The following is a 72,089-nucleotide window of genomic DNA, read 5'->3' on the forward strand; positions in this document are numbered from 1 at the left end:
CATACATATGGCGGTGAAAATATTTCAATGTTCATACAGATAGCGGTGTAGATATCACCATGTTCATACAGATGGCGGTGTAGATATTTCCATGTTCATACAGATAGCGGTGTAGCTATTTGCATGTTCATACTTATAGAGGTGTAGATGTTTCCATGTTCATCCAGATGGCTGTGTAGATATATCCATGTTCATACATATGGCGGTGAAGATATTTCCATGTTCATACAGATAGCGGTGTAGATACTTCCATGTTCATACAGATAGCGGTGTAGCTATTTCCATGTTCATACAGATAGAGGTGTAGCTATTTCCATGTCCATACATATAGAGGTGTAGATATTTCCATGTTCATCCAGATGGCTGTGTAGATATATCCATGTTCATACAGATGGCGGTGAAGATATTTCCATATTCATACAGATAGTGGTGTAGATATTTCCATGTTCTTACAGATAGCGGTGTAGATATTTCCATGTTCATACAGATAGCGGTGTAGCTATTTCCATGTTCATACAGACAGCGGTGTAGTTATTTCCATGTTCATCCAGATGGCTGTGTAGATATTTCCATGTTCATACAGATAGCGGTGAAGACATTTCCATGTTCATACAGATAGCGGTGTAGATATTTCCAAGTTCATCCAGATGGCTGTGTAGACATATTCATGTTCATACAGATAGCGGTGTAGATATTTCCATGTTCATACAGATAGCGGTGTAGATATTTCCATGTTCATACAGACAGCGGTGCTGATATTTCCATGTTCATCCAGTTGGCTGTGTAGATATATCTATGTTCATACAGATGGCGGTGAAGATATTTCGATGTTCATACAGATATCGGTGTGGATATTTCCATGTTCATACAGATAGTGGTGTAGATATTTCCATGTTTATACAGATAGCGGTGTAGGTATCTCCATCTTAATACATATGGCGGTGTAGATATTTATATGTTCATACAGATGGCAGTGCAGAGATTTCCATGTTCATACAGATGGCGGTGTAGATATTTCCATGTTTATAGAGATAGCGGTGTAGTTATTTCCATGTGTAAAGAGATAGCTTTGTAGATATTTCCATGTATATGCAGATGGCTGTGTAGATATTTCCATTTTCATGCAGATAGCGGTGTAGATATTTCCATGTTCAAACAGATAGCGGTGTAGATATTTCCATGTTCATACAGATAGCGGTGTAGATATTTCCATGTTTATACAGATAGCGATGATGATGTATGCATGTTTACACAGATAGCGGTGTATATATTTCCATGTTCATACAGATAGCGGTGCAGCTATTTCCATGTTCATACATATAGCGGTGTAGATATTTCCATGTTCATCCAGATGGCTGTGTAGATATATCCATGTTCATACAGATTGCGGTGAAGATATTTCCATGTTCATACAGATGGCTGTGTAGATATATCCATGTTCATACAGATGTCGGTGAAGATATTTCCATGTTCATACAGATGGCGGTGTAGATATTTCCATGTTCATACAGATAGCGGTGTAGATATCTTCATCTTAATACAGATGGCGGTGTAGATATTTATACCTTCATACAGATGTCGGTGCAGATATTTCCATGTTCATACAGACGGCGGTGTAGATATTTCCATGTACATACAGATAGCGGTGTAGCTATTTCCATGTTCAAACAGATAGTGGTGCTGATATTTCCATGTTTATACAGGAAGCGGTGTAGATATTTCAATGTTTATACAGATAGCGGTGTAGATATTTCCAGGTTTATACAGATAGCGGTGTAGATATCTCCATCTTAATACAGATGGCGGTGTAGATATTTATATGTTCATACAGATGGCGGTGCAGATATTTCCATGTTCATACAGATGGCGGTGTAGATATTTCCATGTTTATAGAGATAGCGGTGTAGTTATTTCCTTGTGTAAAGAGATATCTTTGTGGATATTTCCGGGTATATGCAGATAGCTGTGTAGATATTTCCATTTTCATGCAGATAGCGGTGTAGATATTTCCATGTTCAAACAGATAGCGGTGTAGATATTTCCATGTTCATACAGATAGCGGTGTAGATATTTCCATGTTTGTACAGATAGCGGTGAAGATGTATGCATGTTTACAAAGATAGCGGTGTATATATTTCCATGTTCATACAGATAGCTGTGTAGATATTTCAATGTTCATCCAGATGGCTGTGTAGATATATCGATGTTTATACAGATGGCGGTGAAGATTTTTCCATGTTCATACAGATAGCGGTGTAGATATTTCCATGTTCATACAGATAGCGGTGTAGATATTTCCATGTTCATACAGATAGCGGTGTAGCTATTTCCATGTTCAAACAGATAGCGGTGTAGATATTTCCATGTTCATCCAGATGGCTGTGTAGATATATCCATGTTCATACAGATGGCGGTGAAGATATTTCCATGTTCATACAGATAGCGGTGTAGATATTTACATGTTTATACAGATAGCGGTGTAGATATTTCCATTTTCATGCAGATAGCGATGTAGATATTTCCACGTTCAAACAGACACCGGTGTAGATATTTCCATGTTCATACAGATAGCGGTGTAGATATTTCCATGTTTATACAGATAGCGGTGAAGATGTATGCATGGTTACACAGATAGCAGTGTAGATATTTCCATGTTCATACAGATAGTGGTGTAGATATTTCCATGTTCATCCAGATGGCTGTGTAGATATATCCATGTTCATAGAGATGGCGGTGAATATATTTCCATGTTCATACAGATAGCAGTGTAGATATTTCCATGTTCATACAGATAGCGGTGTAGATAATTCCATGTTCATACAGATAGCGGTGTAGATATTTCCATGTTCATACATATAGCGGTGTAGATATTTCCATGTTCATCCAGATGGCTGTGTAGATATATCCATGTTCATACAGATGGCGGTGAAGATATTTCCATGTTCATACAGATGGCGGTGTAGATATTTCCATGTTCATACAGATAGCGGTGTGGACATTTCCATGTTCATACAGATAGCGGTGTAGCTATTTCCATGTTCATACAGATTGCGGTGCTGATATTTCCATGTTTATACAGGTAGCGGTGTAGATATTTCCATGTTTATACAGATAGCGTGTAGATATTTCCATGTTTATACAGATAGCGGTGTAGATATTTCAATGTTTATACAGATAGCGGTGGAGATATCTTCATCTTAATACAGATGGCGGTGTAGATATTTATATGTTCATACAGACGGCGGTGTAGATATTTCCATGTTCATACAGATGTCGGTGTAGATATTTCCATGTTTATAGAGATAGCGGTGTAGTTATTTCCATGTGTAAAGAGATAGCTGTATAGATATTTCCATGTATATGCAGATAGCTTTGTAGATATTTCCATTTTCATGCTGATACCGGTGTAGATATTTCCATGTTCAAACAGATAGTGGTGTAGATATTTCCATGTTCATACAGATAGCTGTGTAGATATATCCATGTTCATACAGATGGCGGTGAAGATATTTCCATGTTCATACAGATAGCGGTGTAGATATTTCCATGTTCATACAGATAGCGGTGTAGGTATTTCCAAGTTCATACAGAAAGAGGGGCTGATATTTCCATGTTCATACAGATAGCCGTGCTGATATTTCCATGTTTATACAGGGAGCGGTGTAGATATTTCCATGTATATTGAGATAGCGGTGTAGTTATTTCCATGTGTAAAGAGATAGCTTTGTAGATATTTCCATGTATATGCAGATAGCTGTGTAGATATTTCCATTTTCATGCAGACAGCGGTGTAGATATTTCCATACTGAAACAGATAGCGGTGTAGATATTTCCATGTTTATACAGAAAGCGGTGTAGATACTTCCATGTTTATACAGATAGCGGTGAAGATGTATGCATGTCTACACAGATCGCGGTGTAGATATTTCCATGTTCATAGAGATAGCGGTGTAGATATTTCCATGTTCATCCAGATGGCAGTGTAGATATATCCATGTTCATACAGATGGCGGTGAAGATATTTCCATGTTCATACAGATATCGGTGTAGATATTTCCATGTTTATACAGATAGCGTTGTAGATATCTCCATCTTAATACAGATGGCGGTGTAGATATTTATATGTTCATACAGATAGCGGTGTAGATATTTCCATGTTCATACAGATAGCGGTGTAGATATTTCCATGTTCATACAGATAGCGGTGTAGATATTTCTATGTTCATGCAGATGGCTGTGTAGCTATTTCCATGTTCATACAGATAGTGGTGTAGATATTTCCATGTTCATACAGATAGCGGTGTAGATATTTCCATATTCATACAGATTGCAGTGGTGATATTTCCATGTTTATACAGGTAGCGGTGTAGATATTTCCATGTTTATACAGATAGTTGTGTAGATATTTCCATGTTTATACAGATAGCGGTGTAGATATTTTCATGTTTATACAGATAGCGGTGTAGATATCTCCATCTTAATACAGACGGCGGTGTAGATATTTATATGTTCATACAGATGGCGGTGCAGATATTTCCATGTTCATACAGATGGCGGTGTAGATATTTCCATGTTTATAGAGATAGCGGTGTAGTTATTTCCATGTGTAAAGAGATAGCTGTATAGATATTTCCATGTATATGCAGATAGCTTTGTAGACATTTCCATTTTCATGCTGATAGCGGTGTAGATGTTTCCATGTTCAAACAGATAGCGCTGTAGATGTTTCCATGTTCATACAGATAGCAGTGTAGATATTTCCATGTTTATACAGATAGTGGTGAAGATGTATGCATGTTTACACAGATAGCGGTGTAGATATTTCCATGTTCAAACAGATAGCGTTGTAGATATTTCCATGTTCATCCAGATGGCTGTGTAGATATATCCATGTTCACACAGACGGCGGTGAAAATATTTCCATGTTCATGCAGATAGCGGTGTAGTTAATTCCATGTTCATACAGATTGCGGTGTGGACATTTCCATGTTCATTCAGATAGCAGTGTAGCTATTTCCATGTTCATACAGATAGGGGTGTAGATATTTCCATGTTCATCCTGATGGCTGTGTAGATATTTCCATGTTCATACAGATAGCGGTGCTGATATTTCCATGTTTATACAGGTAGCAGTGTAGATATTTCCATGTTTATACAGATAGCGGTGAGGATGTATTCATGTTTACACAGATAGCGGTGAAGATGTTTCCATGTTCATACAGATAGCGGTGTAGATATTTCCATGTTCATCCAGATGGCTGTGTAGATATATCCATGTTCATACAGATGGCGGTGAAGATATTTCCATGTTCATACAGATAGCGGTGTAGATATTTCCTTGTTCATACAGATAGCGGTGTGGATATTTCCATGTTCATACAGATAGCGGTGTAGCTATTTCCATGTTCATACAGACAGCAGTGTAGATATTTCCATGTTCATCCAGATGGCTGTGTAGATTTTTCCATGTTCATACAGATAGCGGTGAAGACATTTCCATGTTCATACAGATAGCGGTGTAGATATTTCCATGTTCATCCAGATGGCTGTGTAGACATATTCATGTTCATACAGATAGCGGTGTAGATATTTCCATGTTCATACAGATAGCGGTGTAGATATTTCCATGTTCATACGGACAGCGGTGCTGATATTTCCATGTTCATCCAGTTGGCTGTGTAGATATATCTATGTTCATACAGATGGCGGTGAAGATATTTCGATGTTCATACAGATATCGGTGTGGATATTTCCATGTTCATACAGATAGCGGTGTAGATATTTCCATGTTTATACAGATAGCGGTGTAGGTATCTCCATCTTAATACAGATGGCGGTGTAGATATTTATATGTTCATACAGATGGCGGTGCAGATATTTCCATGTTCATACAGATGGCGGTGTAGATATTTCCATGTTCATAGAGATAGCAGTGTAGTTATTTCCATGTGTAAAGAGATAGCTTTGTAGATATTTCCATGTATATGCAGATGGCTGTGTAGATATTTCCATTTTCATGCAGATAGCGGTGTAGATATTTCCATGTTCAAACAGATAGCGGTGTAGATATTTCCATGTTCATACAGATAGCGGTGTAGATATTTCCATGTTTATACAGATAGCGATGAAGATGTATGCATGTTTACACAGATAGCGGTGTATATATTTCCATGTTCATACAGATAGCGGTGCAGCTATTTCCATGTTCATACATATAGCTTTGTAGATATTTCCATGTTCATCCAGATGGCTGTGTAGATATATCCATGTTCATACAGATGGCGGTGAAGATATTTCCATGTTCATACAGATAGTGTTGTAGATATTTCCATGTTCATACAGATAGCGGTGTAGCTATTTCCCTGTTCATACAGATAGCGGTGTAGATATTTCCATATTCCTGCAGATGGCTGTGTAGGTATTTCCATGTTCATACAGATAGCGGTGCAGATATTTTCATGTTTATACAGGTAGCGGTGTAGATATTTCCATGTTTATACAGAAAGCGGTGTAGATACTTCCATGTTTATACAGATAGCGGTGAAGATGTATGCATGTCTACACAGATCGCGGTGTAGATATTTCCATGTTCATAGAGATAGCGGTGTAGATATTTCCATGTTCATCCAGATGGCAGTGTAGATATATCCATGTTCATACAGATGGCGGTGAAGATATTTCCATGTTCATACAGATATCGGTGTAGATATTTCCATGTTTATACAGACAGCGTTGTAGATATCTCCATCTTAATACAGATGGCGGTGTAGATATTTATATGTTCATACAGATAGCGGTGTAGATATTTCCATGTTCATACAGATAGCGGTGTAGATATTTCCATGTTCATACAGATAGCGGTGTAGATATTTCTATGTTCATGCAGATGGCTGTGTAGCTATTTCCATGTTCATACAGATAGTGGTGTAGATATTTCCATGTTCATACAGATAGCGGTGTAGATATTTCCATATTCATACAGATTGCAGTGGTGATATTTCCATGTTTATACAGGTAGCGGTGTAGATATTTCCATGTTTATACAGATAGTTGTGTAGATATTTCCATGTTTATACAGATAGCGGTGTAGATATTTTCATGTTTATACAGATAGCGGTGTAGATATCTCCATCTTAATACAGACGGCGGTGTAGATATTTATATGTTCATACAGATGGCGGTGCAGATATTTCCATGTTCATACAGATGGCGGTGTAGATATTTCCATGTTTATAGAGATAGCGGTGTAGTTATTTCCATGTGTAAAGAGATAGCTGTATAGATATTTCCATGTATATGCAGATAGCTTTGTAGACATTTCCATTTTCATGCTGATAGCGGTGTAGATATTTCCATGTTCAAACAGATAGCGCTGTAGATGTTTCCATGTTCATACAGATAGCAGTGTAGATATTTCCATGTTTATACAGATAGTGGTGAAGATGTATGCATGTTTACACAGATAGCGGTGTAGATATTTCCATGTTCATACAGATAGCGGTGTAGATATTTCCATGTTCATCCAGATGGCTGTGTAGATATATCCATGTTCACACAGACGGCGGTGAAAATATTTCCATGTTCATGCAGATAGCGGTGTAGTTAATTCCATGTTCATACAGATTGCGGTGTGGACATTTCCATGTTCATACAGATAGCAGTGTAGCTATTTCCATGTTCATACAGATAGGGGTGTAGATATTTCCATGTTCATCCTGATGGCTGTGTAGATATTTCCATGTTCATACAGATAGCGGTGCTGATATTTCCATGTTTATACAGGTAGCAGTGTAGATATTTCCATGTTTATACAGATAGCGGTGAGGATGTATTCATGTTTACACAGATAGCGGTGAAGATGTTTCCATGTTCATACAGATAGCGGTGTAGATATTTCCATGTTCATCCAGATGGCTGTGTAGATATATCCATGTTCATACAGATGGCGGTGAAGATATTTCCATGTTCATACAGATAGCGGTGTAGATATTTCCTTGTTCATACAGATAGCGGTGTAGATATTTCCATGTTCTTACAGATAGCGGTGTAGCTATTTCCATGTTCATACATATAGCGGTGTAGATATTTCCATGTTCATCCAGATGGCTCTGTAGATATATCCATGTTCATACAGATGGCGGTGAAGATATTTCCATGTTCATACAGATGGCGGTGTAGATATTTCCATGTTCATACAGATAGCGGTGTGGACATTTCCATGTTCATACAGATAGCGGTGTAGCTATTTCCATGTTCATACGGATAGTGGTGTAGATATTTCCATGTTCATCCAGATGGCTGTGTAGATATTTCCATGTTCATACGGATAGCGGTGCTGATATTTCCATGTTTATACAGGTAGCGGTGTAGATATTTCCATGTTTAAACAGATAGCGGTGTGGATATTTCCATGTTTATACAGATAGCGGTGCTGATATTTCCATGTTTATACAGGTAGCGGTGTAGAAATTTCCATATTTATACAGATAGTGGTGTAGACATTTCCATGTTCATACAGATAGCGGTGTAGATATTTCCATGTTTATACAGATAGAGGTGTAGATATTTCCATGTTCATACAGATAGCGGTGTAGCTATTTCCATGTTCATACAGATAGCGGTGTAGCTATTTCCATGTTCATACAGATAGCAGTGTAGATATTTCCATGTTCATCCAGATGGCTGTGTAGATATTTCCATGTTCATACAGATAGCAGTGCTGATATTTCCTTGTTTATACATGTAGCGGTGTAGATATTTCCATGTTTATACAGATAGCGGTGTAGATATTTCCATGTTTATACAGATAGCGGTGTAGATATTTCCATGTTTATACAGATAGCGGTGTAGATATCTCCATCTTAATACAGATGGCGGTGTAGATATTTATATGTTCATACAGATGGCGGTGCAGATATTTCCATGTTCATACAGATGGCGGTGTAGATATTTCCATGTTTATAGAGACAGCGGAGTAGATATTTCCATGTGTAAAGACATAGCCTTGTAGATATTTCCATGTATATGCAGATAGCTGTGTAGTTATTTCCATTTTCATGCAGATAGCGGTGTAGATATTTCCATGTTCAAACAGATAGCGGTGTAGATATTTCCATGTTCATACAGGTAGCGGTGTAGATATTTCCATGTTTATACAGATAGCGGTGAAGATGTATGCATGTTTACGCAGATAGCGGTGTAGATATTTCCATGTTCATGCAGATAGCGGTGTAGATATTTCCATGTTCATCCAGATGGCTGTGTAGATATATCCATTTCATACAGATGGCGATGAAGATATTTCCATGTTCATACAGATAGCGGTGTTGATATTTCCATGTTCATACAGATAGTGGTGTAGATATTTCCATGTTCATACAGATAGCGGTGTAGCTATTTCCATGTTCATACAGATAGCGGTGTAGATATTTCCATGTTCATCCAGATGGCTGTTTAGATATTTCCATGTTCATACAGATAGCGGTGCTGATATTTCCTTCTTTATACATGTAGCGGTGTAGATATTTCCATGTTTATACAGATAGCGGTGTAGATATTTCCATGTTTATACAGATAGCGGTGTAGATATTTCCATGTTTATACAGATAGCGTTGTAGATATCTCCATCTTAATACAGATGGCGGTGTAGATATTTATATGTTCACACAGATGGCGGTGCAGATATTTCCATGTTCATACAGATGGCGGTGTAGATGTTTCCATGTTAACAGAGATAGCGGTGTAGTTATTTCCATGTGTAAAGAAATAGCTTTGTAGATATTTCCATGTATATGCAGACAGCTGTGTAGATATTTCCTTTTTCATGCAGATTGCGGAGTAGATATTTCCATGTTCAAACAGATAGCGGTGTAGATATTGCCATGTTCATACAGATAGCGGTGTGGATATTTCCATGTTCATCCAGATGGCTGTGTAGATATATCCGTGTTCATACATATGGCGGTGAAAATATTTCAATGTTCATACAGATAGCGGTGTAGATATCTCCATCTTCATACAGATGGCGGTGTAGATATTTCCATGTTCATACAGATAGTGGTGTAGCTATTTGCATGTTCATACATATAGAGGTGTAGATGTTTCCATGTTCATCCAGATGGCTGTGTAGATATATCCATGTTCATACATATGGCGGTGAAGATATTTCCATGTTCATACAGATAGCGGTGTAGATACTTCCATGTTCATACAGATAGCGGTGTAGCTATTTCCATGTTCATACAGATAGAGGTGTAGCTATTTCCATGTTCATACATATAGAGGTGTAGATATTTCCATGTTCATCCAGATGGCTGTGTAGATATATCCATGTTCATACAGATGGCGGTGAAGATATTTCCATGTTTATACAGATAGTGGTGTAGATATTTCCATGTTCTTACAGATAGCGGTATAGATATTTCCATGTTCATACAGATAGCGGTGTAGCTATTTCCATGCTCATACAGACAGCGGTGTAGATATTTCCATGTTCATCCAGATGGCTGTGTAGATATTTCCTTGTTCATACAGATAGCGGTGAAGACATTTCCATGTTCATACAGATAGCGGTGTAGATATTTCCATGTTCATCCAGATGGCTGTGTAGACATATTCATGTTCATACAGATAGCGGTGTAGATATTTCCATGTTCATACAGATGGCTGTGTAGATATTTCCATGTTCATACAGATAGCGGTGAAGACATTTCCATGTTCATACAGATAGCGGTGTAGATATTTCCATGTTCATCCAGATGGCTGTGTAGACATATTCATGTTCATACAGATAGCGGTGTAGATATTTCCATGTTCATACAGATAGCGGTGTAGATATTTCCATGTTTATACAGATAGCGGTGTAGGTATCTCCATCTTAATACAGATGGCGGTGTAGATATTTATATGTTCATACAGATGGAGGTGCAGATATTTCCATGTTCATACATATGGCGGTGTAGATATTTCCATGTTTATAGAGATAGCGGTGTAGTTATTTCCATGTGTAAAGAGATAGCTTTGTAGATATTTCCGTGTATATGCAGATGGCTGTGTAGATATTTCCATTTTCATGCAGATAGCGGTGTAGATATTTCCATGTTCAGATAGCGGTGTAGATATTTCCATGTTCATACAGATAGCGGTGTAGATATTTCCATGTTTATACAGATAGCGATGAAGATGTATGCATGTTTACACAGATAGCGGTGTATATATTTCCATGTTCATACAGATAGCGGTGCAGCTATTTCCATGTTCATACATATAGCGGTGTAGATATTTCCATGTTCATCCAGATGGCTGTGTAGATATATCCATGTTCATACAGATGGCGGTGAAGATATTTCCATGTTCATACAGATAGTGTTGTAGATATTTCCATGTTCATACAGATAGCGGTGTAGCTATTTCCCTGTTCATACAGATAGCGGTGTAGATATTTCCATATTCCTCCAGATGGCTGTGTAGGTATTTCCATGTTCATACAGATAGCGGTGCTGATATTTTCATGTTTATACAGGTAGCGGTGTAGATATTTCCATGTTTATACAGAAAGCGGTGTAGATACTTCCATGTTTATACAGATAGCGGTGAAGATGTATGCATGTTTACACAGATAGCGGTGTAGATATTTCCATGTTCATAGAGATAGCGGTGTAGATATTTCCATGTTCAGCCAGATGGCAGTGTAGATATATCCATGTTCATACAGATGGCAGTGAAGATATTTCCATGTTCATACAGATATCGGTGTAGATATTTCCATGTTTATACAGATAGCGTTGTAGATATCTCCATCTTAATACAGATGGCGGTGTAGATATTTATATGTTCATACAGATAGCGGTGTTGATATTTCCATGTTCATACAGATAGCGGTGTAGATATTTCCATGTTCATAATGATAGCGGTGTAGATATTTCTATGTTCATGCAGATGGCTGTGTAGCTATTTCCATGTTCATACAGATAGTGGTGTAGATATTTCCATGTTCATACAGATAGCGGTGTAGATATTTCCATATTCATACAGATTGCAGTGCTGATATTTCCATGTTTATACAGGTAGCGGTGTAGATATTTCCATGTTTATACAGATAGCGGTGTAGATATTTCCATGTTTATACAGATAGCGGTGTAGATATTTTCATGTTTATACAGATAGCGGTGTAGATATCTCCATCTTAATACAGACGGCGGTGTAGATATTTATATGTTCATACAGACGGCGGTGCAGATATTTCCATGTTCATACAGATGGCGGTGTAGATATTTCCATGTTTATAGAGATAGCGGTGTAGTTATTTCCATGTGTAAAGAGATAGCTGTATAGATATTTCCATGTATATGCAGATAGCTTTGTAGACGTTTCCATTTTCATCCTGATAGCGGTGTAGATATTTCCATGTTCAAACAGATAGCGCTGTAGATATTTCCATGTTCATACAGATAGCAGTGTAGATATTTCCATGTTTATACAGATAGTGGTGAAGATGTATGCATGTTTATACAGATAGCGGTGTAGATATTTCCATGTTCATACAGATAGCGGTGTAGATATTTCCATGTTCATCCAGATGGCTGTGTAGATATATCCATGTTCACACAGATGGCGGTGAAGATATTCCATGTTCATATAGATAGCGGTGTAGTTAATTCCATGTTCATACAGATTGCGGTGTGGACATTTCCATGTTCATACAGATAGCTGTGTAGCTATTTCCATGTTCATACAGATAGGGGTGTAGATATTTCCATGTTCATCCTGATGGCTGAGTAGATATTTCCATGTTCATACAGATAGCGGTGCTGATATTTCCATGTTTATACAGGTAGCAGTGTAGATATTTCCATGTTTATACAGATAGCGGTGAGGATGTATGCATGTTTACACAGATAGCGGTGTAGATGTTTCCATGTTCATACAGATAGCGGTGTAGATATTTCCATGTTCATCCAGATGGCTGTGTAGATATATCCATGTTCATACAGATGGCAGTGAAGATATTTCCATGTTCATACAGATAGCGGTGTAGATATTTCCTTGTTCATACAGATAGCGGTGTAGATATTTCCATGTTCTTACAGATAGCGGTGTAGCTATTTCCATGTTCGTATATATAGCGGTGTAGATATTTCCATGTTCATCCAGATGGCTCTGTAGATATATCCATGTTCATACAGATGGCGGTGAAGATATTTCCATGTTCATACAGATGGCGGTGTAGATATTTCCATGTTCATACAGATAGCGGTGTGGACATTTCCATGTTCATACAGATAGCGGTGTAGCTATTTCCATGTTCATACAGATAGCGGTGTAGATATTTCCATGTTCATCCAGATGGCTGTGTAGATATTTCCATGTTTATAGAGATAGCAGTGTAGTTATTTCCAAGTGTTAAGAGATAGCTGTGTAGATATTTCCATGTATTTGCAGATAGCTGTGTAGATATTTCCATTTTCATGCAGACAGCGGTGTAGATATTTCCATGGTCAAACAGATAGCGGTGTAGATATTTCCATGTTCATACAGATAGCGGTGTAGATATTTCCATGTTCATACAGATAGCGGTGTAGATATTTCCATGTTCATACAGAGGGTGGTGTAGATATTTCCATGTTCATACAGATAGCCGTGCTGATATTTCCATGTTTATACAGGTAGTGGTGTAGATATTTCCATGTTTATACAGATAGCGGAGTAGATATTTCCATGTTTATACAGATAGCGGTGTAGATATTTCCACGTTTCTACAGATAGCAGTGTAGTTATCTCCATCTTAATACAGATGGCGGTGTAGATATTTATATGTTCATACAGATGGCGGTGCAGATATTTCCATGTTCATACAGATGGCGGTGTAAATATTTCCATGTTCATACAGATAGCGGTGTAGCTATTTCCATTTTCATACACATAACGGTGTAGCTATTTCCATGTTCATACAGATAGCAGTGTAGATATTTCCATGTTCATGCAGATAGCGGTGTAGATATTTCCATTTTCATACAGAGAGCGGTGCTGATATTTCCGTGTTTATACAGATAGCGGTTTAGATATTTCCTTCTTAATACAGATGGCGGTGTAGATATTTATATGTTCAAGCAGATGGCGGTGCAGATATTTCCATGTTCATACAGATGGTGGTGTAGATATTTCCATGTTCATACAGATAGCGGTGTAGATATTTCCATGTTCATACAGATAGCGGTGTAGCTATTTCCATGTTCATACAGATAGCGGTGTAGATATTTCCATGTTTATTCAGATAGCGGTGAAGGTGTATGCATGTTTACACAGATAGCGGTGTGGATATTTCCATGTTCATCTAGAGGGCTGTTTAGATATATCCATGTTCATACAGATAGCGGTGTAGATACTTCCATGTTCATACAGATAGCGGTGTAGATATTTCCATGTTCATACAGATAGCGGTGCTGATATTTCCATGTTTATACAGGTAGCGGTGTAGATATTTCCATGTTTATACAGATAGCGGTGTAGATATTTCCATGTTTATACAGATACCCGTGTAGATATTTCCATGTTTATACAGATAGCGGTGTAGATATCTCCATCTTAATACAGATGGTGGTGTAGATATTTATATGTTCATACAGATGGCGGTGCGGATATTTCCATGTTCATACACATGGCGGTGTAGATATTTCCATGTTCATACAGATAGTGGTGTAGTTATTTCCATGTGTAAAGATATAGCTGTGTAGATATTTCCATGTATATGCAGATAGCAGTGTAGATATTTCCATTTTCATGCAGTTCGCGGTGTAGATATTTCCATGTTCAAACAGATAGCAGTGTAGATATTTCCATGTTCATACAGATAGCGGTGCAGATATTTCCATGTTCATACAAATAGCGGTGTAGATATTTCCATGTTTATACAGATAGCGGTGAAGATGAATGCATGTTTACATAGATAGCGCTGTAGATATTTCCATGTTCATCCAGATGGCTGTGTAGATATATCCATGTTCATAAAGATAGCGATGTAGATATTTCCATGTTCATACAGATAGCGGTGTAGCTATTTCCATGTTCATACAGATAGCGGTGTAGATATTTCCATGTTTATACAGATAGCGGTGAAGATGTATGCATGTTTACGCAGATAGCGGTGTAGATATTTCCATGTTCATACAGATAGCGGTGTAGATATTTCCATGTTCATCCAGATGGCTGTGTAGATATATCCATGTTCATACAGATAGCGGTGTAGATATTTCCATGTTCATACAGATAGTGGTGTAGATATTTCCATGTTCACACAGATAGCAGTGAAGCTCTTTCCATGTTCATACAGATAGCGGTGTAGATATTTCCATGTTCCTACAGATAGCGGTGTAGATATTTCCATGTTCCTACAGATAGCGGTGCTGATATTTCCATGTTTATACAGGTAGCGGTGTAGAAATTTCCATGTTTATACAGATAGCGGTGTAGATATTTCCATGTTCATGCAGATAGCGGTGTAGATATATCCATGTTTATACAGATAGCGGTGAAGATGTATGCATGTTTACACAGATAGCGGTGTATATATTTCCATGTTCATACAGATAGCTGTGTAGATATTTCCATGTTCATCCAGATGGCTCTGTGGATATATCCATGTTCATACAGATAGCGGGGTAGCTATTTCCATGTTCATACAGATAGCGGTGTAGCTATTTCCATGTTCATACAGATAGCGGTGTAGATAATTCCATGTTCATACAGATAGCGGTGCTGATATTTCCATGTTTATACAGGCAGCTGGGTAGATATTTCCATGTTTATACAGATAGCGGTTTAGATATTTCCTTCTTAATACAGATGGCGGTGTAGATATTTATATATTCGTACAGATGGCGGTGTAGATATTTCCATGTTTATACAGATAGCAGTGTAGATATCTCCATCTTAATACAGATGGCGGTGTAGATATTTATATGTTCATACAGATGGCGGTGCAGATATTTCCATGTTCATACAGATGGCGGTGTAGATATTTCCATATTCATACAGATAGCGGTGTAGTTATTTCCATGTGTAAAGAGATAGCTGTGTAGATATTTAAATGTATATGCAGATAGCAGTGTAGATATTTCCATTTTCATGCAGATAGCGGTGTAGATATTTCCATGTTCAAACAGATAGCGGTGTAGATATTTCCTTGTTCATACAGATAGCGGTGTAGATATTTCCATGTTCATACAGACAGCGGTGTAGATATTTCCATGTTCATACAGATAGCGGTGCTGATATTTCCATGTTTGTACAGGTAGCGGTGTAGATATTTCCATGTTTATACAGATTGCGGTGTAGATATTTCCATGTTTATACAGATAGCGGTGTAGATATTTCCAAGTTTATACAGATAGCGCTGTAGGTATATCCATCTTAATATAGATGGTGGTGTAGATATTTAAATGTTCATACAGTTGGCGGTGCAGATATTTCCATGTTCATACAGATGGCGGTGTAGCTATTTCCATATTTATAGAGATAGCGCTGTACTTATTTCCATGTGTAAAGAGATAGTTTTGTAGATATTTCCATGTATATGCAGATCGCTGTGTAGATATTTCCATTTTCATGCAGATAGCCGTGTAGATATTTCCATGTTCAAACAGATAGCGGTGTAGATATTTCCATGTTCATACAGATAGCAGTGTAGATATTTCCATGTTTTCACAGATAGCGGTGAAGATGTATGCATGTTTACACAGGTAGCGGTGTAGATATATCCATGTTCATACAGATAGCGGTGTAGATATTTTCATGTTCATCTAGATGGCTGTGTAGATATATCCATGTTCATACAGATGGCGGTGAAGATATTTCCATGTTCATACAGATAGCGGTGTAGTTATTTCCATGTGTAAAGTGATAGCTGTGCAGATATTTCCATGTATATGCAGGTAGCTGTGTATATATTTCCATTTTCAAGCAGGTAGCGGTTTAGATATTTCCATGTTTAAACAGATAGCGGTGTAGATATTTCCGTGTTCATACAGATAGCGGTGTAGATATTTCCATGTTCAAACAGATAGCGGTGTAGATATTTCCGTGTTCATACAGATAGCGGAGTAGATATTTCCATGTTCATACAGATAGAGGGGCTGATATTTCCATGTTCATACAGATAGCGGTGCTGATATTTCCAGGTTTATACAGATAGCGGTGTAGATATTTCCATGTTTATACAGATAGCGGTGTAGATATATCCATGTTTATACAGATAGCGGTGTAGGTATCTCCATCATAATACAGATGGCGGTGTAGATATTTATGTGTTCATACAGATGGCGGTGCAGATATTTCCATGTTTATACAGATAGCGGTGTAGTTATTTCCATGTGTAAAGAGATAGCTGTGTAGATATTTCCATGTATATGCAGATAGCTGTGTAGATATTTCTATTTTCATGCAGATAGCGGTTTAGATATTTCCATGTTCGTACAGATAGCGGTGTAGATATTTCCATGTTCATACAGATAGCCTTGTAGACATTTCCATGTTTATACAGATAGCGGTGAAGATGTATGCATGTTTACACAGATAGCGGTGTAGATATTTCCATGTTCATACAGATAGCGGTGTAGATATTTCAATGTTCATACAGATAGCGGTTTAGATATTTCCTTCTTAATACGGATGGAGGTGTAGATATTTATATGTTCATACAGATGGCGGTGCAGATATTTCCAATTTCATACTGATGGCGGTGTACATATTTCCATGTTTATAGAGATAGCGGTGTAGTTATTTCCATGTGTTAAGAGATAGCTGTGTAGATATTTCCATGTATATGCAGATAGCTATGTAGATATTTCCATTTTCATGCAGACAGCGGTGTAGATATTTCCATGTTCAAACAGATAGCGGTGTAGATATTTCCATGTTCATACAGATAGCGGTGTAGATATTTCCATGTTCATACAGATAGCGGTGTAGATATTTCCATGTTCATACAGATGGCGGTGTAGATTTTTCCATGTTCATACAGATAGCGGTGCTGATATTTCCATGTTTATACAGGTAGTGGTGTAGATATTTCCATGTTTATACAGATAGCGGTGTAGATATTTCCTTGTTTATACAGATAGCGGTGTAGATATTTCCATGTTTATACAGATAGCAGTGTAGATATCTCCATCTTAATACAGATGGCGGTGTAGATATTTATATGTTCATACAGATGGCGGTGCAGATAATTCCGTGTTCATACAGATGGCGGTGTAGATATTTCCATGTTCATACAGATAGCGGTATAGTTATTTCCATGTGTAAAGAGATAGCTGTGTAGATATTTAAATGTATATGCAGATAGCAGTGTAGATATTTCCATTTTCATGCAGATAGCGGTGTAGATATTTCCATGTTCAAACAGATAGCGGTGTAGATATTTCCATGTTCATACAGATAGCGGTGTAGATATTTCCGTGTTTATACAGATAGCGGTGAAGATCTATGCATGTTTACAGAGATAGCGGTGCAGATATTTCCATGTTCATCCAGATGGCTGTGTAAATATATCCATGTTCATACAGATAGCGGTGTAGCTATTTCCATGTTCATACAGATAGCGGTGTAGATATTTCCATGTTCATACAGATAGCGGTGTAGATATTTCCATGTTCATACAGATAGCGGTGCTGATATTTCCTTGTTTATACAGGCAGCAGTGTAGATATTTCCATGTTTATACAGATAGCGGTTTAGATATTTCTATCTTAATACAGATGGCGGTGTAGATATTTATATGTTCATACAGATGGCGGTGTAGATATTTCCATGTTTATACAGATATCAGTGTAGATATCTCCATCTTAATACAGATGGCTGTGTAGATATTTATATGTTCATACAGATGGCGGTGCAGATATTTCCGTGTTCATACAGATGGCGGTGTAGATATTTCCATGTTCAAACAGACAGCGGTGTAGTTATTTCCATGTGTAAAGAGATAGCTGTGCAGATATTTAAATGAATATGCAGATAGCAGTGTAGATATTTCCATTTTCATGCAGATAGCGGTGTAGATATTTCCATGTTCAAACAGATAGCGGTGTAGATATTTCCATGCTCATACAGATAGCGGTGTGGATATTTCCATGTTCATACAGATAGCGGTGTAGATATTTCCATGTTTATACAGATAGCGGTGAAGATCTATGCATGTTTACACAGATAGCGGTGTAGATATTTCCATGTTCATCCAGATGGCTGTGTAGATATATCCATGTTCATACAGATAGCGGTGTAGATATTTCCATGTTCATACAGATAGCGGTGTAGATATTTCCATGTTCATCCAGATGGCTGTGTAGATATATCCATGTTCATACAGATAGCGGTGTAGATATTTCCATGTTCAGACAGATAGTGGTGTAGCTATTTCCATGTTCATACAGATAACGGTGTAGCTATTTCCATGTTCATACAGACAGCAGTGTAGATATTTCCATGTTCATACAGATAGCGATGTAGATATTTCCATGTTCATACAGATAGCGGTGCTGATATTTCCATGTTTATACAGGCAGCGGTGTAGATATTTCCATGTTTATACAGATAGCGGTTTAGATATTTCCTTCTTAATACAGATGGCGGTGTAGATATTTATATGTTCATAGAGACGGCGGTGCAGATATTTCCATGTTCATACAGATAGCAGTGTAGATATTTCCATGTTCATACAGATAGCCGTGTAGATATTTCCATGGTTATGCAGATAGCGTTGTAGATATTTCCATGTTTATACAGATAGCGGTGTAGATATTTCCATGTTTATTCAGATAGCGGTGTAGATATCTCCATCTTAATACAGATGGCGGTGTAGATATTTATATGTTCATACAGATGGCGGTGCAGATATTTCCATGTTCATACAGATGGCGCTGTAGATATTTCCATGTTCATACAGATAGCGGTGTAGTTATTTCCATGTGTAAAGAGATAGCTGTGTAGATATTTCCATTTTCATACAGAGAGCGGTGCTGATATTTCCGTGTTTATACAGATAGCGGTTTAGATATTTCCTTCTTAATACAGATGGCGGTGTAGAAATTTATATGTTCAAACAGATGGCGGTGCAGATATTTCCATGATCATACAGATGGTGGTGTAGATATTTCCATGTTTATAGATATAGCGGTGTAGTTATTTCCATGTGTAAAGAGATAGCTGTGAAGATATTTCCATGTATATGCAGATAGCTTTGTAGATATTTCCATTTTCATGCAGATAGCGGTGTAGATATTTACATGTTCAAACAGATAGCGGTGTAGATATTTCCAAGTTCATTCAGATAGCTTTGTAGATATTTCCATGTTCATGCAGATAGCGGTGTAGATATTTCCATGTTCATACAGATAGCGGTGTAGATATTCCCAGGTTCATACAGATAGCGGTGCTGATATTTCCATGTTTATACAGGTAGCGGTGTAGATATTTCCGTGTTTATACAGATAGCGGTGTAGATATTTCCATGTTTATACAGATAGCGGTGTAGATATTTCCATGTTTATTCAGATAGCGGTGTAGATATCTCCATCTTAATAGAGATGGCGGTGTAGATATTTATATGTTCATACAGATGGCGGTGCAGATATTTCCATGTTCATACAGATGGCGGTGTAGATATTTCCATGTTCATACAGATAGCGGTGTAGTTATTTCCATGTGTAAAGAGATAGCTGTGTAGATATTTCCATCTATATGCAGATAGCTGTGTAGATATTTCCATTTTCATGCAGATAGCGGTGTATATATTTCCATCTTCAAACAGATAGCGGTGTAGATATTTCTATGTTCATACAGATAGCGGTGTAGATATTTCCATGTTTATACAGATAGCGGTGATGATGTATGCATGTTTACACAGATAGCGGTGTGGATATTTCCATGGTCATCCAGAGGGCTGTGTAGATATATCCATGTGAATACAGATAGCGGTGTAGATATTTCCATGTTCATACAGATAGCAGTGTAGATATTTCCATGTTCATACAGATAGCGGTGCTGATATTTCCATGTTTATACTGGTAGCGGTGTAGATATTTCCATGTTTATACAGATAGCGGTGTAGATATTTCCATGTTTATACAGATAGCGGTGTAGATATTTCCATGTTTATACAGATAGCGGTGTAGATATCTCCATCTTAATACAGATGGCGGTGTAGATATTTATATGTTCATACAGATGGCGGTGCAGATATTTCCATGTTCATACAGATGGCGGTGTAGATATTTCCATGTTCATACAGATAGCGGTGTAGTTATTTCCATGTGTAAAGAGATAGCTGTGTAGATATTTCCATGTATATGCAGATAGCAGTGTAGATATTTCCATTTTCATGCAGATAGCGGTGTAGATATTTCCATGTTCAAACAGATAGCGGTGTAGATATTTCCATGTTCATACAGATAGCGGTGCAGATATTTCCATGTTCATACAGATAGCAGTGTAGATATTTCCATGTTTATACAGATAGCGGTGAAGATGTATGCATGTTTACACAGATAGCGGTGTAGATATTTCCATGTTCATCCAGATGGCTGTGTAAATATATCCATGTTCATACAGATAGCGGTGTAGATATTTCCATGTTCATACAGATAGCGGTGTAGATATTTCCATGTTCATCCAGATGGCTGTGTAGATATATCCATGTTCATACAGATAGCGCTGTAGTTATTTCCATGTTCATACAGATAGCGGTGTAGCTATTTCCATGTTCATACAGATAACGGTGTAGCTATTTCCATGTTCATACAGATAGCAGTGTAGATATTTCCATGTTCATACAGATAGCGGTGTAGATATTTCCATGTTTATTCAGATAGCGGTGTAGATATCTCCATCTTATTACAGATGGCTGTGTAGATATTTATATGTTCATACAGATGGCCGTGCAGATAATTCCATGTTCATGCAGATTGCGGTGTAGATATGTCCATGTTCATACAGATAGCGGTGTAGTTATTTCCATGTGTAAAGAGATTGCTGTGTAGATGTTTCCATCTATATCCAGATAGCTGTGTAGATATTTCCATTTTCATGCAGATAGCGATGTATATATTTCCATCTTCAAACAGATAGCGGTGTAGATATTTCCATGTTCATACAGATAGCGGTGTAGATATTTCCATGTTTATACAGATAGCGGTGAAGGTGTATGCATGTTTACCCAGATAGCGGTGTGGATATTTCCATGTTCATCCAGAGGGCTGTGTAGATATATCCATGTTCACACAGATGGCGGTGAAGATATTTCCATGTTCATACAGATAGCGGTGTAGTTATTTCCACATGTAAAGAGATAGCTGTGTAGATATTTCCATGTATATGCAGATAGCTGTGTAGATATTTCCATTTTCATGCAGATAGCGGTTTAGATATTTCCATGTTCAAACAGATAGCGGTGTAGATATTTCCATGTTCATACAGATAGCGGTGTAGATATTTCCACGTTTACACAGGTAGCGGAGTGGATATTTCCATGTTTATACAGATAGCGGTGCTGATATTTCCATGTTTATAGAGGTAGCGGTGTAGATATTTCCATGTTTATACAGATTGCGGTGTAGATATTTCCATGTTTATACAGATAGCGGTGTAGATATTTCCAAGTTTATACAGATAGCGGTGTAGATATCTCCATCTTAATATAGATGGCAGTGTAGATATTTATATGTTCATACAGATGGCGGTGCAGATATTTGCATGTTCATACAGATGGCAGTGTAGATATTTGTATGTTTATAGAGATAGCGCTGTAGTTATTTCCATGTGTAAAGAGATAGCTTTGTACATATTTCCATGTATATGCAGATCGCTGTGTAGATATTTCCATTTTCATGCAGATAGCGGTGTAGATATTTCCATGTTCACACAGATAGTGGTGTAGATATTTCCATGTTCATACAGATAGCAGTGTAGATATTTCCATGTTTGTATAGATAGCGGTGAAGATGTAGGCATGTTTACACAGATAGCGTTGTAGATATTTCCATCTTCATACAGATAGCGGTGTAGATATTTCCATGTTCATCCAGATGGCTGTGTAGATATATCCATGTTCATACAGATGGCGGTGAAGATATTTCTATGTTCATACAGATAGCGGTGTAGTTATTTCCACATGTAAAGAGATAGCTGTGTAGATATTTCCATGTATATGCAGATAGCTGTGTAGATATTTCCATTTTCATGCAGATAGCGGTTTAGATATTTCCATGTTCAAACAGATAGCGGTGAAGGTGTATGCATGTTTACACAGATAGCGGTGTAGATATTTCCATGTTCATACAGATCGTGGTGTAGATATTTCCATGTTCATCCAGTTGGCTGTGTAGCCATATCCATTTTCATACAGATGGCGGTGAAGATATTTCCATGCTCGTACAGATAGCGGTGTAGATATTTCCATGTTCATACAGATAGCGGTGTAGATATTTCCATGTTCATACAGATGGCTGTGTAGATATATCCATTTTCATACAGATGGCGGTAAAGATATTTCCATGTTCATACAGATAGCGGTGTAGATATATCCATGTTCATACAGATGGCGGTGTAGATATTTCCATGTTTATAGAGATAGCGGAGTAGTTATTTCCATGTGTAAAGAGATAGCTGTGTAGATATTTCCATGTATATGCAGATAGCTGTGTAGATATTTCCATTTTCATGCAGACAGCGGTGTAGATATTTCCATGTTCAAACAGGTAGCGGTGAAGATATTTCCATCTTCATACAGATAGCGGTGTTGATATTTCCATGTTCATACAGATTACGGTGTAGATATTTCCATGTTCATACAGATAGCAGTGTATATATTTTCATCTTCAAACAGATAGCGGTGTATATATTTCCATGTTCATACAGATAGCGGTGTAGATATTTCCATGTTTATACAGATAGCGGTGAAGATGTATGCATGTTTACACAGATAGCGGTGTGGATAATTCCATGTTCATCCAGAGGGCTTTGTAGATATATCCATGTTCATACTGATAGCGGTGTAGATATTTCCATGTTCATACAGATAGCTGTGTAGATATTACCATGTTCATACAGATTGCGGTGTAGATATTTCCATGTTCATACAGATAGCGGTGCTGATATTTCCATGTTTATACACGTAGCGGTGTAGATATTTCCATGTTTATACAGATAGCGGTGTATATATTTCCATGTTTATACAGATAGCGGTGTAGATATCTCCATCTTATTACAGATGGCGGTGTAGATATTTATATGTTCATACAGATGGCGGTGCAGATATTTCCATGTTCATACAGATGGCGGTGTAGATATTTCCATGTTCATACAGATAGCAATGTAGTTATTTCCATGTGTAAAGAGATAGCTGTGTAGATATTTCCATGTATATGCAGATAGCATTGTAGATATTTCCATTTTCGTGCAGATAGCGGTGTAGATATTTCCATGTTCAAACAGATAGCGGTGTAGATATTTCCATCTTCATACAGATGGCGGTTGTAGATATTTCCGTGTTCATACATATAGCGGTTTAGATATTTCCTTCTTAATACAGATGGCGGTGTAGATATTTATATGTTCATACAGATGGCGGTGCAGATATTTCCATGTTCATACAGATGGCGGTGTAGATATTTCCATGTTCATACAGATAGCAGTGTAGTTATTTCCATGTGTAAAGAGATAGCTGTGTAGATATTTCCATGTATATGCAGATAGCTGTGTAGATATTTCCATTTTAATGCAGATAGCGGTGTATATATTTCCATCTTCAAACAGATAGCGGTGTAGATATTTCCATGTTCATAAAGATAGCGGTGTAGATATTTCCATGTTTATACAGATAGCGGTGAAGATGTATGCATGTTTACACAGATAGTGCTGTAGATATTTCCATGTTCGTACAGATAGCGGTGTAGATATTTCCGTGTTCATACATATAGCGGTTTAGATATTTCCTTCTTAATACAGATGGCGGTGTAGAAATTTATATGTTCATCCAGATGGCGGTGCAGATATTTCCATGTTCATACAGATGGCGCTGTAGATATTTCCATGTTCATACAGATTGCGGTGTAGATATTTCCATGTTTTTACAGATTGCGGTGAAGATGTTTGCATGTTTACACAGATAGCTGTGTAGATATTTCCATTTTCATGCAGATAGCGGTGTAGTTATTTCCATGTTCAAACAGATAGCGGTGTGGATATTTCCATGTTCATACAGATAGCGGTGTAGATATTTCCATGTTTATACAGATAGCAGTGAAATGTATGCGTGTTTACACAGATATCGGTGTAGATATTTCCATGTTCATAATGAGAGCGGTGTAGATATTTCCATGTTCATCCAGATGGCTGTGTAGGTATATCCATGTTCATGCAGATGGCGGTGAAGATATTTCCATGTTCATACAGATAGCGGTGTAGTTATTTCCATGTGTAAAGAGACAGCTGTGAAGATATTTCCATGTATATGCAGATAGCTGTGTATATATTTCCATTTTTATGCAGATAGCGGTTTAGAGATTTCCATGTTCAAACAGATAGCGGTGTAGATAATTCCATGTTCATAGAGATAGCGGTGTAGATACTTCCATGTTCATACAGATAGAGGGGCTGATATTTCCATGTTCATACAGATAGCGGTGCTGATATTTCCATGTTTATACAGATAGCGGTGAAGATGTATGCATGTTTACACAGATAGCGGTTTATATATTTCCATCTTCATACAGATAGCGGTGTAGAGATTTCCGTGTTCATACATATAGCGGTTTAGGTATTACCTTCTTAATACAGATCGCGGTGTATTTCTATGTTCATACAGATGGCGGTGCAGATATTTCCATGTTCATACAGATAGCGGTGCTGATATTTCCATGTTTATACAGGTAGCGGTGTAGATATTTCCATGTTTATACCGATTGCGGTGTACATATTTCCATGTTTATACAGATAGAGGTGTAGATATTTCCATGTTTATTCAGATAGCGGTGTAGATATCTCCATCTTAATACAGATGGCGGTGTAGATAATTATGTTCATACAGATGGCGGTGGAGATATTTCCATGTTCATACAGATGGCGGTGTAGATATTTCCATGTTCATACAGATAGCGGTGTAGTTATTTCCATGTGTAAAGAGATAGCTGTGTAGATATTTCCATGTATGTGCAGATAGCTGTGTAGATATTTCTATTTTCATGCAGATAGCGGTGTATATATTTCCATCTTCAAACAGATAGCGGTGTAGATATTTCCATGTTCATACAGATAGCGGTGTAGATATTTCCATGTTTATACAGATAGCGGTGAAGATGTATGCGTGTTTACACAGATAGCGGTGTGGATAATTCCATTTTCATCCAGAGGGCTGTGTAGATATATGCATGTTCATACAGATAGCGGTGTAGATTTTTCCATGTTCATACTGATAGCGGTGTAGATATTTCCATGTTCATACATATAGCGGTGTAGATATTTCCATGTTTATACAGGTAGCGGTGTAGATATTTCCATGTTTATACAGATAGCGGTGTAGATATTTCCATGTTTATACAGATAGCGGTATAGATATTTCCATGTTTATACAGATAGCGGTGTAGATATCTCCATTTTAAAACAGATGGCGGTGTAGATATTTATATGTTCATACAGATGGCGGTGCAGATATTTCCATGTTCATACAGATGGCGGTGTAGATATTTCCATGTTCATACAGATAGCAATGTAGTTATTTCCATGTGTGAAGAGATAGCTGTGTAGATATTTCCATGTTTATGCAGATAGCAGTGTAGATATTTCCATTTTCATGCAGATAGCGGTGTAGATATTTCCAAGTTCAAACAGATAGCGGTGTAGATATTTCCATGTTCATACAGATAGCGGTGTAGATATTTCCATGTTCATACAGATAGTGGTGTAGATATTTCCATGTTTATACAGATAGCGGTGAAGATGTATGCATGTTTACACAGATAGCGGTGTAGATATTTCCATGTTCATCCAGATGGCTGTGTAGATATATCCATGTTCCTACAGATAGCGGTGTAGATATTTCCATGTTCATACAGATCGCGGTGTAGCTATTTCCATGTTCATACAGATAGCGGTGTAGATGTTTCCATGTTTATACAGATAGCGGTGAAGATGTATGCATGTTTACACAGATAGTGCTGTAGATATTTCCTTTTTCCTACAGATAGCGGTGTAGATATTTCCATGTTCATACAGATTTCTGTGGAGATATATCCATGTTCATACAGACAGCGGTGTAGATATTTCCATGTTTATACAGATAGCGGTGAAGATGTATGCATGTTTACACAGATAGCGCTGTAGATATTTCCTTTTTCCTACAGATAGCGGTGTAGATATTTCCATGTTCATACAGATAGCGGTGAGGATATTTCCATGTTTATACAGGTAGCGGTGTAGATATTTCCATGTTTATACAGATAGCGGTGTAGATATTTCCATGTTCATACAGATAGCGTTGTAGATATTTCCATGTTAATACAGATAGCAGTGTAGATAATTCCATGCTCATACAGATAGCGGTGTAAATATTTCCATGTTCATACAGATAGCGGTGCTGATATTTCCATGTTTATACAGGTAGCGGTGTAGATATTTCCATGTTTATACAGATAGCGGTGTAGATATTTCCATGTTTATACAGATAGCGGTGTAGATATTTCCATGTTTATACAGATAGCGGTGTAGATATCTCCATCTTAATACAGATGGCAGTGTAGATATTTGTATGTTCATACAGATGGCGGTGCAGATATTTCCATGTTCATACGGATGGCGGTGTAGATATTTCCATGTTCATACAGATAGCGGTGTAGTTATTTCCATGTGTAAAGAGATAGCTGTGTAGATATTTAAATGTATATGCAGATAGCAGTGTAGAAATTTCCATTTTCATGCAGACAGCGGTGTAGATATTTCCATGTTCAAACAGATAGCGGTGTAGATATTTCCTTGTTCATACAGATAGCGGTGTAGATATTTCCATTTTCATACAGACAGCGGTGTAGATATTTCCATGTTTATACAGATAGCGGTGAAGATGTATGCATGTTTACACAGATAGCGGTGTAGATATTTCCATGTTCAAACAGATAGCGGTGAAGATATTTCCATCTTCATACAGATAGCGGTGTAGATATTTCCATGTTCATACAGATAGCGGTGTAGATATTTCCATGTTCATACAGATAGCGGTGTATATATTTCCATCTTCAAACAGATAGCGGTGTAGATATTTCCATGTTCATACAGATAGCGGTGTAGATATTTCCATGTTTATACAGATAGCGGTGAAGATGTATGCATGTTTACACAGATAGCGGTGTGGATAATTCCATGTTCATCCAGAGGGCTGTGTAGATATATCCATGTTCATACTGATAGCGGTTTAGATATTTCCATGTTCATGCAGATAGCGGTGTAGATATTTCCATGTTCATACAGATTGCGGTGTAGATATTTCCATGTTCATACAGATAGCGGTGCTGATATTTCCATGTTTATACAGGTAGGGGTGTAGATATTTCCATGTTTATACAGATAGTGGTGTAGATATTTCCATGTTTATACAGATAGTGGTGTAGATATCTCCGTCTTAATACAGATGGCGGTGTAGATATTTATATGTTCATACAGATGGCGGTGCAGATATTTCCATGTTCATACAGATGGCGGTGTAGATATTTCCATGTTCATACAGATAGCAATGTAGTTACTTCCATGTGCAAAGAGATAGCTGTGTAGATATTTCCATGTATATGCAGATAGCATTGTAGATATTTCCATTTTCGTGCAGATAGAGGTGTAGATATTTCCATGTTCAAACAGATAGCGGTGTAGATATTTCCATGTTCATACAGATAGCGGTGTAGATATTTCCGTGTTCATACATATAGCGGTTTAGATATTTCCTTCTTAATACAGATGGCGGTGTAGATATTTATATGTTCATACAGATGGCGGTGTAGATATTTCCATGTTCAGATAGCGGTGTAGATATTTCCATGTTCATACAGATAGCGGTGCTGATATTTCCATGTTTATACAGGTAGCGGTGTAGATATTTCCATGTTTATACAGATTGCGGTGTAGATATTTCCATGTTTATACAGATAGCGGTGTAGATATTTCCAAGTTTATACAGATAGCGGTGTAGATATCTCCATCTTAATATAGATGGCGGTGTAGATATTTATATGTTCATACAGATGGCGGTGCAGATATTTGCATGTTCATACAGATGGCGGTGTAGATATTTGTATGTTTATAGAGATAGCGCTGTAGTTATTTCCATGTGTAAAGATATAGCTTGTACATATTTCCATGTATATGCAGATCGCTGTGTAGATATTTCCATTTTCATGCAGATAGCGGTGTAGATATTTCCATGTTCACACAGATAGTGGTGTAGATATTTCCATGTTGATACAGATAGCAGTGTAGATATTTCCATGTTTATATAGATAGCGGTGAAGATGTAGGCATGTTTACACAGATAGCTGTGTAGATATTTCCATCTTCATACAGATAGCGGTGTAGATATTTCCATGTTCACCAGATGGCTGTGTAGATATATCCATGTTCATACAGATGGCGGTGAAGATATTTCCATGTTCATACAGATAGCGGTGTAGTTATTTCCACATGTAAAGAGATAGCTGTGTAGATATTTCCATGTATATGCAGATAGCTGTGTAGATATTTCCATTTTCATGCAGATAGCGGTTTAGATATTTCCTTGTTGAAACAGATAGCGGTGTAGATATTTCCATGTTCATACAGATAGCGGTGTAGATATTTCCATGGTTATACAGATAGCGGTGAAGGTGTATGCATGTTTACACAGATAGCGGTGTAGATATTTCCATGTTCATACAGATCGTGGTGTAGATATTTCCATGTTCATCCAGTTGGCTGTGTAGCCATATCCATTTTCATACAGATGGCGGTGAAGATATTTCCATGCTCGTACAGATAGCGGTGTAGATATTTCCATGTTCATACAGATAGCGGTGTAGATATTTCCATGTTCATACAGATGGCTGTGTAGATATATCCATTTTCATACAGATGGCGGTAAAGATATTTCCATGTTCATACAGATAGCGGTGTAGATATATCCATGTTCATACAGATGGCGGTGTAGATATTTCCATGTTTATAGAGATAGCGGAGTAGTTATTTCCATGTGTAAAGAGATAGCTGTGTAGATATTTCCATTTTCATGCAGACAGCAGTGTAGATATTTCCATGTTCAAACAGATAGCGGTGAAGATATTTCCATCTTCATACAGATAGCGGTGTTGATATTTCCATGTTCATACAGATAGCGGTGTAGATACTTCCATGTTCATAAAGATAGCGGTGTATATATTTTCATCTTCAAACAGATAGTGGTGTAGATATTTCCATGTTCATACAGATAGCGGTGTAGATATTTCCATGTTTATACAGATAGCGGTGAAGGTGTATGCATGTTTACACAGATAGCGGTGTGGATAATTCCATGTTCATCCAGAGGGCTGTGTAGATATATCCATGTTCATACTGATAGCGGTGTAGATATTTCCATGTTCATACAGATAGCGGTGTAGATATTACCATGTTCATACAGATTGCGGTGTAGATATTTCCATGTTCATACAGATAGCGGTGCTGATATTTCCATGTTTATACAGGTAGCGGTGTAGATATTTCCATGTTTATACAGATAGCGGTGTATATATTTCCATGTTTATACAGATAGCGGTGTAGATATCTCCATCTTAATACAGATGGGGGTGTAGATAATTATATGTTCATACAGATGGCGGTGCAGATATTTCCATGTTCATACAGATGGCGGTGTAGATATTTCCATGTTCATACAGATAGCAATGTAGTTATTTCCATGTGTAAAGTGATAGCTGTGTAGATATTTCCATGTATATGCAGATAGCATTGTAGATATTTCCATTTTCGTGCAGATAGCGGTGTAGATATTTCCATGTTCAAACAGATAGCGGTGTAGATATTTCCATCTTCATACAGATAGCGGTGTAGATATTTCCGTGTTCATACATATAGCGGTTTAGATATTTCCTTCTTAATACAGATGGCGGTGTAGATATTTATATGTTCATACAGATGGCGGTGCAGATATTTCCATGTTCATACAGATGGCGGTGTAGATATTTCCATGTTCATACAGATAGCGGTGTAGATATTTCCATTTTTATACAGATAGCGGTGTAGATATTTCCAGGTTTATACAGATAGCGGTGTAGATATCACCATCTCCATACAGATGGTCCTGTAGATATTTATATGTTCCTACAGATGGCACTGCAGATATTTCCATGTTCATACAGATGGCGGTGTAGATATTTCCATGTTTATAGAGATAGCGGTGTAGTTATTTCCATTTTCATGCAGATAGCGGTGTAGATATTTCCATGTTCAAACAGATAGCGGTGAAGATAATTCCATGTTCATACAGATAGCGGTGTAGACATATCCATGTTTATACAGATAGCGGTGAAGATGTATTCATGTTTACACAGATAGCGGTGTAGATATTTCCATGTTCATCCAGATGGCTGTGTAGGTATATCCATGTTCATGCAGATGGCGGTGAAGATATTTCCATGTTCATACAGATAACGGTGTAGTTATTTCCATGTGTAAAGAGATAGCTGTGAAGATATTTCCATCTATATGCAGATAGCTGTGTATATATTTCCATTTTTATGCAGATAGCGGTTTAGAGATTTCCATGTTCAAACAGATAGCGGTGTAGATAATTCCATGTTCATAGAGATAGCGGTGTAGATACTTCCATGTTGATACAGATAGAGGGGCTGATATTTCCATGTTCATACAGATAGCGGTGCTGATATTTCCATGTTTATACAGATAGCGGTGTAGATATTTCCATGTTCATACAGATAGCGGTGTAGATATTTCCATGTTTATACAGATAGCGGTGAAGATGTATGCATGTTTACACAGATAGCGGTGTATATATTTCCATCTTCATACAGATAGCGGTGTAGATATTTCCGTGTTCATACATATAGCGGTTTAGGTATTCCCTTCTTAATACAGATGGCGGTGTAGATATTTATATGTTCATACAGATGGCGGTGCAGATATTTCCATGTTCATACAGATGGCGGTGTAGATATTTCCATGTTCATACAGATAGCGGTGCTGATATTTCCATGTTTATACAGGTAGAGGTGTAGATATTTCCATGTTTATACAGATAGCGGTGTACATATTTCCATGTTTATACAGATAGCGGTGTAGATATTTCCATGTTTATTCAGATAGCGGTGTAGATATCTCCATCTTAATACAGATGGCGGTGTAGATAATTATGTTCATACAGATGGCGGTGCAGATATTTCCATGTTCATACAGATGGCGGTGTAGTTATTTCCATGTGTAAAGAGATAGCTGTGTAGATATTTCCATGTATGTGCAGATAGCTGTGTAGATATTTCCATTTTCATGCAGATAGCGGTGTATATATTTCCATCTTCAAACAGATAGCGGTGTAGATATTTCCATGTTCATACAGATAGCGGTGTAGATATTTCCATGTTTATACAGATAGTGGTGAAGATGTATGCATGTTTACACAGATAGCGCTGTAGATATTTCCATGTTCGTACAGATAGCGGTGTAGATATTTCCGTGTTCATACATATAGCGGTTTAGGTATTTCCTTCTTAATACAGATGGCGGTGTAGAAATTTATATGTTCATCCGGATGGCGGTGCAGATATTTCCATGTTCATACAGATTGCGCTGTAGATATTTCCATGTTCATACAGATTGCGGTGTAGATATTTCCATGTTTTTACAGATTGCGGTGAAGATGTTTGCATGTTTACACAGATAGCAGTGTAGATATATCCATGTTCATCCAGATGGCTGTGTAGATATATCCATGTTCATACAGATAGCGGTGTAGATATTTCCATGTTCATACAGGTAGCGGTGTAGCTATTTCCATGTTCATACAGATAGCGGTGTAGATATTTCCATGTTTATACAGATAGCGGTGAAGATGTATGCATGTTTACACAGATAGCGGTGTAGATATTTCCATGTTCCTACAGATAGCGGTGTAGATATTTCCATGTTCATTCAGATGGCTGTGTAGATATATCCATTTTCATACAGACAGCGGTGTAGATATTTCCATGTTCATACAGATAGTGGTGTAGATATTTCCCTGTTCATACAGATAGCGGTGTAGCTATTTCCATGTTCATACAGATAGCAGTGTAGAAATTTCCATGTTTGTACAGATAGCAGTGTAGATATTTCCATGTTCATACAGATAGCGGTGCTCATATTTCCATGTTTATACAGGGAGCGGTGTAGATATTTCCATGTTTATACAGATAGCGGTGTAGATATTTCCATTTTTATACAGATAGAGGTGTAGATATTTCCAGGTTTATACAGATAGCGGTGTAGATATCTCCATCTCCATACAGATGGTCCTGTAGATATTTATATGTTCCTACAGATGGCACTGCAGATATTTCCATGTTCATACAGATGGCGGTGTAGATATTTCCATGTTTATAGAGATAGCGGTGTAGTAATTTCCATTTTCATGCAGATAGCGGTGTAGATATTTCCATGTTCAAACAGATAGCGGTGAAGATATTTCCATGTTCATACAGATAGCGGTGTAGACATTTCCATGTTTATACAGATAGCGGTGAAGATGTATTCATGTTTACACAGATAGCGGTGTAGATATTTCCATGTTCATCCAGATGGCTGTGTAGGTATATCCATGTTCATGCAGATGGCGGTGAAGATATTTCCATGTTCATACAGATAGCGGTGTAGTTATTTCCATGTGTAAAGAGATAGCTGTGAAGATATTTCCATCTATATGCAGATAGCTGTGTATATATTTCCATTTTTATGCAGATAGCGGTTTAGAGATTTCCATGTTCAAACAGATAGCGGTGTAGATAATTCCATGTTCATAGAGATAGCGGTGTAGATACTTCCATGTTCATACAGATAGAGGGGCTGATATTTCCATGTTCATACAGATAGCGGTGCTGATATTTCCATGTTTATACAGATAGCTGTGTAGATATTTCCATGTTCATACAGATAGCGGTGTAGATATTTCCATGTTTATACAGATAGCGGTGAAGATGTATGCATGTTTACACAGATAGCGGTGTATATATTTCCATCTTCATACAGATAGCGGTGTAGATATTTCCGTGTTCATACATATAGCGGTTTAGGTATTCCCTTCTTAATACAGATGGCGGTGTAGATATTTATATGTTCATACAGATGGCGGTGCAGATATTTCCATGTTCATACAGATGGCGGTGTAGATATTTCCATGTTCATACAGATAGCGGTGCTGATATTTCCATGTTTATACAGGTAGAGGTGTAGATATTTCCATGTTTATACCGATAGCGGTGTACATATTTCCATTTTTATACAGATAGCGATGTAGATATTTCCATGTTTATTCAGATAGCGGTGTAGATATCTCCATCTTAATACAGATGGCGGTGTAGATAATTATGTTCATACAGATGGTGGTGCAGATATTTCCATGTTCATACAGATGGCGGTGTAGTTATTTCCATGTGTAAAGAGATAGCTGTGTAGATATTTCCATGTATGTGCAGATAGCTGTGTAGATATTTCCATTTTCATGCAGATAGCGGTGTATATATTTCCATCTTCAAACAGATAGCGGTGTAGATATTTCCATGTTCATACAGATAGCGGTGTAGATATTTCCATGTTTATACAGATAGCGGTGAAGATGTATGCATGTTTACAGAGATAGCGGTGTGGATAATTCCATTTTCATCCAGAGGGCTGTGTAGATATATCCATGTTCATACAGATAGCGGTGTAGATTTTTCCATGTTCATACAGATAGCGGTGTAGATATTTCCATGTTCATACATATAGCGGTGTAGATATTTCCATGTTCATACAGATAGCGGTGTAGATATTTCCATGTTCATACAGAGAGCGGTGCTGATATTTCCATGTTTATACAGATAGCGGTGGTGATATTTCCATGTTTATACATGTAGTGGTTTAGATATTTCCATGTTTATACAGACAGCGGTGTAGATATTTCCATGTTTATACAGATAGCTGTGTAGATATTTCCATGTTTATACAGATAGCGGTGTACATATCTCCATTTTAATACAGATGGCGGTGTAGATATTTATATGTTCATACAGATGGCGGTGCAGATATTTCCATGTTCATACAGATGGTGGTGTAGATATTTCCATGTTAATACAGATAGCAATGTAGTTATTTCCATGTGTAAAGAGATAGCTGTGTAGATATTTCCATGTATATGCAGATAGCAGTGTAGATATTTCCATTTTCGTGCAGACAGCGGTGTAGATATTTCCATGTTCAAACAGATAGCGGTGTAGATATTTCCATGTTCATACAGATAGTGGTGTAGATATTTCCATGTTCATACAGATAGCAGTGTAGATATTTCCATGTTCAAACAGATAGCGGTGTAGATATTTCCATGTTCATACAGATAGTGGTGTAGATATTTCCATGTTTATACAGATAGCGGTGAAGATGTATGCATGTTTACACAGATAGCGGTGTAGATATTTCCATGTTCATCCAGATGGCTGTGTAGATATATCCATGTTCCTACAGATAGCGGTGTAGATATTTCCATGTTCATAAAGATAGTGGTGTAGCTATTTCCATGTTCATACAGATAGCGGTGTAGATATTTCCATGTTTATACAGATAGCGGTGAAGATGTATGCATGTTTACACAGATAGCGCTGTAGATATTAGCTTTTTCCTACAGACAGCGGTGTAGATATTTCCATGTTCATACAGATGGCTGTGTAGATATATCTATGTTCATACATATAGCGGTGTAGATATTTCCATGTTCATACAGATAGCGGTGAGGATATTTCCATGTTTATACAGGTAGCGGTGTAGATATTTCCATGGTTATACAGATAGCGGTGTAGATATTTCCATGTTCATACAGATAGCGTTGTAGATATTTCCATGTTCATACAGATAGGTGTGTAGATAATTCCATGCTCATACAGATAGCGGTGTAAATGTTTCCATGTTCATACAGATAGCGGTGTAGATATTTCCATGTTCATACAGATAGCGGTGCTGATATTTCCATGTTTTTACAGGTAGCGGTGTAGATATTTCCATGTTTATACAGATAGCGGTGTACATATTTCCATGTTTATACAGATAGCGGTGTAGATATCTCCATCTTAATACAGATGGAAGTGTAGATATTTGTATGTTCATACAGATGCCGGTGCAGATATTTCCATGTTCATACAGATGGCGGTGTAGATATTTCCATGTTCATACAGATAGCGGTGTAGTTATTTCCATGTGTAAAGAGATAGCTGTGTAGATATTTAAATGTATATGCAGATAGCAGTATAGATATTTCCATTTTCATGCAGACAGCGGTGTAGATATTTCCATGTTCTAACAGATAGCGGTGTAGATATTTCCTTGTTCATACAGATAGCGGTGTAGATATTTCCATGTTCATACAGACAGCGGTGTAGATATTTCCATGTTTATACAGATAGCTGTGTAGATATTTCCATGTTTATACAGATAGCGGTGTAGATATCTCCGTCTTAATACAGATGGCAGTGTAGATATTTGTATGTTCATACAGATGCCGGTGCAGATATTTCCATGTTCATACAGATAGCGGTGTAGTTATTTCCATGTGTAAAGAGATAGCTGTGTAGATATTTAAATGTATATGCAGATAGCAGTGTAGATATTTCCATGTTCATACAGACAGCGGTGTAGATATTTCCATGTTTATACAGATAGCGGTGAAGATGTATGCATGTTTACACAGATAGCGGTGTAGATATTTCCATGTTCATCCAGATGGCTGTGTAGATATATCCATGTTCATACAGATAGCGGTGTAGATATTTCCATGTTCATACAGATAGCGGTGTAGCTATTTCCATGTTCATACAGATAGCGGTGTAGATATTTCCATGTTTATACAGATAGCGGTTAAGATGTATGCATGTTTACACAGATAGCGGTGCAGATATTTCCATGTTATTACAGATAGCGGTGAAGATGTATGCATGTTTACACAGATAGCGGTGTAGATATATCCATGTTCATACAGAATGCGGTGTAGATATTTCCATGCTCATACAGATAGTGGTGTAGATATTTCCCTGTTCATACAGATAGCGGTGTGCATATTTCCATGTTTATACAGATAGCGGTGTAGATATTTCCATGTTTATTCAGATAGCGGTGTAGAAATCTCCATCTTAATACAGATGGCGGTATAGATATTTATATGTTCATACAGATGGTGGTGCAGATATTTCCATGTTCATACAGATGGCGGTGTAGATATTTCCATGTTCATACAGATAGCGGTGTAGTTATTTCCATATGTAAAGAGATAGCTGTGTAGATATTTCCATGTATATGCAGATAGCTGTTTAGATATTTCCATTTTCATGCAGATAGCGGTGTATATATTTCCATCTTCAAACAGCGGTGTAGATATTTCCATGTTCATACAGATAGCGGTGTGGATATTTCCATGTTTATACAGATAGCGGTGAAGATGTATGCATGTTTACACAGATAGCGGTGTGGATAATTCCATGTTCATCCAGAGGGCTGTGTAGATATATCCATGTTCATACAGATAGCGGTGTAGTTATTTCCATGTTCATACAGATAGCGGTGTAGATATTTCCATGTTCATACAGATAGTGGTGTAGATATTTCCATGTTCATACAGATAGCGGTGCTGATATTTCCATGTTTATACAGGTAGCGGTGTAGATATTTCCATGTTTATACAGATAGCGGTGTAGATATCTCCATCTTAATACAGATGGCGGTGTAGATATTTATATGTTCTTACAGATGGCGGTGCAGATACTTCCATGTTCATACAGATGGCGGTGTAGATATTTCCATGTTCATACAGATAGCGGTGCTAATATTTCCATGTTTATACAGGTAGCGGTGTAGATATCTCCATCTTAATACAGATGGCGGTGTAGATATTTATATGTTCTTACAGATGGCGGTGCAGATACTTCCATGTTCATACAGACGGCGGTGCAGATATTTCCATGTTCATACAGATGGCGGTGTAGATATTTCCATGTTCATACAGATAGTGGTGTAGTTATTTCCATGTGTAAAGAGATAGCTGTGTAGATATTTACATGTATATGCAGATAGCTATGTAGATATTTCCATTTTCATGCAGATAGCGGTGTATATATTTCCATCTTCAAACAGATAGCGGTGTAGATATTTCCATGTTCATACAGATAGCGGTATAGATATTTCCATGTTTATACAGATAGCGGTGAAGATGTATGCATGTTTACACAGATAGCGGTGTGGATAATTCCATGTTCATCCAGACGGCTGTGTAGATTTTTCCATGTTCATACAGATAGCGGTGTAGATATTTCCATGTTCATACAGATAGCGGTGTAGATATTTCCATGTTCATACAGATAGCGGTGTAGATATTTCCATGTTCATGCAGATAGCGGTGTAGATATTTCCATGTTCATGCAGATTGCGGTGCTGATATTTCCATGTTTATACAGGTAGCGGTGTAGATATTTCCATGTTTATACAGATAGCGGTGTAGATATTTCCATGTTAATACAGATAGCGGTGTAGTTATTTCAATGTTTATACAGAAAGCGGTGTAGATATCTCCATTTTTATACAGATGGCGGTGTAGATATTTATATGTTCATACAGATGGCGATGCAGACATTTCCATGTTCATACAGATGGCGGTGAAGATATTTCCATGTTAATACAGATAGCAATGTAGTTATTTCCATGTGTAAAGAGATAGCTGTGTTGATATTTCCATGTATATGCAGATAGCAGTGTAGATATTTCCATTTTCATGCAGATAGCGGTGTAGATATTTCCATGTTCAAACAGATAGGAGTGTAGATATTTCCATTTTCATACAGATAGTGGTGTAGATATTTCCATGTTCATACAGATAGCAGTGAAGATATTTCCATGTTTATACAGATTGCGGTGAAGATGTATGCATGTTTACACGGATAGCGGTGTTGATATTTCCATGTTCATCCAGATGGCTGTGTAGATATATCCATGTTCATACAGATAGCCGTGTAGATATTTCCATGTTCATACAGATAGCGGTGTAGCTATTTCCATGTTCATACAGATAGCGGTGTAGATATTTCCATGTTTATACAGATAGTGGTGAAGATGTATGCATGTTTACACAGATAGCGGTGTAGATATTTCCATGTTCTTACAGATAGCGGTGTAGATATTTCCGTGTTCATACATATAGCGGTTTAGGTATTTCCTTCTTAATACAGATGGCGGTGTAGATATTTATATGTTCATACAGATGGCGGTGCAAATATTTCCATGTTAATACAGATGGCGGTGTAGATATTTCCATGTTCATACAGATAGCGGTGCTAATGTTTCCAAGTTTTTACAGGTAGCGGTGTAGATATTTCCATGTTTATACAGATAGCGGTGTAGATATTTCCATGTTTATACAGATAGCGGCGTAGATATTTCCATGTTTATTCAGATAGCGGTGTAGGTATTTCCATCTTAATACAGATGGCTGTGTAGATATTTATATGTTCATACAGATGGCGGTGCAGATATTTCCATGTTCATACAGTTGGCGGTGTAGATATTTCCGTGTTCATACAGATAGCGGTGTAGTTATTTACATTTGTTAAGAGATAGCTGTGTAGATATTTCCATGTATATGCAGATAGCTGTGTAGATATTTCCATTTTCATGCAGATAGCGGTGTATATATTTCCATCTTCAAACAGATAGCGGTGTAGACATTTCCATGTTCATACAGATAGCGGTGTAGATATTTCCATGTTTATGCAGATAGAGGTGAAGATGTATGCATGTTTACACAGATAGCGGAGTGGATAATTCCATGTTCATCCAGAGGGCTGTGTAGATATATCCATGTTCATACAGATAGCGGTGTAGATATTTCCATGTTCATACAGATAGCGGTGTAGATATTTCCATGTTCATACAGATAGCGGTGTAGATATTTCCATGTTCATACAGATAGCTGTGCTGATATTTCCATGTTTATACAGGTAGCGGTGTAGATATTTCCATGTTTATACAGATAGCGGTGTAGATATTTCCATGTTTATACAGATAGCGGTGTAGATATTTCCATGTTTATACAGATAGCGGTGTAGATATCTCCATCTTAATACAGATGGCGGTGTAGATATTTATATGTTCATACAGATGGCGGTGCAGATATTTCCATGTTCATACAGATGGTGGTGTAGATATTTCCATGTTCATACAGATAGCGGTGCTAATATTTCCATGTTTATACAGGTAGCGGTGTAGATATTTCCATGTTTATACAGATAGCGGTGTAGATATTTCCATGTTAATACAGATAGCGGTGTAGTTATTTCCATGTTTATACAGATAGCGGTGTAGATATCTGCATCATTATACAGATGGCGGTGTAGATATTTATATGTTCATACAGATGGCGGTGCAGATATTTCCATGTTCATACAGATGGCGGTGTAGATATTTCCATGTTCATACAGATAGCAATGTAGTTAATTCCATGTGTAAAGAGATAGCTGTGTAGATATTTCCATGTATATGCAGATATCAGTGTAGATATTTCCATTTTCATGCAGATAGCGGTGTAGATATTTCCATGTTCAAACAGATAGCGGTGTAGATATTTCCATGTTCATACAGATAGCGGTGTAGATATTTCCATGTTTATACAGATAGCGGTGAAGATGTATGCATGTTTACACAGATAGCCGTGTTGATATTTCCATGTTCATCCAGATGGCTGTGTAGCTATATCCATGTTCATACAGATATCGGTGTAGATATTTCCAAGTTCATACAGATAGCGGTGTAGATATTTCCATGTTCATACAGATAGCGGTGTAGATATTTCCATGTTTATACAGATAGCGGTGAAGATGTATGCATGTTTACACAGATAGCGGTGTGGATAATTCCATGTTCATCCAGAGGGCTGTGTAGATATATCCATGTTCATACAGATAGCGGTGTAGATATTTCCATGTTCATACAGATAGCGGTGTAGATATTTCCATGTTCATACAGATAGCGGTGTAGATATTTCCATGTTCATACAGATAGTGGTGTAGATATTTCCATGTTCAAACAGATAGCGGTGTGTATATTTCCATGTTTATACAGGTAGCGGTGTAGATATTTCCATGTTTATACAGATAGCGGTGTAGATATTTCCATGTTTATACAGATAGCGGTGTAGATATTTCCATGTTTATACAGATAGCGGTGTAGATATCTCCATCTTAATACAGGTGGCGGTGTAGATATTTATATGTTCATACAGATGGCGGTGCAGATATTTCCATCTTCATTCAGATGGCGGTGTAGATATTTCCATGTTCATACAGATAGCAATGTAGTTATATCCATGTGTAAAGAGATAGCTGTGTAGATATTTCCATGTATATGCAGATAGCAGTGTAGATATTTCCATTTTCATACAGATAGCGGTGTAGATATTTCCATGTTCATACAGATAGCGGTGTAGATATTTCCATGTTCATACAGATAGCGGTGCTGATATTTCCATGTTTATACAGGTAGCGGTGTAGATATTTCCATGTTTATACAGATAGCGGTGTAGATATTTCCATGTTTATACAGATAGCGGTGTAGATATCTCCATCTTAATACAGATAGCGGTGTAGATATTTCCATGTTCATACAGATAGTGGTGTAGATATTCCCCAGTTCATACAGATAGCGGGGTAGCTATTTCCATGTTCATACAGATAGCGGTGTAGATATTTCCATGTTCGTAGAGATAGCGGTGTAGATATTTCCATGTTTATACAGATAGCGGTGTAGATATTTCCAGGTTTATACAGATGGCGGTGTAGATATCTCCATCTCAATACAGATGGCCCTGTAGATATTTATATGTTCATACAGATGGCAGTGCAGATATTTCCGTGTTCATACAGATGGCGGTGTAGATATTTCCATGTTTATAGAGATAGCGGTGTAGTTATTTCCATGTGTAAAGAGATAGCTTTGTAGACAATTCCATGTATATGCAGATCGCTGTGTAGATATTTCCATTTTCATGCAGATAGCGGTGTAGGTATTTCCATGTTCAAACAGATAGCGGTGTAGATATTTCCATGTTCATACAGATAGCGGTGTAGATATTTCCATGTTCATACAGATAGCGGTGCTGATATTTCCATGTTTTTACAGGTAGCGGTGTAGATATTTCCATGTTTATACAGATAGCGGTGTAGATATTTCCATGTTTATACAGATAGCGGTGTAGATATCTCCATCTTAATACAGATGGCAGTGTAGATATTTGTATGTTCATAGAGATGCCGGTGCAGATATTTCCATGTTCATACAGATGGCGGTGTAGATATTTCCATGTTCATAAAGATAGTGGTGTAGCTATTTCCATGTTCATACAGATAGCGGTGTAGATATTTCCATGTTTATACAGATAGCGGTGAAGATGTATGCATGTTTACACAGATAGCGCTGTAGATATTAGCTTTTTCCTACAGATAGCAGTGTAGATATTTCCATGTTCATACAGATGGCTGTGTAGATATATCTATGTTCATACATATAGCGGTGTAGATATTTCCATGTTTATACAGATAGCGGTGAGGATATTTCCATGTTTATACAGGTAGCGGTTTAGATATTTCCATGGTTATACAGATAGCGGTGTAGATATTTCCATGTTCATACAGATAGCGTTGTAGATATTTCCATGTTCATACAGATAGCATTGTAGATAATTCCATGCTCATACAGATAGCAGTGTAAATGTTTCCATGTTCATACAGATAGCGGTGTAGATATTTCCATGTTCATACAGATAGCGGTGCTGATATTTCCATGTTTTTACAGGTAGCGGTGTAGATATTTCCATGTTTATACAGATAGCGGTGTAGATATTTCCATGTTTATACAGATAGCGGTGTAGATATCTCCGTCTTAATACAGATGGCAGTGTAGATATTTGTATGTTCATACAGATGCCGGTGCAGATATTTCCATGTTCATACAGATGGCGGTGTAGATATTTCCATGTTCATACAGATAGCGGTGTAGTTATTTCCATGTGTAAAGAGATAGCTGTGTAGATATTTAAATGTATATGCAGATAGCAGTGTAGATATTTCCATGTTCATACAGACAGCGGTGTAGATATTTCCATGTTTATACAGATAGCGGTGAAGATGTATGCATGTTTACACAGATAGCGGTGTAGATATTTCCATGTTCATCCAGATGGCTGTGTAGATATATCCATGTTCATACAGATAGCGGTGTAGATATTTCCATGTTCATACAGATAGCGGTGTAGCTATTTCCATGTTCATACAGATAGCGGTGTAGATATTTCCATGTTTATACAGATAGCGGTTAAGATGTATGCATGTTTACACAGATAGCGGTGCAGATATTTCCATGTTATTACAGATAGCGGTGAAGATGTATGCATGTTTACACAGATAGCGGTGTAGATATATCCATGTTCATACAGAATGCGGTGTAGATATTTCCATGCTCATACAGATAGTGGTGTAGATATTTCCCTGTTCATACAGATAGCGGTGTGCATATTTCCATGTTTATACAGATAGCGGTGTAGATATTTCCATGTTTATTCAGATAGCGGTGTAGAAATCTCCATCTTAATACAGATGGCGGTATAGATATTTATATGTTCATACAGATGGTGGTGCAGATATTTCCATGTTCATACAGATGGCGGTGTAGATATTTCCATGTTCATACAGATAGCGGTGTAGTTATTTCCATATGTAAAGAGATAGCTGTGTAGATATTTCCATGTATATGCAGATAGCTGTTTAGATATTTCCATTTTCATGCAGATAGCGGTGTATATATTTCCATCTTCAAACAGCGGTGTAGATATTTCCATGTTCATACAGATAGCGGTGTGGATATTTCCATGTTTATACAGATAGCGGTGAAGATGTATGCATGTTTACACAGATAGCGGTGTGGATAATTCCATGTTCATCCAGAGGGCTGTGTAGATATATCCATGTTCATACAGATAGCGGTGTAGTTATTTCCATGTTCATACAGATAGCGGTGTAGATATTTCCATGTTCATACAGATAGTGGTGTAGATATTTCCATGTTCATACAGATAGCGGTGCTGATATTTCCATGTTTATACAGGTAGCGGTGTAGATATTTCCATGTTTATACAGATAGCGGTGTAGATATCTCCATCTTAATACAGATGGCGGTGTAGATATTTATATGTTCTTACAGATGGCGGTGCAGATACTTCCATGTTCATACAGATGGCGGTGTAGATATTTCCATGTTCATACAGATAGCGGTGCTAATATTTCCATGTTTATACAGGTAGCGGTGTAGATATCTCCATCTTAATACAGATGGCGGTGTAGATATTTATATGTTCTTACAGATGGCGGTGCAGATACTTCCATGTTCATACAGACGGCGGTGCAGATATTTCCATGTTCATACAGATGGCGGTGTAGATATTTCCATGTTCATACAGATAGTGGTGTAGTTATTTCCATGTGTAAAGAGATAGCTGTGTAGATATTTACATGTACATGCAGATAGCTATGTAGATATTTCCATTTTCATGCAGATAGCGGTGTATATATTTCCATCTTCAAACAGATAGCGGTGTAGATATTTCCATGTTCATACAGATAGCGGTATAGATATTTCCATGTTTATACAGATAGCGGTGAAGATGTATGCATGTTTACACAGATAGCGGTGTGGATAATTCCATGTTCATCCAGACGGCTGTGTGGATTTTTCCATGTTCATACAGATAGCGGTGTAGATATTTCCATGTTCATACAGATAGCGGTGTAGATATTTCCATGTTCATACAGATAGCGGTGTAGATATTTCCATGTTCATGCAGATAGCGGTGTAGATATTTCCATGTTCATGCAGATTGCGGTGCTGATATTTCCATGTTTATACAGGTAGCGGTGTAGATATTTCCATGTTTATACAGATAGCGGTGTAGATATTTCCATGTTAATACAGATAGCGGTGTAGTTATTTCCATGTTTATACAGAAAGCGGTGTAGATATCTCCATTTTTATACAGATGGCGGTGTAGATATTTATATGTTCATACAGATGGCGATGCAGACATTTCCATGTTCATACAGATGGCGGTGAAGATATTTCCATGTTAATACAGATAGCAATGTAGTTATTTCCATGTGTAAAGAGATAGCTGTGTTGATATTTCCATGTATATGCAGATAGCAGTGTAGATATTTCCATTTTCATGCAGATAGCGGTGTAGATATTTCCATGTTCAAACAGATAGGAGTGTAGATATTTCCATTTTCATACAGATAGTGGTGTAGATATTTCCATGTTCATACAGATAGCAGTGAAGATATTTCCATGTTTATACAGATTGCGGTGAAGATGTATGCATGTTTACACGGATAGCGGTGTTGATATTTCCATGTTCATCCAGATGGCTGTGTAGATATATCCATGTTCATACAGATAGCCGTGTAGATATTTCCATGTTCATACAGATAGCGGTGTAGCTATTTCCATGTTCATACAGATAGCGGTGTAGATATTTCCATGTTTATACAGATAGTGGTGAAGATGTATGCATGTTTACACAGATAGCGGTGTAGATATTTCCATGTTCTTACAGATAGCGGTGTAGATATTTCCGTGTTCATACATATAGCGGTTTAGGTATTTCCTTCTTAATACAGATGGCGGTGTAGATATTTATATGTTCATACAGATGGCGGTGCAAATATTTCCATGTTAATACAGATGGCGGTGTAGATATTTCCATGTTCATACAGATAGCGGTGCTAATGTTTCCAAGTTTTTACAGGTAGCGGTGTAGATATTTCCATGTTTATACAGATAGCGGTGTAGATATTTCCATGTTTATACAGATAGCGGCGTAGATATTTCCATGTTTATTCAGATAGCGGTGTAGGTATTTCCATCTTAATACAGATGGCTGTGTAGATATTTATATGTTCATACAGATGGCGGTGCAGATATTTCCATGTTCATACAGTTGGCGGTGTAGATATTTCCGTGTTCATACAGATAGCGGTGTAGTTATTTACATTTGTTAAGAGATAGCTGTGTAGATATTTCCATGTATATGCAGATAGCTGTGTAGATATTTCCATTTTCATGCAGATAGCGGTGTATATATTTCCATCTTCAAACAGATAGCGGTGTAGACATTTCCATGTTCATACAGATAGCGGTGTAGATATTTCCATGTTTATGCAGATAGAGGTGAAGATGTATGCATGTTTACACAGATAGCGGAGTGGATAATTCCATGTTCATCCAGAGGGCTGTGTAGATATATCCATGTTCATACAGATAGCGGTGTAGATATTTCCATGTTCATACAGATAGCGGTGTAGATATTTCCATGTTCATACAGATAGCGGTGTAGATATTTCCATGTTCATACAGATAGCTGTGCTGATATTTCCATGTTTATACAGGTAGCGGTGTAGATATTTCCATGTTTATACAGATAGCGGTGTAGATATTTCCATGTTTATACAGATAGCGGTGTAGATATTTCCATGTTTATACAGATAGCGGTGTAGATATCTCCATCTTAATACAGATGGCGGTGTAGATATTTATATGTTCATACAGATGGCGGTGCAGATATTTCCATGTTCATACAGATGGTGGTGTAGATATTTCCATGTTCATACAGATAGCGGTGCTAATATTTCCATGTTTATACAGGTAGCGGTGTAGATATTTCCATGTTTATACAGATAGCGGTGTAGATATTTCCATGTTAATACAGATAGCGGTGTAGTTATTTCCATGTTTATACAGATAGCGGTGTAGATATCTGCATCATTATACAGATGGCGGTGTAGATATTTATATGTTCATACAGATGGCGGTGCAGATATTTCCATGTTCATACAGATGGCGGTGTAGATATTTCCATGTTCATACAGATAGCAATGTAGTTAATTCCATGTGTAAAGAGATAGCTGTGTAGATATTTCCATGTATATGCAGATATCAGTGTAGATATTTCCATTTTCATGCAGATAGCGGTGTAGATATTTCCATGTTCAAACAGATAGCGGTGTAGATATTTCCATGTTCATACAGATAGCGGTGTAGATATTTCCATGTTTATACAGATAGCGGTGAAGATGTATGCATGTTTACACAGATAGCCGTGTTGATATTTCCATGTTCATCCAGATGGCTGTGTAGATATATCCATGTTCATACAGATATCGGTGTAGATATTTCCAAGTTCATACAGATAGCGGTGTAGATATTTCCATGTTCATACAGATAGCGGTGTAGATATTTCCATGTTTATACAGATAGCGGTGAAGATGTATGCATGTTTACACAGATAGCGGTGTGGATAATTCCATGTTCATCCAGAGGGCTGTGTAGATATATCCATGTTCATACAGATAGCGGTGTAGATATTTCCATGTTCATACAGATAGCGGTGTAGATATTTCCATGTTCATACAGATAGCGGTGTAGATATTTCCATGTTCATACAGATAGTGGTGTAGATATTTCCATGTTCAAACAGATAGCGGTGTGTATATTTCCATGTTTATACAGGTAGCGGTGTAGATATTTCCATGTTCATCCAGATGGCTGTGTAGGTATATCCATGTTCATACAGATGGCGGTGAAGATATTTCCATGTTCATACAGATAGCGGTGTAGTTATTTCCATGTGTAAAGAGATAGCTGTGAAGATATTTCCATGTATATGCAGATAGCTGTGTATATATTTCCATTTTCAAGCAGATAGCGGTTTAGATTTTTCCATGTTCAAACAGATAGCGGTGTAGATATTTCCATGTTCATAGAGATAGCGGTGTAGATACTTCCATGTTCATACAGATAGAGGGGCTGATATTTCCATGTTCATACAGATAGCGGTGCTGATATTTCCATGTTTATACAGATAGCGGTGTAGATATTTCCATGTTTATACAGATAGCGGTGTTGCTTTTTCCATGCTTATACAGATTGCGGTGAAGATGTATGCATGTTTACACAGATAGCGGTGTAGATATTTCCATGTTCATACAGATAGCGGTGTAGATATTTCCATGTTCATCCAGATGGCTGTGTAGGTATATCCATGTTCATACAGATAGCCGTGTAGATATTTCCATGTTCATACAGATAGTGGTGTAGATATTTCCATGTTCATACAGATAGCGGTGTAGCTATTTCCATGTTCATACAGATAGCGGTGTAGATATTTCCATGTTCATAGACATAGCGGTGTAGATATTTCCATGTTCATACAGATAGCGGTGCTTATATTTCCATGTTTATACAGGTAGCGGTGTAGATATTTCCATGTTTATACAGATAGCGTTGTAGGTATTTCCATGTTTATACAGATAGCGGTGTAGATATTTCCATGTTTATACAGATAGCGGTGTAGATATCTCCATCTTAATACAGATGGCGGTGTAGATATTTATATGTTCATACAGATGGCGGTGCCGTTATTTCCATGTTCATACAGATGGCGGTGTAGATATTTCCGTGTTTATAGAGATAGCGGTGTAGTTATTTCCATGTGTTAAGAGATAGCTTTGTAGATATTTCCATCTATATGCAGATAGCTGTGTAGATATTTCTATTTTCATGCAGATAGCAGTTTAGATATTTCCATGTTCAAACAGATAGCGGTGTAGATATTTCCATGTTCATACAGATAGCTGTGTAGATATTTCCATGTTTATACAGATAGCGGTGAAGATGTATGCATGTTTACACAGATAGTGGTGTAGATATTTCTATGTTCATACAGATAGGGGTGTAGATATTTCCGTGTTCATACATATATCGGTTTAGATATTTCCTTCTTAATACAGATGGCGGTGTAGATACTTATATGTTCATACAGATGGCAGTGCAGATATTTCCATGTTCATACAGATGGCGGTGTAGATATTTCCATGTTCATACAGATAGCGGTGCTAATATTTCCATGTTTATACAGGTAGCGGTGTAGATATTTCCATGTTTATACAGATAGCGGTGTAGATATTTCCATGTTTATACAGATAGCGGTGTAGATATTTCCATCTTCATACAGATAGCGGTGTAGATATCTCCATCTTAATACAGATGGCTTTGTAGATATTTATATGTTCATACAGATGGCGGTGAAGATATTTCCATGTTCATACAGATAGCGGTGTAGTTATTTCCATGTGTAAAGAGATAGCTGTGTAGATATTTCCATGTATATGCAGATTGCTGTGTAGATATTTCCATTTTCATGCACATAGCGGTTTAGATATTTCCATGTTCAAACAGATAGCGGTGAAGATATTTCCATGTTCATACAGATAGCGGTGTAGTTATTTCCATGTGTAAAGAGATAGCTGTGTAGATATTTCCATGTATATGCAGATAGCTGTGTAGATACTTCCATTTTCATGCACATAGCGGTTTAGATATTTCCATGTTCAAACAGATAGCGGTGTAGATATTTCCATGTTCATAGAGATAGCGGTGTGGATATATCTATGTTCATACAGATAGCGGTGTAGATATTTATATGTTCATACAGATGGCGGTGCAGATATTTCCATGTTCATACACATGGCGGTGTAGTTATTTCCATGTTCATACAGATAGTGGTGTAGTTATTTCCATGTGTAAAGAGATAGCTGTGTAGATATTTCCATGTATATGCAGATAGCTGTGTAGATATTTCCATTTTCATGCAGACAGCGGTGTAGATATTTCCATGTCCAAACAGATAGCGGTGTAGATATTTCCATGTTCATACATATAGCGGTGTAGATATTTCCATGTTCATACAGATAGCGGTGTAGATATTTCCATGTTCATACAGATAGCGGTGTAGATTTTTCCATGTTCATACAGATAGCGGTGCTGATATTTCCATGCTCATACAGGTAGCGGTGTAGATATTTCCATGTTTATAGAGATAGCGGTGTACATATTTCCATGTTTATACAGATAGCGGTGTAGATATTTCCATGTTTATACAGATAGTGGTGTAGATATCTCCATCTTAATACAGATGGCGGTGTAGATATTTATATGTTCATACAGATGGCGGTGCAGATATTTCCATGTTCATACAGATAGCGGTGTAGCTATTTCCATGTTCATACAGATAGCGGTGTAGATATTTCCATGTTCATCCAGATGGCTGTGTAGACATATCCATGTTCATACAGATGGCGATGAAGATAATTCCATGTTCATACATCTAGCGGTGTAGATATTTCCATGTTCATACAGATAGCGGTGTAGATATTTCCATGTTCATACACATAGAGGGGCTGATATTTCCATGTTCATACAGATAGCGGTGCTGATATTTCCACGTTTATACAGGTAGCGGTGTAGATATTTCCATGTTTATACAGATAGCAGTGTAGATATTTCCATGTTTATACAGATAGCGGTGTAGACATTTCTATGTTTATACAGATAGCGGTGTAGATATCTCCATCTTAATACAGAAGGCGGTGTAGATATTTATATGTTCATACAGATGGCCGTGCAGATATTTCCATGTTCTTACAGATAGCGGTGTAGTTATTTCCATGTGTAAAGAGATAGCTGTGTAGATATTTCCATGTATATGCAGTTAGCAGTGTAGATATTTCCAATTTCATGCAGATAGCGGTGTACATATTTCCATGTTCATACAGATAGTGGTGTAGATATTTCCATGTTCATACAGATAGCGGTGTAGCTATTTCCATGTTCATACCGAGAGCGGTGTAGATATTTCCATGTTCATCCAGATGGCTGTGTAGACATATCCATGTTGATACAGATGGCGGTGAAGATAATTCCATGTTCACACAGATAGTGGTGTAGATATTTCCATGTTCATACAGATAGTGGTGTCGATATTTCCATATTCATCCCGATAGAGGGGCTGATATTTACATGTTCATACAGATAGCGGTGATGATATTTCCATGTTTTTACAGGTAGTGGTGTAGATATTTCCATGTTTATACAGATAGCGGTGTAGACATTTCCATGTTTATACAGATAGCGGTGTAGATATTTCCATGTTTATACAGATAGCGGTGTAGATATTTCCATGTTTATACAGATAGCGGTGTAGATATCTCCATCTTAATACAGATGGCGGTGTAGATATTTATATGTTCATACAGATGGCCGTGCAGATATTTCCATGTTCATGGAGATAGCGGTGTAGTTATTTCCATGTGTAAAGTGATAGCTGTGTAGATATTTCCATGTATATGCAGATAGCTGTGTAGATATTTCCATTTTCATGCAGATAGCCGTTTAGATATTTCCATGTTCAAACAGATAGCGGTGTAGATATTTCCATGTTCATACACATAGCGGTGTAGATATTTCCATGTTTATACAGATAGCGGTGAAGATGTATGCATGTTTACACAGATAGTGGTGTAGATATTTCCATGTTCATACAGATAGCGGTGTAGATATTTCCATGTTCATACAGATAGCTGTGCTGATATTTCCATGTTTATACAGGTATCGGTGTATATATTTCCATGTTTATACAGATAGCAGTGTAGATATTTCCATGTTTATACAGATAGCGGTGTAGATATTTCCAGGTTTATACAGATGGCGGTGTAGATATCTCCATCTTAATACAGATGGCGGTGCAGATATTTATATGTTCATACAGATGGCGGTGCAGATATTTCCATGTTCATACAGATGGCGGTGTAGATATTTCCATGTTCATAGAGATAGCGGTGTAGTTACTTCCATGTGCAAAGAGATAGCTGTGTAGATATTTCCATGTATATGCAGATAGCATTGTAGATATTTCCATTTTCATGCAGACAGCGGTGTAGATATTTCCATGTTCAAACAGATAGCGGTGTAGATATTTCCATGTTCATACAGATAGCGGTGTAGATATTTCCGTGTTCATACATATTGCTGTTTAGATATTTCCTTCTTAATACAGATGGCGGTGTAGATATTTATATGTTCATACAGATGGCGGTGTAGATATTTCCATGTTCATACAGATAGCAGTGTAGTTATTTCCATGTGTAAAGAGATAGCTGTGTAGATATTTCCATGTATATGCAGATAGCTGTGTAGATATTTCCATTTTCATGCAGATAGCGGTGTATATATTTCCATCTTCAAACAGATAGCGGTGTAGATATTTCCATGTTCATACAGATAGCTGTGTAGATATTTCCATGTTTATACAGATAGCGGTGAAGATGTATGCATGTTTACACAGATAGCGGTGTAGATATTTCCATGATCATACAGATAGCGGTGTAGATATTTCCATGTTCATACAGATAGTGGTGTAGATATTTCCATGTTCATACAGATATCGGTGTAGATATTTCCATGTTCATATAGATAGCGGTGCTGATATTTCCATGTTTTTATAGGTAGTGGTGTAGATATTTCCATGTTGATACAGATAGCGGTGTAGATATTTCCATGTTTATACAGATAGCAGTGGAGATATCTCTATCTTAATACAGATGGCAGTGTAGATATTTATATTTTCATACAGATGGCGGTGCAGATACTTCCATGTTCATACAGATGGCGGTGTAGATATTTCCATGTTCATACAGATAACGGTGTAGTTATTTCCATGTGTAAAGAGATAGCTGTGTAGATATTTCCATGTATATGCAGATAGCATTGTAGATATTTCCATTTTCGTGCAGATAGCGGTGTAGATATTTCCATGTTCAAACAGATAGCGGTGTAGATATTTCCATGTTCATACAGATAGCGGTGTAGATATTTCCTTGTTCATACATATAGCGGTTTAGATATTTCCTTCTTAATACAGATGGCGGTGTAGATATTTATATGTTCATACAGATGGCGGTGTAGATATTTCCATGTTCATACAGATAGCAGTGTAGTTATTTCCATGTGTAAAGAGATAGCTGTGTAGATATTTCCATGTATATGCAGATAGCTGTGTAGATATTTCCATTTTCATGCAGATAGCGGTGTATATATTTCCATCTTCAAACAGATAGCGGTGTAGATATTTCCATGTTCATACAGATAGCGGTGTAGATATTTCCATGTTTATACAGATAGCGGTGAAGATGTATGCATGTTTACACAGATAGCGGTGTAGATATTTCCATGTTCATACAGATAGCGGTGTAGATATTTCCATGTTCATACAGATAGTGGTGTAGATATTTCCATGTTCATACAGATAGCGGTGTAGATATTTCCATGTTCATATAGATAGCGGTGCTGATATTTCCATGTTTATATAGGTAGTGGTGTAGATATTTCCATGTATATACAGATAGCGGTGTAGATATTTCCATGTTTATACAGATAGCAGTGGAGATATCTCTATCTTAAAACAGATGGCGGTGTAGATATTTATATTTTCATACAGATGGCGGTGCAGATATTTCCATGTTCATACAGATGGCGGTGTAGATATTTGCATGTTCATACAGATAACGGTGTAGTTATTTCCTTGTGTAAAGAGATAGCTGTGTAGATATTTAAATGTATATGCAGATAGCAGTGTAGATATTTCCATTTTCATGCAGATAGCAGTGTAGATATCTCCATCTTAATATAGATGGCGGTGTAGATATTTATATGTTCATACAGATGGCATTGTAGATATTTCCATGTTCATACAGATGGCGGTGTAGATATTTGTATGTTTATAGAGATAGCGCTGTAGTTATTTCCATGTGTAAAGAGATAGCTTTGTAGATATTTCCATGTATATGCAGATTGCTGTGTAGATATTTCCATTTTCAAAAAGATAGCGGTGTAGATATTTCCATGTTCAAACAGATAGCAGTGTAGATATTTCCATGTTCATACAGATAGCGGTGTAGATATTTCCATGTTTATACAGATAGCGGTGAAGGTGTATGCATGTTTACACAGATAGCGGTGTAGATATTCCCATGTTCATACAGATCGCGGTGTAGATTTTTCCATGTTCATCCAGATGGATGTGTAGACATATCCATGTTCATACAGATGGCTGTGAAGATATTTCCATGTTCATACAGATAGCGGTGTAGATATTTCCATGTTCATACAGATAGCGGTGTAGATATTTCCATGTTCATTCAGATAGCGGTGTAGCTATTTCCATGTTCATACAGATAGCGGTGTAGCTATTTCCATGTTCATACAGATAGCGGTGTAGATATTTCCATGTTTATACAGATAGCGGTGAAGATGTATGCATGTTTACACAGATAGCGGTGTGGATAATTCCATGTTCATCCAGAGGGCTGTGTAGTTATATCCATGTTCATACTGATAGCGGTGTAGATATTTCCATGTTCATACAGATAGCGGTGTAGATATTACCATGTTCATACAGATTGCGGTGTAGATATTTCCATGTTCATACAGATAGCGGTGCTGATATTTCCATGTTTATACAGGTAGCGGTGTAGATATTTCCATGTTTATACAGATAGCGGTGTATATATTTCCATGTTTATACAGATAGCGGTGTAGATATCTCCATCTTAATACAGATGGCGGTGTAGATATTTATATGTTCATACAGATGGCGGTGCAGATATTTCCATGTTCATACAGATGGCGGTGTAGATATTTCCATGTTCATACAGATAGCAATGTAGTTATTTCCATGTGTAAAGAGATAGCTGTGTAGATATTTCCATGTATATGCAGATAGCATTGTAGATATTTCCATTTTCGTGCAGATAGCGGTGTAGATATTTCCATGTTCAAACAGATAGCGGTGTAGATATTTCCATCTTCATACAGATAGCGGTGTAGATATTTCCGTGTTCATACATATAGCGGTTTAGATATTTCCTTCTTAATACAGATGGCGGTGTAGATATTTATATGTTCATACAGATGGCGGTGCAGATATTTCCATGTTCATACAGATGGCGGTGTAGATATTTCCATGTTCATACAGATAGCAGTGTAGTTATTTCCATGTGTAAAGAGATAGCTGTGTAGATATTTCCATGTATATGCAGATAGCTGTGTAGATATTTCCATTTTAATGCAGATAGCGGTGTATATATTTCCATCTTCAAACAGATAGCGGTGTAGATATTTCCATGTTCATACAGATAGCGGTGTAGATATTTCCATGTTTATACAGATAGCGGTGAAGATGTATGCATGTTTACACAGATAGCGCTGTAGATATTTCCATGTTCATACAGATAGCGGTGTAGATATTTCCGTGTTCATACATATAGCGGTTTAGATATTTCCTTCTTAATACAGATGGCGGTGTAGAAATTTATATGTTCATCCAGATGGCGGTGCAGATATTTCCATGTTCATACAGATGGCGCTGTAGATATTTCCATGTTCATACAGATTGCGGTGTAGATATTTCCATGTTTTTACAGATTGCGGTGAAGATGTTTGCATGTTTACACAGATAGCAGTGTAGATATATACATGTTCATCCAGATTGCTGTGTAGATATATCCATGTTCATACAGATAGCGGTGTAGATATTTCCATGTTCATACAGGTAGCGGTGTAGCTATTTCCATGTTCATACAGATAGCGGTGTAGAAATTTCCATGTTTATACAGATAGCGGTGAAGATGTATGCATGTTTACACAGATAGCGGTGTAGATATTTCCATGTTCCTACAGATAGCAGTGTAGATATTTCCATGTTCATCCAGATGGCTGTGTAGATATATCCATTTTCATACAGACAGCGGTGTAGATATTTCCATGTTCATACAGATAGTGGTGTAGATATTTCCCTGTTCATACTGATAGCGGTGTAGCTATTTCCATGTTCATACAGATAGCGGTGTAGATATTTCCATGTTTGTACAGATAGCAGTGTAGTTATTTCCATGTTCATACAGATAGCGGTGCTCATATTTCCATGTTTATACAGGTAGCGGTGTAGATATTTCCATGTTTATACAGATAGCGGTGTAGATATTTCCATGTTCATACAGATAGCGGTGTAGATTTTTCCATGTTTGTACAGATAGCAGTGTAGCTATTTCCATGTTCATACAGATAGCGGTGCTCATATTTCCATGTTTATACAGGTAGCGGTGTAGATATTTCCATGTTTATACAGTTAGCGGTGTAGATATTTCCATGTTCATACAGATAGCGGTGTAGATTTTTCCATGTTCATACAGATAGCGGTGCTGATATTTCCATGCTCATACAGGTAGCGGTGTAGATATTTCCATGTTTATAGAGATAGCGGTGTACATATTTCCATGTTTATACAGATAGCGGTGTAGATATTTCCATGTTTATACAGATAGCGGTGTAGATATCTCCATCTTAATACAGATGGCGGTGTAGATATTTATATGTTCATACAGATGGCGGTGCAGATATTTCCATGTTCATACAGATAGCGGTGTAGCTATTTCCATGTTCATACAGATAGCGGTGTAGATATTTCCATGTTCATCCAGATGGCTGTGTAGACATATCCATGTTCATACAGATGGCGATGAAGATAATTCCATGTTCATACATCTAGCGGTGTAGATATTTCCATGTTCATACAGATAGCGGTGTAGATATTTCCATGTTCATACACATAGAGGGGCTGATATTTCCATGTTCATACAGATAGCGGTGCTGATATTTCCACGTTTATACAGGTAGCGGTGTAGATATTTCCATGTTTATACAGATAGCATTGTAGATATTTCCATGTTTATACAGATAGCGGTGTAGACATTTCTATGTTTATACAGATAGCGGTGTAGATATCTCCATCTTAATACAGAAGGCGGTGTAGATATTTATATGTTCATACAGATGGCCGTGCAGATATTTCCATGTTCTTACAGATAGCGGTGTAGTTATTTCCATGTGTAAAGAGATAGCTGTGTAGATATTTCCATGTATATGCAGTTAGCAGTGTAGATATTTCCAATTTCATGCAGATAGCGGTGTAGATATTTCCATGTTCATACAGATAGTGGTGTAGATATTTCCATGTTCATACAGATAGCGGTGTAGCTATTTCCATGTTCATACCGAGAGCGGTGTAGATATTTCCATGTTCATCCAGATGGCTGTGTAGACATATCCATGTTGATACAGATGGCGGTGAATATAATTCCATGTTCACACAGATAGTGGTGTAGATATTTCCATGTTCATACAGATAGTGGTGTAGATATTTCCATATTCATCCAGATAGAGGGGCTGATATTTACATGTTCATACAGATAGCGGTGATGATATTTCCATGTTTTTACAGGTAGTGGTGTAGATATTTCCATGTTTATACAGATAGCGGTGTAGACATTTCCATGTTTTTACAGATAGCGGTGTAGATATTTCCATGTTTATACAGATAGCGGTGTAGATATTTCCATGTTTATACAGATAGCGGTGTAGATATCTCCATCTTAATACAGATGGCGGTGTAGATATTTATATGTTCATACAGATGGCCGTGCAGATATTTCCATGTTCATGCAGATAGCGGTGTAGTTATTTCCATGTGTAAAGTGATAGCTGTGTAGATATTTCCATGTATATGCAGATAGCTGTGTAGATATTTCCATTTTCATGCAGATAGCGGTTTAGATATTTCCATGTTCAAACAGATAGCGGTGTAGATATTTCCATGTTCATACACATAGCGGTGTAGATATTTCCATGTTTATACAGATAGCGGTGAAGATGTATGCATGTTTACACAGATAGTGGCGTAGATATTTCCATGTTCATACAGATAGCGGTGTAGATATTTCCATGTTCATACAGATAGCTGTGCTGATATTTCCATGTTTATACAGGTATCGGTGTATATATTTCCATGTTTATACAGATAGCAGTGTAGATATTTCCATGTTTATACAGATAGCGGTGTAGATATTTCCAGGTTTATACAGATGGCGGTGTAGATATCTCCATCTTAATACAGATGGCGGTGCAGATATTTATATGTTCATACAGATGGCGGTGCAGATATTTCCATGTTCATACAGATGGCGGTGTAGATATTTCCATGTTCATAGAGATAGCGGTGTAGTTACTTCCATGTGCAAAGAGATAGCTGTGTAGATATTTCCATGTATATGCAGATAGCATTGTAGATATTTCCATTTTCATGCAGACAGCGGTGTAGATATTTCCATGTTCAAACAGATAGCGGTGTAGATATTTCCATGTTCTTAGAGATAGCGGTGTAGATATTTCCATGTTCATACATATAGCTGTTTAGATATTTCCTTCTTAATACAGATGGCGGTGTAGATATTTATATGTTCATACAGATGGCGGTGTAGATATTTCCATGTTCATACAGATAGCAGTGTAGTTATTTCCATGTGTAAAGAGATAGCTGTGTAGATATTTCCATGTATATGCAGATAGCTGTGTAGATATTTCCATTTTCATGCAGATAGCGGTGTATATATTTCCATCTTCAAACAGATAGCGGTGTAGATATTTCCATGTTCATACAGATAGCTGTGTAGATATTTCCATGTTTATACAGATAGCGGTGAAGATGTATGCATGTTTACACAGATAGCGGTGTAGATATTTCCATGTTCATACAGATAGCGGTGTAGATATTTCCATGTTCATACAGATAGTGGTGTAGATATTTCCATGTTCATACAGATAGCGGTGTAGATATTTCCATGTTCATATAGATAGCGGTGCTGATATTTCCATGTTTTTATAGGTAGTGGTGTAGATATTTCCATGTTGATACAGATAGCGGTGTAGATATTTCCATGTTTATACAGATAGCAGTGGAGATATCTCTATCTTAATACAGATGGCAGTGTAGATATTTATATTTTCATACAGATGGCGGTGCAGATTTTTCCATGTTCATACAGATGGCGGTGTAGTTATTTCCATGTTCATACAGATAACGGTGTAGTTATTTCCATGTGTAAAGAGATAGCTGTGTAGATATTTCCATGTATATGCAGATATCATTGTAGATATTTCCATTTTCGTGCAGATAGCGGTGTAGATATTTCCATGTTCAAACAGATAGCGGTGTAGATATTTCCATGTTCATACAGATAGCGGTGTAGATATTTCCTTGTTCATACATATAGCGGTTTAGATATTTCCTTCTTAATACAGATGGCGGTGTAGATATTTATATGTTCATACAGATGGCGGTGTAGATATTTCCATGTTCATACAGATAGCGGTGTAGATATTTCCATGTTCATACAGATAGCGGTGTAGATATTTCCATGTTCATACCGATAGTGGTGCTGATATTTCCATGTTTATACAGGTAGCGGTGTAGATATTTCCATGTTTATACAGATAGCGGTGAAGATATTTCCATGTTTATACAGATAGCGGTGTAAATATTTCCATGTTTATACAGATAGCGGTGTAGATATCTCCTTCTTAATGCAGATGGCGGTGTAGATATTTATATGTTCATACAGATGGAGGTGCCGATATTTCCATGTTCATACAGATGCCGGTGTAGATATTTCCATGTTTATAGAGATAGCGGTGTAGTTATTTCCATGTGTAAAGAGATAGCTGCGTAGATATTTCCATGTATATGCAGATAGCTGTGTAGATATTTCCATTTTCATGCAGATTGCGGTGTAGATATTTCCATGTTCAGATAGCGGTGTAGATATTTCCATGTTCATACAGATAGCGGTGCTGATATTTCCATGTTTATACAGGTAGCGGTGTAGATATTTCCATGTTTATACAGATTGCGGTGTAGATATTTCCATGTTTATACAGATAGCGGTGTAGATATTTCCAAGTTTATACAGATAGCGGTGTAGATATCTCCATCTTAATATAGATGGCGGTGTAGATATTTATATGTTCATACAGATGGCGGTGCAGATATTTGCATGTTCATACAGATGGCAGTGTAGATATTTGTATGTTTATAGAGATAACGCTGTAGTTATTTCCATGTGTAAAGAGATAGCTTTGTACATATTTCCACGTATATGCAGATCGCTGTGTAGATATTTCCATTTTCATGCAGATAGCGGTGTAGATATTTCCATGTTCACACAGATAGTGGTGTAGATATTTCCATGTTCATACAGATAGCAGTGTAGATATTTCCATGTTTATATAGATAGCGGTGAAGATGTAGGCATGTTTACACAGATAGCGTTGTAGATATTTCCATCTTCATACAGATAGCGGTGTAGATATTTCCATGTTCATCCAGATGGCTGTGTAGATATATCCATGTTCATACAGATGGCGGTGAAGATATTTCCATGTTCATACAGATAGCGGTGTAGTTATTTCCACATGTAAAGAGATAGCTGTGTAGATATTTCCATGTATATGCAGATAGCTGTGTAGATATTTCCATTTTCATGCAGATAGCGGTTTAGATATTTCCATGTTCAAACAGATAGCGGTGTAGATATTTCCATGTTCATACAGATAGCGGTGTAGATATTTCCATGGTTATACAGATAGCGGTGAAGGTGTATGCATGTTTACACAGATAGCGGTGTAGATATTTCCATGTTCATACAGATCGTGGTGTAGATATTTCCATGTTCATCCAGTTGGCTGTGTAGCCATATCCATTTTCATACCGATGGCGGTGAAGATATTTCCATGCTCGTACAGATAGCGGTGTAGATATTTCCATGTTCATACAGATAGCGGTGTAGATATTTCCATGTTCATACAGATGGCTGTGTAGATATATCCATTTTCATACAGATGGCGGTAAAGATATTTCCATGTTCATACAGATAGCGGTGTAGATATATCCATGTTCATACAGATGGCGGTGTAGATATTTCCATGTTTATAGAGATAGCGGAGTAGTTATTTCCATGTGTAAAGAGATAGCTGTGTAGATATTTCCATGTATATGCAGATAGCTGTGTAGATATTTCCATTTTCATGCAGACAGCGGTGTAGATATTTCCATGTTCAAACAGGTAGCGGTGAAGATATTTCCATCTTCATACAGATAGCGGTGTTGATATTTCCATGTTCATACAGATAGCGGTGTAGATATTTCCATGTTCATACAGATAGCAGTGTATATATTTTCATCTTCAAACAGATAGCGGTGTAGATATTTCCATGTTCATACAGATAGCGGTGTAGATATTTCCATGTTTATACAGATAGCGGTGAAGATGTATGCATGTTTACACAGATAGCGGTGTGGATAATTCCATGTTCATCCAGAGGGCTGTGTAGTTATATCCATGTTCATACTGATAGCGGTGTAGATATTTCCATGTTCATACAGATAGCGGTGTAGATATTACCATGTTCATACAGATTGCGGTGTAGATATTTCCATGTTCATACAGATAGCGGTGCTGATATTTCCATGTTTATACAGGTAGCGGTGTAGATATTTCCATGTTTATACAGATAGCGGTGTATATATTTCCATGTTTATACAGATAGCGGTGTAGATATCTCCATCTTAATACAGATGGCGGTGTAGATATTTATATGTTCATACAGATGGCGGTGCAGATATTTCCATGTTCATACAGATGGCGGTGTAGATATTTCCATGTTCATACAGATAGCAATGTAGTTATTTCCATGTGTAAAGAGATAGCTGTGTAGATATTTCCATGTATATGCAGATAGCATTGTAGATATTTCCATTTTCGTGCAGATAGCGGTGTAGATATTTCCATGTTCAAACAGATAGCGGTGTAGATATTTCCATCTTCATACAGATAGCGGTGTAGATATTTCCGTGTTCATACATATAGCGGTTTAGATATTTCCTTCTTAATACAGATGGCGGTGTAGATATTTATATGTTCATACAGATGGCGGTGCAGATATTTCCATGTTCATACAGATGGCGGTGTAGATATTTCCATGTTCATACAGATAGCAGTGTAGTTATTTCCATGTGTAAAGAGATAGCTGTGTAGATATTTCCATGTATATGCAGATAGCTGTGTAGATATTTCCATTTTAATGCAGATAGCGGTGTATATATTTCCATCTTCAGATAGCGGTGTAGATATTTCCATGTTCATACAGATAGCGGTGTAGATATTTCCATGTTTATACAGATAGCGGTGAAGATGTATGCATGTTTACACAGATAGCGCTGTAGATATTTCCATGTTCGTACAGATAGCGGTGTAGATATTTCCGTGTTCATACATATAGCGGTTTAGATATTTCCTTCTTAATACAGATGGCGGTGTAGAAATTTATATGTTCATCCAGATGGCGGTGCAGATATTTCCATGTTCATACAGATGGCGCTGTAGATATTTCCATGTTCATACAGATTGCGGTGTAGATATTTCCATGTTTTTACAGATTGCGGTGAAGATGTTTGCATGTTTACACAGATAGCAGTGTAGATATATACATGTTCATCCAGATTGCTGTGTAGATATATCCATGTTCATACAGATAGCGGTGTAGATATTTCCATGTTCATACAGGTAGCGGTGTAGCTATTTCCATGTTCATACAGATAGCGGTGTAGAAATTTCCATGTTTATACAGATAGCGGTGAAGATGTATGCATGTTTACACAGATAGCGGTGTAGATATTTCCATGTTCCTACAGATAGCAGTGTAGATATTTCCATGTTCATCCAGATGGCTGTGTAGATATATCCATTTTCATACAGACAGCGGTGTAGATATTTCCATGTTCATACAGATAGTGGTGTAGATATTTCCCTGTTCATACAGATAGCGGTGTAGCTATTTCCATGTTCATACAGATAGCGGTGTAGATATTTCCATGTTTGTACAGATAGCAGTGTAGTTATTTCCATGTTCATACAGATAGCGGTGCTCATATTTCCATGTTTATACAGGTAGCGGTGTAGATATTTCCATGTTTATACAGATAGCGGTGTAGATATTTCCATGTTCATACAGATAGCGGTGTAGATTTTTCCATGTTCATACAGATAGCGGTGCTGATATTTCCATGCTCATACCGGTAGCGGTGTAGATATTTCCATGTTTATAGAGATAGCGGTGTACATATTTCCATGTTTATACAGATAGCGGTGTAGATATTTCCATGTTTATACAGATAGCGGTGTAGATATCTCCATCTTAATACAGATGGCGGTGTAGATATTTATATGTTCATACAGATGGCGGTGCAGATATTTCCATGTTCATACAGATAGCGGTGTAGCTATTTCCATGTTCATACAGATAGCGGTGTAGATATTTCCATGTTCATCCAGATGGCTGTGTAGACATATCCATGTTCATACAGATGGCGATGAAGATAATTCCATGTTCATACATCTAGCGGTGTAGATATTTCCATGTTCATACAGATAGCGGTGTAGATATTTCCATGTTCATACACATAGAGGGGCTGATATTTCCATGTTCATACAGATAGCGGTGCTGATATTTCCACGTTTATACAGGTAGCGGTGTAGATATTTCCATGTTTATACAGATAGCATTGTAGATATTTCCATGTTTATACAGATAGCGGTGTAGACATTTCTATGTTTATACAGATAGCGGTGTAGATATCTCCATCTTAATACAGAAGGCGGTGTAGATATTTATATGTTCATACAGATGGCCGTGCAGATATTTCCATGTTCTTACAGATAGCGGTGTAGTTATTTCCATGTGTAAAGAGATAGCTGTGTAGATATTTCCATGTATATGCAGTTAGCAGTGTAGATATTTCCAATTTCATGCAGATAGCGGTGTAGATATTTCCATGTTCATACAGATAGTGGTGTAGATATTTCCATGTTCATACAGATAGCGGTGTAGCTATTTCCATGTTCATACCGAGAGCGGTGTAGATATTTCCATGTTCATCCAGATGGCTGTGTAGACATATCCATGTTGATACAGATGGCGGTGAATATAATTCCATGTTCACACAGATAGTGGTGTAGATATTTCCATGTTCATACAGATAGTGGTGTAGATATTTCCATATTCATCCAGATAGAGGGGCTGATATTTACATGTTCATACAGATAGCGGTGATGATATTTCCATGTTTTTACAGGTAGTGGTGTAGATATTTCCATGTTTATACAGATAGCGGTGTAGACATTTCCATGTTTTTACAGATAGCGGTGTTGATATTTCCATGTTTATACAGATAGCGGTGTAGATATTTCCATGTTTATACAGATAGCGGTGTAGATATCTCCATCTTAATACAGATGGCGGTGTAGATATTTATATGTTCATACAGATGGCCGTGCAGATATTTCCATGTTCATGCAGATAGCGGTGTAGTTATTTCCATGTGTAAAGTGATAGCTGTGTAGATATTTCCATGTATAAGCAGATAGCTGTGTAGATATTTCCATTTTCATGCAGATAGCGGTTTAGATATTTCCATGTTCAAACAGATAGCGGTGTAGATATTTCCATGTTCATACACATAGCGGTGTAGATATTTCCATGTTTATACAGATAGCGGTGAAGATGTATGCATGTTTACACAGATAGTGGTGTAGATATTTCCATGTTCATACAGATAGCGGTGTAGATATTTCCATGTTCATACAGATAGCTGTGCTGATATTTCTATGTTTATACAGGTATCGGTGTATATATTTCCATGTTTATACAGATAGCAGTGTAGATATTTCCATGTTTATACAGATAGCGGTGTAGATATTTCCAGGTTTATACAGATGGCGGTGTAGATATCTCCATCTTAATACAGATGGCGGTGCAGATATTTATATGTTCATACAGATGGCGGTGCAGATATTTCCATGTTCATACAGATGGCGGTGTAGATATTTCCATGTTCATAGAGATAGCGGTGTAGTTACTTCCATGTGCAAAGAGATAGCTGTGTAGATATTTCCATGTATATGCAGATAGCATTGTAGATATTTCCATTTTCATGCAGACAGCGGTGTAGATATTTCCATGTTCAAACAGATAGCGGTGTAGATATTTCCATGTTCTTACAGATAGCGGTGTAGATATTTCCATGTTCATACATATAGCTGTTTAGATATTTCCTTCTTAATACAGATGGTGGTGTAGATATTTATATGTTCATACAGATGGCGGTGTAGATATTTCCATGTTCATACAGATAGCAGTGTAGTTATTTCCATGTGTAAAGAGATAGCTGTGTAGATATTTCCATGTATATGCAGATAGCTGTGTAGATATTTCCATTTTCATGCAGATAGCGGTGTATATATTTCCATCTTCAAACAGATAGCGGTGTAGATATTTCCATGTTCATACAGATAGCTGTGTAGATATTTCCATGTTTATACAGATAGCGGTGAAGATGTATGCATGTTTACACAGATAGCGGTGTAGATATTTCCATGTTCATACAGATAGCGGTGTAGATATTTCCATGTTCATACAGATAGTGGTGTAGATATTTCCATGTTCATACAGATAGCGGTGTAGATATTTCCATGTTCATATAGATAGCGGTGCTGATATTTCCATGTTTTTATAGGTAGTGGTGTAGATATTTCCATGTTGATACAGATAGCGGTGTAGATATTTCCATGTTTATACAGATAGCAGTGGAGATATCTCTATCTTAATACAGATGGCAGTGTAGATATTTATATTTTCATACAGATGGCGGTGCAGATTTTTCCATGTTCATACAGATGGCGGTGTAGTTATTTCCATGTTCATACAGATAACGGTGTAGTTATTTCCATGTGTAAAGAGATAGCTGTGTAGATATTTCCATGTATATGCAGATATCATTGTAGATATTTCCATTTTCGTGCAGATAGCGGTGTAGATATTTCCATGTTCAAACAGATAGCGGTGTAGATATTTCCATGTTCATTCAGATAGCGGTGTAGATATTTCCTTGTTCATACATATAGCGGTTTAGATATTTCCTTCTTAATACAGATGGCGGTGTAGATATTTATATGTTCATACAGATGGCGGTGTAGATATTTCCATGTTCATACAGATAGCAGTGTAGTTATTTCCATGTGTAAAGAGATAGCTGTGTAGATATTTCCATGTATATGAAGATAGCTTTGTAGATATTTCCATTTTCATGCAGATAGCGGTGTATATATTTCCATCTTCAAACAGATAGCGGTGTAGATATTTCCATGTTCATACAGATAGCTGTGTAGATATTTCCATGTTTATGCAGATAGCGGTGAAGATGTATGCATGTTTACACAGATAGCGGTGTAGATATTTCCATGTTCATACAGATAGCGGTGTAGATATTTCCATGTTCATACAGATAGTGGTGTAGATATTTCCATGTTCATACAGATAGCGGTGTAGATATTTCCATGTTCATATAGATAGCGGTGCTGATATTTCCATGTTTATATAGGTAGTGGTGTAGATATTTCCATGTATATACAGATAGCGGTGTAGATATTTCCATGTTTATACAGATAGCAGTGGAGATATCTCTATCTTAAAACAGATGGCGGTGTAGATATTTATATTTTCATACAGATGGCGGTGCAGATATTTCCATGTTCATACAGATGGCGGTGTAGATATTTGCATGTTCATACAGATAACGGTGTAGTTATTTCCTAGTGTAAAGAGATAACTGTGTAGATATTTAAATGTATATGCAGATAGCAGTGTAGATATTTCCATTTTCATGCAGATAGCAGTGTAGATATCTCCATCTTAATATAGATGGCGGTGTAGATATTTATATGTTCATACAGATGGCATTGTAGATATTTCCATGTTCATACAGATGGCGGTGTAGATATTTGTATGTTTATAGAGATAGCGCTGTAGTTATTTCCATGTGTAAAGAGATAGCTTTGTAGATATTTCCATGTATATGCAGATTGCTGTGTAGATATTTCCATTTTCAAAAAGATAGCGGTGTAGATATTTCCATGTTCAAACAGATAGCAGTGTAGATATTTCCATGTTCATACAGATAGCGGTGTAGATATTTCCATGTTTATACAGATAGCGGTGAAGGTGTATGCATGTTTACACAGATAGCGGTGTAGATATTCCCATGTTCATACAGATCGCGGTGTAGATTTTTCCATGTTCATCCAGATGGATGTGTAGACATATCCATGTTCATACAGATGGCTGTGAAGATATTTCCATGTTCATACAGATAGCGGTGTAGATATTTCCATGTTCATACAGATAGCGGTGTAGATATTTCCATGTTCATTCAGATAGCGGTGTAGCTATTTCCATGTTCATACAGATAGCGGTGTAGATATTTCCATGTTCATACCGATAGCGGTGCTGATATTTCCATGTTTATACAGGTAGCGGTGTAGATATTTCCATGTTTATACAGATAGCGGTGAAGATATTTCCATGTTTATACAGATAGCGGTGTAAATATTTCCATGTTTATACAGATAGCGGTGTTGATATCTCCTTCTTAATGCAGATGGCGGTGTAGATATTTATATGTTCATACAGATGGAGGTGCCGATATTTCCACGTTCATACAGATGGCAGTGTAGATATTTCCATGTTTATAGAGATAGCGGTGTAGTTATTTCCATGTGTAAAGAGATAGCTGCGTAGATATTTCCATGCATATGCAGATAGCTGTGTAGATATTTCCATTTTCATGCAGATTGCGGTGTAGATATTTCCATGTTCAGATAGCGGTGTAGATATTTCCATGTTCATACAGATAGCGGTGCTGATATTTCCATGTTTATACAGGTAGCGGTGTAGATATTTCCATGTTTATACAGATTGCGGTGTAGATATTTCCATGTTTATACAGATAGCGGTGTAGATATTTCCAAGTTTATACAGATAGCGGTGTAGATATCTCCATCTTAATATAGATGGCGGTGTAGATATTTATATGTTCATACAGATGGCGGTGCAGATATTTGCATGTTCATACAGATGGCAGTGTAGATATTTGTATGTTTATAGAGATAGCGCTGTAGTTATTTCCATGTGTAAAGAGATAGCTTTGTACATATTTCCATGTATATGCAGATCGCTGTGTAGATATTTCCATTTTCATGCAGATAGCGGTGTAGATATTTCCATGTTCACACAGATAGTGGTGTAGATATTTCCATGTTCATACAGATAGCAGTGTAGATATTTCCATGTTTATATAGATAGCGGTGAAGATGTAGGCATGTTTACACAAATAGCGTTGTAGATATTTCCATCTTCATACAGATAGCGGTGTAGATATTTCCATGTTCATCCAGATGGCTGTGTAGATATATCCATGTTCATACAGATGGCGGTGAAGATATTTCCATGTTCATACAGATAGCGGTGTAGTTATTTCCACATGTAAAGAGATAGCTGTGTAGATATTTCCATGTATATGCAGATAGCTGTGTAGATATTTCCATTTTCATGCAGATAGCGGTTTAGATATTTCCCTGTTCAAACAGATAGCGGTGTAGATATTTCCATGTTCATACAGATAGCGGTGTAGATATTTCCATGGTTATACAGATAGCGGTGAAGGTGTATGCATGTTTACACAGATAGCGGTGTAGATATTTCCATGTTCATACAGATCGTGGTGTAGATATTTCCATGTTCATCCAGTTGGCTGTGTAGCCATATCCATTTTCATACAGATGGCGGTGAAGATATTTCCATGCTCGTACAGATAGCGGTGTAGATATTTCCATGTTCATACAGATAGCGGTGTAGATATTTCCATGTTCATACAGATGGCTGTGTAGATATATCCATTTTCATACAGATGGCGGTAAAGATATTTCCATGTTCATACAGATAGCGGTGTAGATATATCCATGTTCATACAGATGGCGGTGTAGATATTTCCATGTTTATAGAGATAGCGGAGTAGTTATTTCCATGTGTAAAGAGATAGCTGTGTAGATATTTCCATGTATATGCTGATAGCTGTGTAGATATTTCCATTTTCATGCAGACAGCGGTGTAGATATTTCCATGTTGAAACAGGTAGCGGTGAAGATATTTCCATCTTCATACAGATAGCGGTGTTGATATTTCCATGTTCATACAGATAGCGGTGTAGATATTTCCATGTTCATACAGATAGCAGTGTATATATTTTCATCTTCAAACAGATAGCGGTGTAGATATTTCCATGTTCATACAGATAGCGGTGTAGATATTTCCATGTTTATACAGATAGCGGTGAAGATGTATGCATGTTTACACAGATAGCGGTGTGGATAATTCCATGTTCATCCAGAGGGCTGTGTAGATATATCCATGTTCATACTGATAGCGGTGTAGATATTTCCATGTTCATACAGATAGCGGTGTAGATATTACCATGTTCATACAGATTGCGGTGTAGATATTTCCATGTTCATACGGATAGCGGTGCTGATATTTCCATGTTTATACAGGTAGCGGTGTAGATATTTCCATGTTTATACAGATAGCGGTGTATATATTTCCATGTTTATACAGATAGCGGTGTAGATATCTCCATCTTAATACAGATGGCGGTGTAGATATTTATATGTTCATACAGATGGCGGTGCAGATATTTCCATGTTCATACAGATGGCGGTGTAGATATTTCCATGTTCATACAGATAGCAATGTAGTTATTTCCATGTGTAAAGAGATAGCTGTGTAGATATTTCCATGTATATGCAGATAGCATTGTAGATATTTCCATTTTCGTGCAGATAGCGGTGTAGATATTTCCATGTTCAAACAGATAGCGGTGTAGATATTTCAATCTTCATACAGATACCCGTGTAGATGTTTCCGTGTTCATACATATAGCGGTTTAGATATTTCCTTCTTAATACAGATGGCGGTGTAGATATTTATATGTTCATACAGATGGCGGTGCAGATATTTCCATGTTCATACAGATGGCGGTGTAGATATTTCCATGTTCATACAGATAGTAGTGTAGTTATTTCCATGTGTAAAGAGATAGCTGTGTAGATATTTCCATGTATATGCAGATAGCTGTGTAGATATTTCCATTTTAATGCAGATAGCGGTGTATATATTTCCATCTTCAAACAGATAGCGGTGTAGATATTTCCATGTTCATACAGATAGCGGTGTAGATATTTCCATGTTTATACAGATAGCGGTGAAGATGTATGCATGTTTACACAGATAGCGCTGTAGATATTTCCATGTTCGTACAGATAGCGGTGTAGATATTTCCGTGTTCATACATATAGCGGTTTAGATATTTCCTTCTTAATACAGATGGCGGTGTAGAAATTTATATGTTCATCCAGATGGCGGTGCAGATATTTCCATGTTCATACAGATGGCGCTGTAGATATTTCCATGTTCATACAGATTGCGGTGTAGATATTTCCATGTTTTTACAGATTGCGGTGAAGATGTTTGCATGTTTACACAGATAGCAGTGTAGATATATCCATGTTCATCCAGATGGCTGTGTAGATATATCCATGTTCATACAGATAGCGGTGTAGATATTTCCATGTTCATACAGGTAGCGGTGTAGCTATTTCCATGTTCATACAGATATCGGTGTAGAAATTTCCATGTTTATACAGATAGCAGTGAAGATGTATGCATGTTTACACAGATAGCGGTGTAGATATTTCCATGTTCCTACAGTTAGCAGTGTAGATATTTCCATGTTCATCCAGATGGCTGTGTAGATATATCCATTTTCATACAGACAGCGGTGTAGATATTTCCATGTTCATACAGATAGTGGTGTAGATATTTCCCTGTTCATACAGATAGCGGTGTAGCTATTTCCATGTTCATACAGATAGCGGTGTAGATATTTCCATGTTTGTACAGATAGCAGTGTAGATATTTCCATGTTCATGCAGATAGCGGTGCTCATATTTCCATGTTTATACAGGTAGCGGTGTAGATATTTCCATGTTTATACAGATAGCGGTGTAGATATTTCCATGTTTATACAGATAGCGGTGTAGATATTTCCAGGTTTATACAGATAGCGGTGTAGATATCTCCATCTCCATACAGATGGTCCTGTAGATATTTATATGTTCATACAGATGGCACTGCAGATATTTCCATGTTCATACAGATGGCGGTGTAGATATTTCCATGTTTATAGAGATAGCGGTGTATTTATTTCCATGTGTAAAGAGATAGCTTTTTAGATATTTCCATGTATATGCAGATAGCTGGGTAGATATTTCCATTTTCATGCAGATAGCTGTGTAGATATTTCCATGTTCAAACAGATAGCGGTGAAGATATTTCCATGTTCATACAGATAGCTGTGTAGACATTTCCATGTTTATACAGATAGCGGTGAAGATGTATGCATGTTTACACAGATAGCGGTGTAGATATTTCCATGTTCATAATGAGAGCGGTGTAGATATTTCCATGTTCATCCAGATGGCTGTGTAGCTATATCCATGGTCATGCAGATGGCGGTGAAGATATTTCCATGTTCATACAGATAGCGGTGTAGTTATTTCCATGTGTAAAGAGATAGCTGTGAAGATATTTCCATCTATATGCAGATAGCTGTGTATATATTTCCATTTTTATGCAGATAGCGGTTTAGAGATTTCCATGTTCAAACAGATAGCGGTGTAGATAATTCCATGTTCATAGAGATAGCGGTGTAGATACTTCCGTGTTCATACAGATAGAGGGGCTGATATTTCCATGTTCATACAGATAGCGGTGCTGATATTTCCATGTTTATACAGATAGCTGTGTAGATATTTCCATGTTCATACAGATAGCGGTGTATATATTTCCATCTTCATACAGATAGCGGTGTAGATATTTCCGTGTTCATACATATAGCGGTTTATGTATTACCTTCTTAATACAGATGGCGGTGTAGATATTTATATGTTCATACAGATGGCGGTGCAGATATTTCCATGTTCATA

This window comes from Gorilla gorilla, chromosome 4 (assembly GCF_029281585.2).
Source record: "Gorilla gorilla gorilla isolate KB3781 chromosome 4, NHGRI_mGorGor1-v2.1_pri, whole genome shotgun sequence".
Classification (NCBI taxonomy): domain Eukaryota; kingdom Metazoa; phylum Chordata; class Mammalia; order Primates; family Hominidae; genus Gorilla; species Gorilla gorilla.